General features: G+C 38.4%; 1 protein-coding gene and 1 long non-coding RNA gene across 2 annotated transcripts; one reads left to right on the top strand and one right to left on the bottom strand.

The window, feature by feature from the left end:
- Positions 1–30,207: 30,207 nt before the first annotated feature.
- tent5a.S (terminal nucleotidyltransferase 5A S homeolog) lies at positions 30,208–36,746 on the bottom strand. Its single transcript, XM_018265472.2, has 2 exons — positions 36,045–36,746; positions 30,208–34,707 (listed from the first exon to the last, which is right to left on the bottom strand). Exons 1-2 carry the CDS (start codon positions 36,471–36,473, stop codon positions 33,928–33,930), a joined length of 1,209 nt encoding a protein of 402 aa, XP_018120961.1. The 5' UTR covers positions 36,474–36,746; the 3' UTR covers positions 30,208–33,927.
- LOC121394251 lies at positions 36,266–57,635 on the top strand. Its single transcript, XR_005961586.1, has 3 exons — positions 36,266–36,360; positions 57,011–57,092; positions 57,416–57,635. It is a non-coding gene; the product is annotated as an uncharacterized LOC121394251 (long non-coding RNA).
- The last annotated feature ends 14,454 nt before the right edge of the window (positions 57,636–72,089 follow it).

Raw genomic sequence — 72,089 nt, 5'->3', positions numbered from 1 at the left:
AGTTATTGTGAGCAAATTCTGCCCAAGGAAGAAGGTCAGCCCAATCATCCTGACACACGAAATATGGCATCTTAAGAATTGTTCTAGTGCTTGATTGACGCGTTCAGAGGACCCGTTGGACTGAGGGTGATACGCAGATGAAAACTGTAGAGAGATGTTGAGGGACTTGCATAAGGATCTCCAAAACTTCGAAACAAATTGTGAACCTCTGTCACAAACAATTTCAGCGGGAAAACCATGGAGACGAAAAATATGTTGAATGAATAATTTTGAAAGTTCAACAGCAGAAGGTAATTTGCGGAGAGGAATGAAATGGGCCATTTTACTGAATCTGTCGATTACAACACAGATGACCGTGTAACCACGGGATGGTGGAAGCTCCACAATAAAATCCATGGCCAGATGTGTCCAAGGTCGAGCGGGAATAGGCAGAGGTAATAATAACCCCACAGGAGAGGAATGACTGGATTTCGAGGCAGCACACACAGAACAGGAAGATACAAAGTCTTTGACATCTCTTCGTAGAGAAGGCCACCAAACCAGACGAGACAATAATTCAGTTGTTTTCTTGATTCCGGGATGACCGGCTTGTTTAGAACTGTGGGACTGACGAAGAATTGTCTGGCGAAGATCCGGGGGTACAAAGGCCACACCCAACGGTGTATCAGGCGGTGCAGAGGACTGTGCCGACAGGATCTGTGATGCCATGGAAGGAAATAAAGCAGCCACAATCTTTGCTGGAGGAACGATGGGATCATCGTCTAGAAAACATGAGTCTTCCGGGGAAAAACTTCTGGACAAGGCGTCAGCTTTTTTATTTCTGGAACCGGGACGGAAAGTGATGAAGAAATTAAAACGAGAGAAGAAAAGGGCCCGCCGAGCCTGTCTGGGATTGAGACGTTTAAGAGCTTGAATATATTCTAAGTTCTTATGATCTGTGAATATCGTCACAGGAATCGTTGAGCCTTCCAAAAGATGTCTCCATTCTTCAAGTGCCAATTTTACTGCCAAAAGTTCTCTGTTGCCCACATCGTAATGTCGTTCAGGCGGGGAGAATTTTTTTGAAAAGAATGCACATGGGTGGAGCTTTCCATCACTGAGTTGCCTTTGGGAAAGTACTGCCCCAGCTCCTATATCGGAGGCGTCCACTTCAATGAAGAAAGGAAGCTGGGGGTCGGGATGTTTCAGAACAGGAGCAGAAGAAAAGGATCTTTTCAGAGACTCAAATGCTTCCTTGGCTTGTGAAGACCAGCAGTCGGGTTTCCCACCTTTGCGGATGAGAGCCAAAATAGGGGAAATTCTGGAAGAGAAGCCTTTGATGAACTGCCTATAATAATTGGCAAAGCCGATGAACCGCTGTATGGATTTGGTGCTAGTAGGAAGCGGCCACTCTTGAATGGCGGCAATCTTGACCGGATCCATTTCAAAGCCCAGAGAAGAAATTATATAACCAAGGAACGGGATTTTGGAAGTTTCAAATGAACATTTCTCCAGCTTGGCATAAAGTGTGTTTTTTCTTAGGCGAGAGAGAACCTCCCGAACATGGACTCTGTGCTCAGCCAGATCTTTGGAGAAGATGAGTATATCATCTAAATAGACGACCACATAGACACCAAGTAAATCCCTAAAAATGTCATTAACAAACTCCTGGAAGACCGCGGGCGCGTTGCAGAGCCCGAACGGCATGACAAGATACTCATAGTGACCGTCTCGGGTATTAAAAGCGGTCTTCCATTCGTCGCCCTCTCGGATTCTGATCAGATTGTATGCACCTCTGAGATCCAGCTTGGTGAAAATACGTGCTCCTTTGAGTTGGTCGAAGAGCTCAGTAATAAGAGGTAGCGGGTACCGATTCTTTGAAGTGATTTTATTGAGACCCCGATAATCGATACAAGGTCGAAGAGTGCCGTCTTTCTTCTCTACAAAGAAGAATCCAGCTCTGGCAGGGGAGGAAGAAGGATGAATGAAACCGTGTTGCAGGTTTTCTTGAATGTAGTCCTTCATGGCTCTGGTTTCCGATGGAGACAGAGGGTAGGTACGGCCACGAGGAGGCATGGTGCCAGGGAGAAGGTCAATGGGGCAATCATAGGGCCGGTGACTGGGAAGGGTTTCAGCAGATTTTTTAGAAAACACATCACAAAAGTCTTGGTATGCTGGAGGAAGAGAGTGAGGATTTATTGAAACAGAGGATAATTTCTGTATTGTATTAGAATTTAAACAGTTCTGCTGGCAAAAATGGCTCCAATGGGAAATCTGGCTTTCAACCCAATTGATGGTCGGATTGTGGAGCTGAAGCCAGGGCAACCCCAGGACTATAGGTGTGGAAGGACAGTTAATTATGAGGAAGGAAAGTCTCTCAACATGCATGGCTCCAACAGTAACAGACAGTTCTTGTGTGGCATGAGAGATGAACGCTGTGGAGAGTGGTCTGTCGTCAATTGCCAGGACTCGAAGAGGGGTTGTCAAGGACAGGAGAGGGATGCTGTGAAGGATGGCGAAGGAGTGGTCAAGGAAGTTCCCAGCAGCGCCAGAATCCAGAAAAGCTCGGGTCGAAATTCTCTTGGACGAGACTTGAAGCTGCACAGGAAGCAAAAATCGATGAGGAGCTTGATGGGGAGAAGGAACAATTCTGCCCAGGTGAGTCTCCCCAAACTTACCTAGGCGCGGAAGTTTCCCTGCTTCACTGGACAATTAAAGGCGAAATGGGCCTTGCCTCCGCAATATAGGCACAACCCGGCTGTGCGTCTGCGCATCTTCTCCTCTTCGGATAAGCGGGCTCCGCCAATTTGCATAGGCTCCTCCGAGGAAGTAGACGGAACCGGAGCAGGAATACCAGGAAGCAGTGGTCTCTGAAATCGTGGAGCCAACTGTGGCTGGAATTTCTTGCTTCTCTCCCTGTCGGATTGGTGTTCCCGCATTCGAGTATCAATCTTAATAGCCAGAGCGATGAGATCTTCCAACAGCTCCGGGATATCGCGGGAGACCAAATCATCTTTGAGACGAATGGAGAGCCCCTGGTAAAAAGCCGCATGATAAGAGTCATTGTTCCAGTTTGTTTCGGCTGCAATGGTACGGAAGTCAATCGCATATTCACTGACAGAACGACTCCCTTGGCGGATTTGCAGCAGACGGGAAGAGGCAGTGGTAACTCGGCCTGGAGCATCAAAGATGGTCCGAAAAGACTGGAGAAAGGAGTTACAGTCCTGAATGAGCGGAGAATTCTTCTCCCATAAGGGCGATGCCCATTCCAATGCTTTCCCTTGAAGACGGGAGATGACGAACCCCACTTTAGCTCGCTCAGATACATATAGTGAAGGCTGAAGTTCAAATTGTATCAGGCACTGATTAATGAAACCCCGACAAGCCTGGGGGTCTCCGCTGTAGAGAGGTGGAGCAGGTACCTTAGGCTCAGGATTGGAAGCAGGTAAAGGCACAGCAAGTGGAGCAGCCACAGCAGCGGACGCTGGAGGATTGATCGACAGCTTGTCCAGAATGGCCTCCAAGGCTTGGCCAAAATGAGTCTGCTGGGCCTCGTAAGACTCCATGCGAGAAGCCAGCCCACGAAAAGCTCTTCCGAAGTCGGGTAGGGGTTGAGCTTCCTCGGAAGGGTCCATGGCCCGTGAATACTGTCAGGCCCGAAGGCTCAGTTTGAAGTGTCGGACCAAGGAGGAAGCTGGCAGGTTACACACCAAAGTTCGCGGTACAGGCGAGGCGCCGAAGAGGAAGACCCATGTGGCCCGCCCTGGGCGCCGCCATCTTGGAGTGGACGCCGGCGAGGGAGGACGTGCTGGACCGCGCTCCTCACAGTAGCCCAATATGTGCAGTGAAAAAATTAGATTAGTCATTATGGGCGTAACTATAGAGGGGGCCCAGGAGGTATAGGCCATAACACATATACAGTTTCAATAAATATTGGTAAAACAGGTCAACCTCTGGACATTTTGGTGGTCAACAGATCTTTGCCCTAAAATTGAGGAAAGTCACCAGAAAATGTGAGAATGGGATGGGAGACTGGGGTACAGAGCCCAAAAGTCTGTCCCATTGCATGCTGGGTATTGTAGTCTCACATTAAGATTGGCAAATTGTTAAACAAAAACAACATTACCCAACATGGGAGACACAGGCTTGGCACTTTAGGGGAAAAAAATGGCTGGTTTCCAAAGTACTGTACAATCCAGCCAAAAGCCCAAAAAGGAACCCAAATCCGTTTCTTGGCTAGTTTGTACTTTCAAAACTTGCCTGGGCTTTAAATTAGTAGCCCAATTTGGCTGAAAAACCGCCAACCTGGCAACTCTGCAGTACGACTGCACAAGGGACTTCTAGATTTAAATTTTACCTTTAATATATGACTTTGATTTTTCATTTTATACAGTTCTGCTGAGGATCACTGAATCTTTAGAATTTGTCTCCCCAATCAGTATCAATTTATTAATCAGCTAAAATAATGAATACCCTGTAGCAGGCCAGTTAATTGATATAAATGTACTCAACTGTGGTTTATAAACACACCTCCAAGAAATGCTTGCAAAATAACCATGGATAAATGTTCTATACTCGAAAACCCAATTCCCTTTGCAAAATCATCTCTTTAGTATTTATTCAGGAAATACTTACATATGGTCATATCTGTGCTTTGCACATCGTGTAGGGTTAAAAGTCCAGGATGAGGTGCAGAGGGAACTTACCACCTGCTATAGGGCATGCAACATATGCATTTTTATATGCTCAGCATGCATTTCAATATATGCACATTTGTACATCTTTTGTAGTTTGTTGTTAGGTCTGCAAAGTGAGTGCCTCAGTTACACAACACAATCCTTTGTGCCAATCTATGTATGCAGCACTGGCAGCACATGACGAGTGTTGGTAAATAGGTGGGATGTAGGAATGCCAGCAGATACAAGGCACTCCAGAGTCCTGTACTTAAAGGAATTGTTGAGTATAAAAATAAAAACTGGGTAAATATATAGGCTGTGCAAAATAAAAAAATGTTTTTAATATAGATAGTTAGCCAAAACTAATCCCCTCACTCCATCCTTTATAGATTACATTTTTGCCTAACTAACCAACTAACTAACTAACTAACTAACTAACTAGCTGAACTGTTCCTTTAAAGTTTGCTTTGAGCATTGTGCTAGGCACTCACACCCCTGCCCATAGTAAATGAGCCCTGTTATTTTTAGTTCCCCAACATTGTACAATTACACAAGTTCTGAATCCATTTGCAGTTGGCGAATGGATGGAGCACAGAGAACAGACATTTACTGTGTGGAAGATAAATGCATATACTTTGTTTATAAGCTATTGTCTTCAGGCTCTGACTATCATATTAGCAAAAATATGTTACAGTTTAAAATTGTTTCCATGTGGCTCCCATGAGATGTTATTGTTTCTCTTTGGGGTACTTTATTGTTTTTTTCATTAGATATGACTCATATTTCTTATTTTAAGCAGACTGAGAGCAACAACAGAAATCAGTTCTTAGTTTTCTCCCATCCTCTGCCACATGATATATATATATGCTTTACTACTGGGCATCTTATAAGTAGGATTGGATTATTGGGTTTATGGCAAGTTATCATAATCTTTTGGGTTCTTCAACTTTCTTTTAGTTACTCCTCCTTAAGAGTAAAAATAGAAAGTGCCTTGCAAAGAAGCTCAGCAAGGTATTCACTTATAACTGATCTATCACCCACCTGCTTTTGTGAATTAAATGGATGCTTAAAGAGATACAGATGCCAGAAATTAAACCTTTTTTTAAATCTACAGTAGCATAAGATTGTCTTTGTGATTGTCTTATGCTATTTAGAATTTTGCCATAAAAGCATTTGCCAATCTGATCCCATATGTTCCTCTATGAGGGGGATGCCATATGTGTGCAGCAGTAGTCCTTTATCATTAGAAACTCTAATTGACAGGTTGAGGATGGGACAATCAGGTTGGCAAGACAGTCAGGTTTTGGAACATCAAGTAACAATTACTTCGAAAAGCAGCCCTATCCAGTAATATGATCAACATGACCTAGAGGTAACTTTCAATGTAGATCAATTATTTTGTGTCAATATCATTTTAAAATAATGAATGGAAGTTGAATTTTCCTAGAAAAACTTTTTGGATTTGGGGGGTGTGGGTTTTATCTATGTAATGAATATGATCACTGGTGTTGATCATTTTAAAATTAAGTACCCCAGAACATATATCCTTTTAACTTTTTATTAAAAACACATGTTTCTATGGGCTTCTAGGAAGTCGGATTCTGAGGATGACAGGTATATTACTTAGAATATGTCAAGCTGCTCTTAATAAATGCAACCACCCATTAAAGTCCAAGTCACTATACTATACCCCTTACTGATTTCTCTGTAATTACCTGTGTGTACATATATTTTTTGCCACTTACATAATGCATTTTAATGAGAAAACAAACACAAAGCAAATTTACATAGTGGGTCATACATGTTTGCTCTCAAAAGATTAGGCTTAAGATTCTAACGGGGGAATGTAATAAAAATCGCTAACGGAAAAACTATTCGCAATGCGAAAAGTTATGCCTTTGCGCGAACAAATTTAGCTTTGTGCGAATTTAATATAGCTTTTGCGAGCCCGGAAACTGTTTAGCGTCCACTTCCGTGAAAAACCGCTTGCGAATTTTATAGTTTGCGCCCATGCGCAGTCAATGTAATAAAACTTCTTACTGAAAAAGTCGTTATGTTTGCTCCAAAAGATTACGACACCTTCAAGCACTTCTTATGAGTGCGCAATTAAAATTCGCAATGCGCAATTAAAATTCGCAATGCAATAACAGTTTAAGGAACAATATTACATTGCGAGCTGTGGATTTTTAGTCTTATTGGTGCGAATTGTTTTTCTCTTTGCGACTTTTATTACATTCCCCTGTAACTATTTATGAGTTTCGGTAGCAATAGTCAAGCGGATTCAATATACATACCATGGGAATGTATTCATTAAAAATATTACATGGAAAAGGCTTCAAAAGCACAGCAAATGTTTATAAAGCAGAGCAGTTTTCAAACTTAACAATAACAATGCCAAATTACTGGTTCAGTATTATGGAACGTCAATTTAAATCTCTATTTAGATTGTAAACTCTTATAAGCAATGTTTTCCAATCCTATTTATTTTATTCTGTAAAACTTGCTTGTTAAATGACTGTAATATGTTTAATAATTGATTGTTATAAACTAATGCACACCACTGCATAGCTTGCCAAGGGGCAGATTTTTAGTTTATAAAAAAAAAAACCACAGGACATGGGCGGAAAAATGTTGGCAAAAATCATACAACTTTTTGTTGCATGCTTTTCGAATGTTAACTTTTTTTAAGGAAAAACTTTGACAAAATATCCCTGCACACGTGTTTTTCACAGAAAATGTCACATGCCAGCAGTTAATAAATTGTTCATTTATCTTCAATGAGGCTGAAAACATTAATGTTTTAATAAACTGTGAAATATATATAAATAAATAAAATTGTTAAAGAATATTCCCATTGACTACTATACAACATTGCCAGCTTGTATTTGGTACAAGTTGTTCTATGACTTATCATGTTTTTTTTACTGTGTTTTTTTATCTGCATTTTTCTCAAATCAAGAAAAAATGGCAACTCGATTTTTGATAAATCAGCCCCTATATAAATAAATGAGGATGATGACAAATGCCATTATCCGTTATATCACCGATAACATTATACAAATATGTCTAGACTTTGACATTACACATGATGCCTAATATATAGAGGTCTATCTCTGACCTCCACACCACACTGGCAAGAGGAGAGGAGTTACAGACTTGCAGTCACTATTTATCTTAAAACAAACACCCTGTGGGTATGTATCTGTGACCCGTGGTCCATTCTTTTCTAGGACCTGAACCACTATACAAATTAATGTAGCTCCGCTGAGTAAATTCTCTGCTCAACATTTCATGGCCAATCAATTTGATTAAAAATCCCTTTGCTGTATATCATTGTATAGCATTCTGAGAAATCATTAAGAACGTGGCAGCAGGAGAGATAGAATTATGTTTTAGACTCTTGAATTAGTGTAAATGTATTGCCCCCAGAGATCAGGCTTGTATTAAGTGAAGCTGTAAGTTTTGATTTATTATAATTGTTTCTCTTATGGGTCACTTACAGAGTTAAATGGTAACTATATACAATTATGAGGGTAATAGCTTGCTCTATACACACTAACACAATACTGGCTTCTTCTGAAATATCACTGTATTTCAGACAGCATTTCTGGGATTTTAATAAGCCTAAAAACAATAATTTTGGTCTGAAAAACCATTACATTTCTAATGCATCTTTCTTATACTCTGCTCAGCAGATGAGGCAGCAGTCTGTGCAAGATGCCCCAGATTCACTTTCTGCAACTGTATTTCATTTTCCTGGCTTGCTTCTTCTGTTCTATATAACTTTTATATATTTATAGTCTAGCTAGTCTGCTCATGTTCACTCTGAAAATCCAGTCTCATATTTACGGTTTTAGAATGACTAGTTCTTTTATCTCCCAACTTGTAGAACTTCTGATAGGATTCCAGGGATACTTCCTGACTTGTGTTTGCTTGCATCCAGACCATCTTATAATTTCTGTATTTTTATTTAGATACCTGCAGAATAACTGCCCTCTCTGGTATCCTCTAGTCACCATGCCATAAGATACAGATGAATTTGAAAAGCTGAATGAAAAAGAGCTACTAATGACAACACTATTTACCAAATATGTAGTGTTGAGCCCTGGGGAGCATATTGGTTACAAGACCAGGTTTGTCCGTAGATGTGCTGATCTTGATTTTAAACACAGGCGCAATGGTTTCATGTCGTATACACTTGGGGGCAGATTTATCAAGGGTCGAATTTCGAAGTAGATTTATCAAGGGTCGAATTTCGAAGTAGAAAAAGCTTTGAAATTCGACCAGCGAATTGGAATACTTCGACTTCGAATATCGAAGCCTAAGTTTTTTTACATCGAATTTGGCCATTTGCGGTCGAAGTAAAATCGTTCGATTGAACAATGGAATCCTTTGGATCGAACGATTTTCATCCATCGATCGAAAGATTTTTCTTCGACTTCAAAAAACACAAGAAAAATGCTCTAGAAGGTCCCCATAGGCTAACATAGCACTTCGGCAGGTTTAATTTGGCGAAGTATTGAACTCAAAGTTTTTTTAAAGAGACAGTACTTTGATTATCGAATGGTCGAATATTCAAACGATTTTACTTTGAATCGATTTCGAAGTCATAGTATCCTATTCGATGGTTGAAGTATCCAAAAAATTATTTCAAATTTTGAATTTTTTTACGTTGGAAATTCCCTCGAATTCACTTCGACCCTTGATAAATCTGCCCCTTGATCCCTTTAAGCCTTTAAATCAATACCAAGGTCCTGGGCAGGACATTTCATGCCCAATGTCTAATATTTGTTCTTCATATAATTGCAAGTTCATACACCCTCTGTGTGATATTCAGAATCCCTGTGATTCTAGAAATCTGATCAAAGGACAGGTATATGAGACAAGAATGAAGAGATGCATGGCTTCAAATATATTTATAGCTGAATAAAAGCCTCCCCTCCCCATGAGTAATCAAAAGAATCTAGAGAACAGAATGAGTCAAAGAATATGATAATGATAGTGTTCAGCATAAGAAACCAAATGTTCTCTTCCTAACATGGACAATGGAGACTCTGTTACCATACTGAACATCACAATGTATAAAGGCCACAATTAAGCTATAATTCCAATAAAGTCTTAACAGCTACTTTGTTAGATAGCCCAAAACATCCAGTGACAACGTAGAAAAATTGTTTGAGTTTGATGGTGGCAAATTGACCTTTTGTGAAAAAATAGTTCCAACTAGTTACAGGTGACTGTTCAAGGCACATTTTCAGCTTTAAATAGTAAGATAAGGAAGTATGTAGAAGAATAGTGTATGGTAGCCTGTTTTAGCAACCTTTTAACCTCAAAGTTAGTAAAGATCAGTCGAAGAAACAGAGATCAACTGTTCCCTCCTAAGGCAATGCATGCTCGCTCATCTCCAGATGTGGACACATATTTATTTGCTTCTTCATTCTTATGATTCTGATGTATTTGTAAATCAAGGTGCAAATACAGTGTATGAACAAAACATGTGGCTTATTTTTTAGTTGGAATATGACTTTATGCATTGCTATTTCATGCCAAGGATGCTATAAATGACTTTCTTATCAAATTGTTAATTTCTGGTGACTCCTGTTTCACTTTATACCCATTTCAATAAAGGCCAAGAACAATGTAGGATTCCATTTGTTTAAAAATAGTAAAAGACAAGTGTATTTGCTCTTTCCTTAAAAGTAATTGTCAGACAGTGCGCATGGAAATCCTGTTTGGCAAGTAATTTTTTCAGACATATTTGGATGATATATATATGTTATGGTGTATTAATAAAGCCTTAAATGTTTATGGTGGAAATGGGGTAGATGCTTACTACTAGCCAGATAAATAAGTGGTAGGGGTGTAACGGGATGCTAGCGTTTGAGAAAATTGAGCCTGCAAACCACAGAGGACAGATCTGATAGAGAATGTGAGGCTCTCTTGTCTCTTTGTGGTTGGAAAAGAGAATGACTACCTGGAGAAGGTGCTGTCTGTGAAAAAGGTTTGGAATCTGGACATCTGGCATGGCTACCTGAGAAAAAAGAGAAGTTGAGCTTATGTTGAAATGTGAGTATCAGGGTGCTAATCTTGTCATCTTCAGTGTCTATGAGAAGGCCCTGCCATACTGAGAAAGATTCAAGTACATGTGACTGTTACCGTACTTTTTTTAAAAAAACACCCTGTCTATGTTTTGTTGCATATAATAAAGTGTGTCCAGGCTTTCTTCTGCATAAGAAACATGTATGCCTTCCGCTACAAAAGCTAAACCTCCCTTATTGTCAAGTATATTTACGGCAAATTCCAGCTCGTTACATTTACCAAGATGTTTTCTATTCTATCATGAATTGTTCATTTGCACTACAGAGGGTGTTAGATTTCAAAGCAGTGAAGCACATTCCGACAAACCAACACATTTGCTAAATTCTGCATTGTTGAAGGCCAAACAAGAGAACTGCAGTACGGTTGACCACTCTCTCCTGATGCAGATTCTGTATTAGCTTGGCATCCGTAACCAGGCTGCATCTTGGCTTTCTTCTTACCTTTCTAAATGAACATTCACTGTCTCTTATGCTAACAAAACCTCATCTCCAGTTCCACTTAATGTAGGGGTGCCGCAAGACTCTGTACTTAGTCCTTTGTTGTTCTCCCTGTACACTCTGTCTTTGGGAGATCATTTGGCTTTAATTATCATCTGTATGCTGATGATACCCAAATATATTTATCCACCCCTTCATTAACAGCTGAAACAGAGGCTCAAATCTCTAACTGCCTCCGAGCTATCTCAAATTGGATGAACCAGTGCCACCTCAAACTCAACCTAACAAAAAACTGAACTAATCTTCCCACCTAAGCCTGGTCCTACTCCCTTTTACTATCTCTATTGATGGCATGGTCATTAACCCTGTCAACTGAGCACGTTGTTTGGGGGGTAATCATTGACTCCTCTCTCTCCTTCTCTGATCATATTAACACCACTGTCAAAACCTGTCAGTTTTTGTTACGCAATATTGCCAAAATCCGTCCCTTCCTTTCACCTGCTACGGCCAAGATGCTCATACATACTCTCATCCTATCCCGACTATATTACTGTAACCTTCTACTAACTGGCCTCCCTAACTCCCATCTCTCCCCTCTACAGTCTGTATTAAACACTGCTGCAAGAATTATCCTCCTCTCATCCAAAGAGTGCAGGCCCCTCTCCTGTTGAAGGCATTATCATGGCTTCCTATAAAACAAAGAATAACTTACAGTATAAACTCCTCCTGATAACCTTCAAAGCCCTTAATTCCTCTGCACCTAACTACATCTCATCTCTTGTTTCTCTATATGTTTCTGGCCGAAACCTCCGCTCCTCTCAGAGCAACCGCTTGGTTACACCACCCACTACTACTGCTGTTTCCCGTGTCAAACCCTTCTCTCTTGCGGCTCCTTATATTTGGAATGTCATTCCTGAATCTCTCCGGACAGAATCCTCATTCAGGGCTCTTACTGAAGAGCGGTTGAAGCTGCGCTCCCCTTCGTTCCGTTTTTCTGAATTCAGCCGCAGGGGAGCGCAGGAATAGACGCATTTAGCTTTTTTCAATGGGGCTGTACTCACACGTGTAGGCGCCGAACGCAGGTTGAGACGCAATCTGCTGCATTTTTTCTGTGTTCGGCGCCTACACGCTCCTGTGTGAGTACAGCCCTATTGAAAAAAGCTAAATGCGTCTATTCCTGCGCTCCCCTGCGTTCCGTTTTTCTGCGTTCAGCCGCAGGGGAGCGTAGGAATACACATTTAGCTTTTTTCAATGGGGCTGTACTCACACAGGTGCGTGTAGGCGCTGAACGCAGGTTGAGACGCAACCTGCTGCATTTTTTCTGCGTTCGGCACCTACAGTGCCTACCTGTGTAAGTATAGCACCATTCAAAAAAGCTAAATGCGTCTATTCCTGCGTTCCCCTGCGGCTGAACGCAGAAAAACGGAACGCAGGGGAGTGCAGCTTCAACCGCTCGTCACTAAGAGCCCTTAATGTTTTTAAAACAAAACTCAAAGACTACCCCTAGGAGCACCTGGATAACACTGGGAACTGGCACGTATATGACAGTGTCACCTACTGTAACCTACAGCACTTTAATATACCTCCAAATTGGGTAGGGTCCTCAATCCTTTTGTCTCCTTGATACTGTGCACAATCTCTATTTTAATTATATTTTATATTTATGTGAATTGTATTTCTAATAATGCACGTATTGTTACTTATTAATGCAGTGAACCCTTGTTTGTTACTACTAATGTATTGTTTTGCTGTACAGTGCTTTACCCTCAAGGAGCACAATACATATAAAAATATACATACATACAAATAAAAGCCAATGAGACATTTGCTTTCAAACTAATAGCTAATGCTTATAATAGCTAATGGTACTATAGTTTTAAATATTTATTTTGATAATGGGTTTTAGAATATGATATATGAATAGAACCTCAGATTTATACCAAATACAAGTCTGGCACACAAAGAAAAATGTGGCAAACCCCTGCAGTGTTTATTGCATGCATTGCAATGATTTATGGGCACATCCCTTCAACAAGCATACAGATCAGTTAAAAAGCATAGTTTAAAAAGGTACAAAATTTGCATAATTCAGCTGGTTATACATTTATCGCCTTAAAGTGATACTGACACTAAAATCTACTTTTTAAAATATGAACCTATACCTATAGGTTATGTTGATCATTTTTTTGCTGAGAGGTTTGCTTTTGAAAAAGTAATTGTTAGTCGAAGTTCCTAACCCTGACTGTTTTGCCAACCTGACTGTCCCATCTCAGCCTGTCAGTTAAAGTTTCTAATGTTAACGGACTCCTGCTGCACAAATATGGCAGCCCCCTCATACAGGAACAAGGGGCACCAGATAGGTAATGTAAAAGCATTGTGCAAATACTTTATGGCAAATTTATAAGTAGCTTTCAAAGGCAATATTATGATATATGTAAAAAAAGAGTTTAATTTCTGTTGTCAGTATCTCTTTAAGGGCCTAAATAATACTACAGAATGACAAACAATAACACAACACAAATATCACTTAAATATGTGAAATTCTAAAGTCTAAGTAGCCAAAGAATTGTCCTTTTCATTCACAGTGAATTTGAGAGCAAAAATTAACTGATACATGACATTCCCAATCCTGTATCAGAGAGAATAATAACAAACTTGAAACAGTCACAAAATGTATCCCATATACAGTATAATCCATACCTATAAGAACGCTTAAAGGGATACTGTCATGGGAAAATTTTTTTTTTAAAAATGAATCAGTTAATAGTACTGCTCCAGCAGAATTCTGCACTGAAATCCATTTCTCAAAAGAGCAAACAGATTTTTTTATATTCAAAAATGTATAATGAAGCAGTAGAATTCTTTATGAATCAGATTAAAATTAAAGGGATCCTGTCATCATAAAACATGTTTTTTTCAAAACGCATCAGTTAATTGTGCTACTCCAGCAGAATTCTGCACTGAAATCCATTTCTCAAAAGAGCAAACAGATTTTTTTTAAGTCATGTGACTTGTGCTCTGATAAACTTCAATAACTCTTTACTGCTGTACTGCAAGTTGGAGTGATATCACCCCCCTCCCTTTTTCCCCCCAGTAACCAAACAAAAGAACAATGGGAAGGTACCCAGATAACAGCTCCCTAACACAAGATAACATCTGCCTGGTAGATCTAAGAACAGCACTCAATAGTAAAAACCCATGTCCCACTGAGACACATTCAGTTACATTGAGAAGGAAAAACAGTAGCCTGCCAGAAAGCATTTCTCTCCTAAAGTGCAGGCACAAGTCACATGACCAGGGGCAGCTGGGAAATTGACAAAATGTCTAGCCCCATGTCAGATTTCAAAATTGAATAAAAAAAAATCTGTTTGCTCTTTTGAGAAATGGATTTCAGTGCAGAATTCTGCTGGAGTAGCACTATTAACTGATGCGTTTTGAAAAAAACATGTTTTCTGATGACAGGATCCCTTTAATTTTAATCTGATTCATTAAGAATTCTATTGCTTCATTATACATTTTACAAAGGGACTTCGTTTTACCTGCAACTTACTTGCTGCTTTCAAAGTAAAACTCCCAAACTTGGCTGCCCTTTTATTAGACACCAGTGTGATCACCTGACTATAGCTGGGAAGGGTGGGAGATATATATATATATATATATATATATATATATATATATATATATGGCATCTCTGTACTGTTGCTTAACAACAGCATGCAAATTATATTTAATCCTTTTCCACTTTTCTCTTTCCAATCTCTTCTCTATGGCTTGCTCTTCTCCATCTCTATGCCTAACTGAACATTGCATTCCACCATCCTACTGGACATCTGGAATCCAGGTGCATTCTCCAAAAAAATGCAACGGTTGACCCATACCACACAAAGTATAGCATGCCTATTTGAATAATTACAACAATCATTGGTGTGCAGCAGAACATGGTTGTCTAGTCAGATACTTGATATAGAAGTCCATAAATAGAAGCGTGTTCATGTTCAGAACTGTACCATGACAGTAAATTACCTGACTGACAGTGCTCTATAACTATTAACTTATTCATTATTCTTCTTTATGTTTTTAAGGAACATCTTCTTTGTCCTGGGAGGATTCCGCAATGCAGGTCAGAAATTCAATGCTAATACTGCAAGTGGGTTTGGTCAAAGGGAAATGTGATGTTATGGATGACATTTACTAAAGATGGCATCAAATCTTATGTATGCTTTCTGCATTGCACTCAAAATTTTCAAGTTTATTTTACATTTGCATTACTATTGATAGGTTAAACAGTAAATATAAAAAAGGTTTTTGCTTACTGTATACTTAGCAATATGAAAAAACACATTACTCTCTGATATAATGAATAACTTAAATTACATTTGTATTTGCTCATGGGTAAAGGAGCATTTGAAGCATGAAGTGAGATTCCAGAAAGACCTATTTTTCAAATGTTTTCTTGAAGACTTCAAGCTCTTACATGTAGTTATCGATTGCCTGTTGAATGCACTTTTACTCTATTTTAAAAATAGGAAACGCAGGCCATATGGTTCAATCTTTGTCATCAGCACTGATGTACATTTTGTCTATTTGACGTGAAAAAAAATAGGACAGCGACAGCATAAGACATGAAAAGACAGATACCTGAGTTAAAAGCAAGCAGTGACATTAAACAAATGGTGGATTAATTGCTGAGGAATGAATTCTTGACAAATTGAATTCAATGTAATGGGAATAATGTCATGTAAATCACTTAGACAAGGATTCTTAAATAGTTTCAACGGAAGAGTTTTCATGGACAAGATGATCTAAGCTTTGTATAAACAGAAGGCTGTAGCTGTGGCCTAGTAAAGCTTCCAGGTATATCATTCACATTGCAATGTCCCACCAATAGCATCAGCAATGCGAGGCAGTCATGATGTCTTTACATGATGTGACTGAATAGCTTCACTAGATGATAATTATTGACTGCAATAATGATTACTTTTCAGTAATTACTCTAATTGAGCATAAATACATACAGTGAAATAGACAGAGCTATCCCAAAAAATTATAGAACACAGCACTCGTAATACAATATTGCTCATAGGGGCCTACTAAGTAATCTTGGATAAATGCATTATGGACAGTGCTTCAGAGTAGTTTGAGGTGAAACATAGCACTACTAGCACACTTAACAGATTGCAGCTACTCAACAACTGACTTAAAACTTAACATAAAATGCATGCAACCCAAATCACGCATAGAATTGGATACCTAAGACTCGTTCATGTACTGTAGAATCAATGTAAGTCTTAAGGACTCCTGATAGATATCCAGACATTTTTTAAACATAACAAAGAGCTTATTGAGAAACTACTAAGAGATTGGAAATGGGATATAATGGTTCTAATATTATAATTATATTCCATTCATTTGGGCTACATTAATCACATACAGGGGAGATCAGTATAAGTGAAGTAAAGCCAGGCACTTGCATATTTACTGCAAAAAGTTTTTATTGTTTTGGGCAAAGCCCTTTATCAAGTGATATCCACAATGCAAACAAGCATACAATAAAAATAGTCAACCACACCCTCTAGTGTAATTACATGGGAAGGGCCACTGCTGTGGGGAGTAACATGATGAGCCTAGCCCTTAATTAATAGTAATATATCTGGTTTTGTAAAAAGTCATTGTGGGCTCAAATTAGTTACAATCATACAGTGTCAAATTATTAAACCATTTATAGAATTTTTTTTTTTAGAAAAAGTGACCACCAAGAAGCTGTAGTGAATAAATCAAGTCCATAGATTAAAGTCCATATTTTCAAAGTCTTTAAATGAACAACTCCCAAGTACTGCCATTCTGGCCTACCTAAAGGGTGCGCAGTGAAGAAATTCCCTGCTTCTCAACTACTCAAATTTTTATTGAGACATTTACCTAAGGGTACCCAGACATCACAATAAACAGTACTTTTAGGTCCAATGTGTGTTATTTGTGTGTGGAATTGTTTTTGTATTTAAACCAAATGCAATAGTAATCTTTGTAATGGAAGTAGCATAGCACCTATAAATAATAAATAAAAAGTATTGTAGCCTCAAAATAAAAAGTTAACCTGACTGACTAATATCAGGACTACACTTCATTACAGCAATTCATTAAAGTACATGCTTTTCAAAGCCTGCAAGCACTTCTAAAGGTTAAAGAAAAAACAAGGAAATATTGACAGACAGAATTGTTACTGTTTCCAGACTTTTAGTTTATTGAACCAGTAACTGAAAACTATAGCTTGCTGTTGTGTTTTGGCAAGCAATGCCATTACTTGATGCGAATAGCACTGGTGCTCTCCCTTCAAAAATAATAATATTCATAATTTTATAGACTACTACAATGCTAACTGCTACATGGACTTTAGAAACGTGACACAAACTGGGATCAGAGGTTTTTTTTTTCTTACTCTGAAGTAGCCTATTGCTTTCTTTAAATGGGTCTCTCCAAACAAAGCTGTTTTCAATGTTTCCACTTAATGAAACATGTGGAAAGACTGACAAATATAGAACGCCAAACCAAGGAACATTACATTGTGTGGTTTATGCAAAAATGTCTTTAATTTGTTAAATCATGAAAGGGCAGAATAAAGGCAGGCTATGTCTTGCAAATCATTTTTGCAATGTAGGCAACCATCTGCATTTAAAAAAAAACCTTATGTCTACACACTGCCAAACACACAGTCACATATATTATATATACAGGTATATATGGGAAATGATGCACCTCCCATTATAAAGTGTAAGCATTTTAGATGTCAAAGAGTTCTCCATGGCCACAGAAGGTCACAGAACCCCAGGATATTAAATAGCATTTTCCATTTTAGTAGGGAAATATTATTCTTTATAATCTACAATGCACCCATTTCATGCTAGTGACGTAGTGCTGTATATACAGTTCCAGGTTTAACGTTATTCTACTTGTAAACACATTTTCTATTAATGCACAAGTGATTTCCTGGAGGTCATGGATCTCTGAAGTAACCTAATATACTCACATTTTACAAGGGGAACATTTTTTGCTAATACAAAAGTTTCAGGGAATCATATCAAGGCGCTTGCGAGGGGACATGATTACACTTTACAAGTACATTAGAGGACATTATAGACAAATAGCAGGGGACCTTTTCACCCATAAAGTGGATCACCGTACCAGAGGCCTCCCCTTTAGACTAGAAGAAAAGAACTTTCATTTGAAGCAACGTAGGGGGTTCTTCACAGTCAGGACAGTGAGGTTGTGAAATGCACTGCCGGGTGATGTTGTGATGGCTGATTCAGTTAATGCCTTTAAGAATGGCTTGGATGATTTTTTGGACAGACATAATATCAAAGGCTATTGTGATACTAAGCTCTATAGTTAGTATAGGTATGGGTATATAGAATTTAATTAAAAGTAGGGAGGGGTGTGTGTATGGATGCTGGGTTTTCATTTGGAGGGGTTGAACTTGATGGACTTTGTCTTTTTTCAACCCAATTTAACTATGTAACTATATGATGACTATATGATGAGTAAATTTATAACTTTACTAAGCAAATTCTAATCTACAGTTTGGAGCTTTTCCTATGGGCAAAGTAGTAAATTATACCTTCTAAACACCACATTCATAAATCAGAATGTGTCATTTATAACTATAACGCACATATCTTTAGTTACCAACATAAAATGTATTTTATTGGATTATGTACAGTATGCAGCCCTGCAGCACATTTCATTAATATTAGCAATTAAATTGATCACTTGCCATTATTTCAAATGGATACATTATATATAATTACAAAAAAGTCAATACAGTCTGCAGCATACATCTAAACTGCCAATTATCTAGCAAGTGGATTGCATGTGGCTCTAGTTATAATGGAGATGAACTGGAAACCCTACAGTAATCACACAGTACATGCTAGCATTCTACTATGTAAAATGATGTATACTATACAGTCTGCAACACCAGGCCTGGATTTGTGGCAAGACCACAAGGGCCTGGACCTAAGGCGGCACGATTGCAGGGACGGCATGCTGCCCAGCCGTATCATTTTTTGAATGCACTGGACGCAATACAAACTTCATATTTACTTGCCTGCGTGCGCAGTCCTCACTGCTGAGACAGGTAAAGTGTGCGGGCATATCCACCTTGGTCTGGCAGGGGGGAGCGGGAATCAGACCAGCCTAGGGGCGAGTCAGACAGGCTCGGGCCAACTTCCACTAAATTTAGAGGCCCACTAAAGATATCAATGGTTTATTGATTTTTATCAATACATTAACTTGTAAAAATCTGGTGCGGGAAAAAGATTAGATAATATCATGAAAAATAGCTGATTCATACAGTTTTTTTTCGGATGTGACGCCCATTGATTATTGTATGAAATCCAACACAGATCATGATATCTTCCAGTTGTAAACGAGACATGTGCCATTGACTCCTACATGACCTCGGCATGTGTGTGATGGAGTACTTTTTTATTTGGACTTTTGCTGGCTTTGGGGTTTAATAAATCATGGAAAAAAGTTTTCCTCTGAAAAATTGTGTTTTGCCCTTTAGAACTCAGACCAGAAAAAAACTGACTTTAAATAGCCCTATATGATATCATTAAAGGGATTCTGTCATGATTTTTGTGGTGTAGTTTTTATTTCTACATTACACTGTTTACACTGCAATAATTCACACTACCATGTAAAATTTCATTCCTGAACCAGCAAGTCTATTTTTTTTAATTTATAATATTGGTGTGTAGGCAGCTATCTCAGGTCTTTTTGCCTGGCCAGCACTTTAGGATGGAACTGCTTTCTGGCAGGATGTTGTTTCTTCAACTCAGTGTAACTGAATGTGTCTCAGTGGGACTTGGCTTTTTACTATTGAGCGCTATTCTTAGATATATCAGGCATTTATCTTTTTTTAGCCTGCTGGGGGGGGGGGTGATTTCCCTCCTCCAACTTGCAGTGTAGCAGTAATAAGTGACTGAAGTTTATTAGAGCACAAGTCACATGACTGAGGGCAACTGGGTAACTGACAGTATGTCTAGCCCCATGTCAGATTTCAAAATTAAATGTAAAAAAAATATTTTTGCTCTTTTGAGAAACAGATTTCAGTGCAGAATTCTGCTGGAGCATCACTATTAACTGATGTGTTTTGAAAAAACATGTTTTCCCATGACAGTATCTCTTTAGCATATATTTTTTTGGAGCACCATGTTACAATGCTTATATCAGGGAAATTTTACATATTCTTTCAGGTCAGAAGTCAAGAAGGAATTTTTCTCCCTCCCTCCTCTGGATCAACTAGCAGTTAGGCAGGTTAAAAAAACAGTTAAAAGATTGAACTTGATGGACGTGTGTCTTTTTTCAACCTAACATACTCTGTTATTATGTTACTCTTACTTTATGCCACCTTTGTGAATAATCCTCAATGACACTATTATAATTGGCAGTTAATTGGTTTTTTTCAAGTAGGGAAAGACATCCTTTCAGTATCTGGATCTCTCTCGGGTACTTGTGTTGCCTTTTTTCAGAAGTTACTTGGAAAATAAAACACTTCACCTAATTTCAGGAAGGAAGATGTTAAACTCCAGGGGTTTCGTTTATTAAAGTCTGATTTTTTCTGGCCAGACTTTTAAAGGGAAAAACACGATTTTTTCAGAGAAAAACCCCCCAATATTTTCGTGATTTATTAAACTTTGATGGTGTTAAAAGTCAGAATGAAAAGGACTCCAACTCAGACCTGCCGAGTTCATGTAGGCGTCAATGGCAGATTTCCCGTTTACAATTGGAAGATATCATGATCTGCGCTGGGTTCTGTTCAATAATCCGAAGATTTTGCAGGTTTTCAGGCGATAATCCGAAAAAGTCTGAGTTTTCGGCAACAAATCCGAAAAGAAAAACATGCGGTTTGGATTTTTTTACAATTTTATCGAGTCTTTTCCCGTCACAAGAAATTTTAGCGAAAATGTATTGATAAGTAGGGTGGAAAATTCTGTGCAGATTTGGTCAGAGTGGTTTTCAAAAAATAGTGAGAACATTTGGATTTTGATAAATAACACCTTTGATCTCTTAACACTGGTGAAAAAAAATATATTTTTAAGTAGACTGAAACCAGAATTCATAGGGAATTCAAAGTTACATGTCAGAATACAATATTTCCAGGTGGTATAAGCTTATGTAGAATCTTGTAAAGGTAAAGATAGAGTAGATAGTGATGGAAACTGCTTGAAGGCACACCGGCAAAATATCACCTGTTCAAAATACTATTTCAAAAAAATCCTGTGTGAAGGATTCGCTCAAATCCTGCAATTAGGATTTGCTGCATGCCTATTTGTATGTCTTGCACCACATATAATAATTTTGTTGATGTTCCATCTGTCTGTCTGAAAGTGGACTGGTGTAGTGATTCATTTGTTTAACTGAGTTCTCACTATTCTAATTTTAGGACTTGCATGAAAACCACATCATAGTTTAGGTCATACATTGTATTTACCTTGTGTTTTTGTAGAAATATTTACATTTCAAAAGTACTGACAAACTTTCCTGTGACGTTCAAATTTAATACCTTTTTGGTTTTTTAAAATTTTGTAAAACTGACTAAATTAAGCAAAGTTTTGCAGCTTATAAGTTTTAAATAGAAAGACATACTGTACATTCCCATTTGTTTTTTTTCATATTCTATTGCATAAAAAAAGGCAGCGTGTTACTGTATATTTGCAGGGTATGAAGTATGAGTCATTAAAATCTTATCTATTTATTTATTTAGTTATTTTGAAGTTTCTGCATTCCATGTAGTTGAGTATTCCTATGCATGCGTGTATCCTTTTCAGGATAAACCGAAACATGTTAGCAGCAGTCCTTAAAGGGATCCTGTCATCAGAAAACATGTTGTTTTCAAAACGCATCAGTTAATAGTGCTACTCCAGTAGACTTCTGCACTGAAATCCATTTCTCAAAAGAGCAAACAGATTTTTTTATATTCAATTTTGAATTCTGATATGGGGCTAGACATTTTGTCAATTTCCCAGCTGCCCCTGGTCATGTGACTTGTGCCTGCACGTTAGGAGAGAAATGCTTTCTGGCAGGCTGCTGTTTTTCTTTCGCAATGTAACTGAATGTGTCTCAGTGGGACATGGGTTTTTACTATTGAGTGTTGTTCTTAGATCTACCAGGCAGTTGTTATCTTGTGTTAGGGAGCTGCTATCTGGTTACCTTCCCATTGTTCTTTTGTTTGGCTGCTGGGGGGGGAAAGGGAGGGGGTGATATCACACCAACTTGCAATACAGCAGTAAAGAGTGATTGAAGTTTATCAGAGCTCAAGTCACATGACTTGGGGCAACTGGGAAATCTACAATATGTCTAGCCCCATGTCAGATTTCAAAATTGAATATAAAAAAATCTGTTTGCTCTTTTGAGAAATGGATTTCAGTGCAGAATTCTGCTGGAGCTGCACTATTAACTGATTCATTTAAAAAAAAAATTTTTTCCCATGACAGTATCCTTTTAATGTGTGCAAATTTCTACCTGTCTTCCAGTACTAATTAGGAACTTTAGGTTTTCTGCATGTTTGCAGGTCTGAATTATTTTCAAAGCTGTAAATTTCATGTGAGGCAAATAAATTATATGTTAATTGACTTTTAATTTTAAATTGTTATTACAATTACAGGCATTTTTTTCTCACATAAATATGATGACAGAGGGAAAACAGGGCAGACAGAAGCATAACAGGTGTGGTAAGAGGTATGATTGTGAATATAGGTGGGGTTAACATAGGAAAGAGTGCTTTAGCATCTGAAAGGAAATTCAAAGCTTGACTGCAACTGGCCACATTTATAAAAAGGTCAAGTAATTCTTACACATGGCTTAATTACAACCTACTTCCTGTGTGCTGGTTAATTTAAACATGAAGCAATGATTCAATAATAAAATAAACCAGTCCTTAGAGTGGGTGTGACAAGCTTAGCAGTTTTGTTGTCTGAATTACTTTTAATACTCTCCAAACACCCTATACACCCAACCTCATTAAATGAAATCCTATATTGCCAGTGCTGACAGAAAGCATTATTTATAAATCCTATAATAAACACACTCATTGTATGTCAGACACAAAAAGAAGACATCATGAAGTAGACTTTTTTTTTTTTTTTTTTTTTTTTACAAATTTCTGATACACAGAGGGTTATTTATAAACACTGGGCAAATTTGCACCTGGACAGTAACCCATGGCAACCAATCAGATCCTTGCTTCCAGTGTTCAACTTACAGCTGGCTGATAAAAGCTCATTACTGATTGGTTGCTGTGGGTTACTGCCCAGGTGCAAATTTGCTCAGTGTTTATGAATGAGCCCGAGAGTGTATAAAAAATAGTTTGCATGTACAGTAGTTGGTATTTACTAGCAACTGATGTGAGGACTGGTTTTAATAATGTATAGCATTTGTAAGGGCTGAAGAATAAGTCAACTCTGTTTAAATACAGGATAATAATACAATTATTGAGTTGTTGCAACCATTTCACACCCACCACAAACAATACAAATAGGAATTTGAAACAATGCAAAAATGCTACAAAAACGAAATATATATTTTAAATTGGATTCAGGAAATTATAGAATTACTATATTATATGAAGAGACAGTTCATGATTACACCAATAATTAAAAGTAAAACATATATTTTATTTAGTTGTTAAATATTCTCGCCTCACTCCCTTTGACTGAGAACACCCAGGGAGTATGTTCTGCTTCCATCCACTCCTGTGTGTAGCTCCAATGACAGATAAAGTGTCTCCCTGAGTGCAGCTATACTGGAAAGAGGTCAGCCTGAAAATGCCTGCTTGTGTTTTTTGGGCCAATGTTTGCTTCATGTAGTTGCACTCAGGCTGATGCTCTGCCTGTCAGTGGAAGGACACACAGGAGTCGACAGGAAGATCAGCTTCTCTCTGCTTGCGTTTAAAATGCAGGCAGAGATAATTAGATCATAGAGCTTTGTGCCCTTAGCCTTAAACACCATGTGCGACAGGAGTGGCATCCACTGCCCTGTGTGACAGTAATAGGAATTAGTAGTCTTCACAGTGTTCTGCTCTATAGCATTGCTGAGTGTCAGTTCAGTTTCTAATATTACAGAATATCCAGGTAGATATTAGTAGACCATTAAAAAAAAGCTCTGGTATTCTGAAAAGCTGCATTGCAAAAAAAAAAAAAAAAAAAAAATGATGGGGCAGTATTTTGTGTGCCCCACTTGAAGCACATACTGTACTGTTGTTGACTCTCTGATCTTTAAATGTTCTCAACCTCATGTTTGCTCCCCCATAACATTTCATTCAAATCAAGCTTTCATCCACACCATAATCATGAGGCTGCTCTTTAATATTATATTTCTTTCTTTTGTCTCTTGGCCCTCCCTTAAGGTAGTCAGTTGAGTATAAACTTCCCTGAGGCTCTTCTTGGGTCATTGCCTGCTTTTAACTTGTACTGCATGTATCCGATAAGAGCAGAGCCTTTAATTTTATTATCTATTTAATGAAATATGCATAAATTATATTAACAATGCATTCCTGCACAGTGTACCTAAAGAACACTGTTATATAAAAGTAATTGTTCACTGCATTGGCAGCACTACATCTACATATAGCATAAACACCTAGCTGATATTGATAATGTTTAAGCTCTTCTCATCTCTGCCTCTGCTTAGGTCTGATAAAATGGCATCTTAGACACATTTGTATTCTGAACTACTGATGCAAAATGGATATGCAAGATAACCAATGTTCATATTTGTTCAAAACAATAGCAAATGAAAAAAATTAAAGCTCTCTTTCAAAACAGGACAATTCTGTTAATTCATCTGCAAGCATACATTATTTCCAGATGTTTTCTATAGCCAAGACCAAGTATGAATTAACAGGGTATCGGTGTTCCTCAACATGTCTTCAGAATAACCATGTAGATTTGAATTATTATTATAGATATACCATGGCCTGGATGAATAAGAACTTTCACAGACTTAGATGAAATTGACTGGTTCTCCTACTACAGAAAACCTGTCTACAATGTGTTTTAGCCAAATGCAGACAAGTTTACTTGCTTGTGCTAAAAACAAAATGGAATAGTATAATGTACTGCAGAAAAAGAAAACTGAAGTTGGATGCTAACCTCTACTGCAGACTTTGATAAAATATAAGCAAACTCCTGGACCAGCACCAAGTTACAGAGGTAAGATTCAAGATAGCAGATTCATCAGCATGGTTGTAAATACTGTAGGTGCCCTTTAAAACTAGGAATATTTACACAGCAAATTCACTCTGTGCAGATCTGGTTCCATTTGTTTTGAATGGAACCAGGAGTCTTAGTCCAAACCATGGGAAACACCACAGACCTTTATTCCTCCTCTGCCAAACCTCACAGCTGTCAATATGCATTGTCAGGGAGTGCACTACTGGCGACTGCCAAACTAGACTTTATCATACTGCCAGATGGAAGAAAGTATTTCTCCTATTGTGCAAAATGGCTACAACCAGGAATACAACAACAAACATGTTGGAAACCACTTCTAACGACACAGTAAGTTTATTCGGCTACATGATGAAATCATAGACTTGGTTCCATTCCCTAGGCTTCACCTCAGTCCTTTACAGTGGTATATTTACTCTATAGAAATGTCTTAAAGTACAATACATACAACTGGACAAATAATTGACCATGGCATTTCTAAACCATGACATTTTCAGTCACTTAATGCAAGGACTGATCAGGTTGGGAGGCAGGTTAATTTTCAGGGGTGTTTATCACAGGGGTTTAGAACTGGCAGGCACAACACCCCAAACTATGTGGAACAAAAGCCGAAGGAAATATGAAGGAAAGTGAGCTGTGGCTGTGTAAATTAGCTTGTGTTTTCCTCCCATTCCCCTGTTTCATAGCCTGATGGAAGAAACATGGATGATCTTTGGAGGCCATGACAGAGATCATTTGAAGATGTGTCTGAACTCAGCCCAAAATTCCCAACTAGCTAACCTAAAGCCCAACTTGACTGGAAAACATTCTCAAATTAAACTTAGCAGCATGAATGAACTCCAGAGAAGGAAAGGCTTTTTCTTAACCAGTCATCAAGATACTTATGGTAGTTCTTTGACTATCCACTTTTTTTAGATTTTACTACATAGGCTCTTCGTTAAGTGGATTTATTGGAATCAGCTAACATGGTGCACATGCAGATCACATCAGTTGCTAAGCAGCTTTTAATATACTGTATCACCAAAACATTTTTCCCTCCACAGCGGTGTGGGCTAAAACAGCACTCACCCTGGTTGGGGGGAGAATAGTTTTGTTTAAAAAAAATGGATCTGCTACAACGTCCACACCTGGAGGGAGCTCCCATGTTTACTGACATAAATGTGTATAACTAGTGAAAGCTGTGGCACTATACTCTGTTCTATACTCATGACAGTACACACCACAACCCCCCCCCCCCCCCAGTTTGCTGGTAGCCTCAGAGGGGAACTTTTTGGAGAAAGGCTATTGATTCCCCCAACCAGAATGTGGGATCTATTAGCCTGCACCTCTGGTTGGAGAACAATTTTTGGGTGATTAGTGTCCTTTAAGCGCACACACTTCTTAAAAGTAAAACATTGCTTTTTCGCTGACTGCAAACCACAAGTTTCTGTTTTTTTTACTCCGCCAAGTTAATAATGATTGTTTGTACATTAGATAGAGTCCTGCAGCGGGTCGAGTACACACGGGTTACCCGCAAAAACACGGGTACCCTGCAGAATGAGGGTAGGATTTTCAGGTGCGTGTATAGATGTGGGCCTGCGGGTCGGGGTATCATCTAAATTTCTTATCTTATGTTATATTGTATATATTTTAATCCTTTTAAAATTTCACAAAACTTGTTTCTGCCCCCGCCCACTTTTGATGATGTCACTTCCAGTGTGCAGCAACATCACTTCCTGTTTGATGGTGGTCAGCAGGTTGCAGGTCGGGTAGCGGATCATAGTGGGTAAATATGTGGGTTGCGGTTTGGGTCACGGGCTGCAGGTTCGGGTCAGGGTCTTAGAAGTTGGTTCCATGCAGGACTCTAACATTAGAATCCATCTTGTAACTACACTGAGAGCAGCAGTCTGCAATGGTCTATTTTAATGCCTTTGTAAACCTGCCACCAATGCTAGAACGGTTAGTTCTAATCTGCTATAAGGTTGATTTCTAGCCTATATAAAAGACTACTTCTTTAAAAAAGGAAACATATTGACCCCCCCCCTAAAAAAAACAATTACTGTAGCATAGGCACTTGCATAATTTTAGTAGTTTATTTGTAAGTACTGTTTAATTGGAATGTACAGTATATAGATGTTTATTTCAAAAAGCAGAGTATCCAAAATGGCAGTTTTCACAAACTCTTGCCATATCTTATACTACTATTTGCACCAAGCAGTGTATCTAGTGTTCATGAACCTTAAAAACACATTTTGAATGCCATTATACCTCTTTTGGCCACTATTGGTTGCCAGTGAATTTTCCTTCAGCCTAATTGTTGAAGGAATTTTTTTTGTTATGCATTGCTTTACTTTAAACATGAATCTTACAAATATTTAGCAAACAGGTGTTACAGAATAAAAATGGCTCATAAGAGTAAACTAAATTTTAAATTAATCACTACTTCACTTTAGTATACCTTTGCAAGGTAAAAAAACATTACATAACCTATATTTTTGTTGTATTCTTTAGGAGAAAGGAGCCTGGGCTCAATGTTGAATAAGGGCTAGTCCACACGGGGAGATAGCGACGCGTTTGCGGTCGCGGCGACAAAGCGCCGCGACAGTCGCCGCGACCGGCGCAGGCGACAGTTTTGTATGGGCGCCTATGTAAAACCGCCTGTGCTAACCACACGAGGCGATGCGCTTTTCAACAGTCGCCTGAAAATGCCTCGCCAGGCTTTTTCAGGCGACTGTTGAAAAGCGCATCGCCTCGTGTGGTTAGCACAGGCGTTTTTACATAGGCGCCCATACAAAACTGTCGCCTGCGCCGGTCGCGGCGACTGTCGCGGCGCTTTGTCGCCGCGACCGCAAACGCGTCGCTATCTCCCCGTGTGGACTAGCCCTAAGGAAGCAGGCTTTAAATAAAGCAGTTTTAAGAATGGGTCTGCTGTCTGAGGTAGACTTGATTTGATACTGACAGGCTTGGGGATCAGATACCTGTTAGCATTAGTACAGCAAGTAGATTCAGAACCACCTATGTTAAGGGTCCCACTTACTCTGAAAAAAATGTAAATTTTAGTGAAATAGAAGAAAAATGTTTTTTTTTAGAGAGAAATAAATATTCTGCCCTGCATTGTTCTGCTTTTCCACAAATGTTTTTATCTAGCTGCCTACATAAGAAGGAAAGTTTAAATCGCTGAAAGGGCTAAATGTTATTAAAAATGCCAGCTTTCTAAATTTCTGCGCTCCATTCCATTGTGAATCCTTAATGTCCCTGCAGAAATTCAGTAGGGGCGGTGGTGTTTTTAAGCAAACCGGAGCACCGGCCTGGGGTAGCAGGTGATTTAGATCATTAAGGGGTGCCTAACATTTGACAACCTCTCACCAATTTTAACTTTCCGTCTCTTTAAAAAGGAGAAGAAAAGGCGTGGTGCACTTGGGCACCCCAAGTGATTATAGTTACTTACCTGAAACCCCAGGCCACTGCTCCTATCAGCAGAAAACTGCACCGGCCTGGGGTTATACCAGTGAGCACCACGGAGAAATCCTCCTCTGGCTTCCTCTTTCCTTTGTGCGGCGGCGCATGCGCAGTACATCTAAAAGCCAAACTTTAACTAAAAAGTCAGCAATTTCGTTCATTTGCCCTGGGAAATTTAAAGAAAGAAGATGCCGGAAGAGGATCGCTCCATGGTGCTTACTGGTATAACCCCAGTCTGGTGCAGTTTTCTGCTGATAGGAGCCTGTGGTTTCAGGTAAGTCAATACAATCACTTGGGGGTGTCTAACACCCCCAAGTGCACCAAGCCCTTCCTTCTCCTTTAAGGATTCATCAAAAGTGTTATGAAGGTGCCCAGAAAGATAAACTATTGAGATACAATATAATATATAATACACTCTTTTATTAAACAAATTGTGAGCCTGATACTTAATGGGACTCCTGAGGTAAGTGCAGAAGCATTATGGGTTACAAAGGCCCCTAAAGCGCATTCAAAACACAGGAGTCTGTCTGTGCTCGGCCCCTCAAAAGGTAAAACATCTGGCATGAGGTGCAGAGCACAGTGCTGGCGGTTACAAGGCAGTTGTGTTCTTACCACCCGCTATAAGCAAACATATCTGCCTACCATGTTGCATTCATCAGGGAATACAGGACGCTGCTCTCCATTTAGCAGGGCAGGGTGCAAATATCATGGCAGACGGCACCATTTTTGTAAGCCTTGCATTCTACCTTGCATGTAGAAAATGATCCTTTTAGTATTCTCCACACTAAAATTTAAAAAGAAATACTACTGTCTATATCTATGATTTAAAAGAGAAAAAAAGCTACCGAGGCAGCTTATTGTCAATAGATTACCCACAATAGTGCAAGCTAGAACGCTATATTTATTCTGTAGAATGCTTTACCATATCTGAGTAAACAGTTCTAGAAGCTCTCTCTGATTGTTTAGCATCGCAGCTGCTATATTAGCTTGGTGTGACATTGCTTTCTGCCTGAGTCTCTCCCTGCTCTGGGCTGATTACAACAGGGAGAAGGGAGGAGGAAAGGAAGAGAGGAGCAAACTGAGAGAAGGAAGTCTGATACAGAAGCCCATATGTACACAATAAAAGGAAATAAACGTAGCATTTCTTTTTACAGAGGACTCAGACCAGCATTACTTTGAGGGTTTATTAGTGTATTTATATAGACCTTTCTGATAAATTTCACATAGTTTTACCATTTCCTTCACATTTAAAGAACTAATCTGCTGCATTTCCAGCATTGTAAAAGACAAGATTTACATTTTTTAGCACAGAAGGATATTTAAAAAAAAAACAAAAAACAAGACAAGAAACAGTTAGAAAAAATATCATTTTTATTTACAAAATATATCCAAATATTGGATGCTGTAAACAAAATTCACAATCCTTTTTCTTTAGCATGGATGCAAACAACATGTGTATCATCTGATTTCCTGCCTGTTCTAGACGATCTATGGTCAATGTTTTTCAAAGAAGTAGTTTGTTACAACAGAGAGTCTCTGAGAAGGCAATGTTTATATGATGAGAGGAGGGAGGAGACCCAACTGCATTCAGCCTTGTAGAAAAGCTGCAAGACTCTGCAGCAGTCAAGCTTTTTTATTTAATTGCAATTAATCCACACAATCATATTTTGTAAGCAACCAGATTACAAATACATATATTTTCTGTTTTCCCACATGCCAATTTAAGACTTGCTACATTTCTAAATAACAGACATTTTTTGACTTTTACAGAATCACCTAATAGACATTTTCTACAATGAAATGTTAAAGAAAATATTTTTTTTTGTAATTGGCAAAGCCATCAATTAACAGCATAATAAAAGTTCATGTACAAAAGCATCTTACAAGAATCAGTGAAAGCTCTGAATATAATATTCTATGTTATGTAAAGCAACAGTGTATAAAGCAAAATAATATTTTAGAAAAAAGAAAATTCTGAAATTGGTATTTGTATTCGTTGTATCTGTGTAGAGTTATACTCCCTTGATTTTTTGTGCAACATACAATGGTTTGGCTTTAAAAATATCTGATGTTTCATCACATTTGTATTAGGTTATTAACATAGATTAGCAATAAATCTGTCTTTCAGACAAACAGCTGACTTTAGAGTAATTTATTTGAAAGGGGACCTTGTTTTCTCCTGTTTCAGATATCTATCAAGTTAGATGATCGACATGTAAGATCCATTAACTTCTAGCCCGAATAGCATTCAAAATTAGTTTTCAGTTGTCAGTTTTACCATATGAAATATAAATGACACACAGCTGTTAGAACCGTTCCAGAAGGACACCAGCTGCAGTCCTATTTAAAATTCTAAAATATATATTTTAGAGAAAGATCTGCACGGATAATTTACTAAAAATACAATTTAATTCAGTATTATTGTAGATTTGCTACAACTAAATACTCCAACACCTTTATTTAAGAAATCAGTTATTTATGCAATACAAATAGTTGTGGTAAGAATGGCTATACCCCATCACCAGCTGATCCTATTACCCCAGCCATCCCTTTCAATTCAACACATAAGCCCTGTGAATATCTACTGTTCAGATTTATAAAAGCACATCTCAACTATGATTTACTGTCGGATGACTGAGCCATGGGAACCAAACCTTTCCTCCTAACAATTAATCAAGGAAGGCTCTCCACTGACCAAACATAAAATAGACAGGAGCAGTCACAGAAAAAGCCAGAAATTTTCATGTAAACAGAAAGTGGCAGTGCAATAGCTTTAACAGATCCTGCATATTTCACAAGAATGGTGCTACAGTAAATAAATCAGGTTCCTGCTAAAATAATCGTAAGTGACATACAGAGAAGAAGGCAGACATTTGATCTAAATGTGTGTGGGGGTTGGTGGGGCTCAGATTTCGGGAGCTCTGAAAAGAAGGATTCTTTTAAAGAGTCTATCAGAAACAAAAATGCAGCAAATCCTATGTCAGATATTATTAAATTACTCTTTTAAGTTATATAATCAAATTATTTGCTATTTAAAGGACAAATTTATGAAGTACAATAACATCCTTTTTTACCTAATAAACCTATGCGTCACTATATTCTTAAGTTTTCAGCAGGTGAGTGGACCTCAATTATGTTTAATATATTCACACCAACTAATAGCAATGCAAGCAGCACCATTAGGCCTTATAGCACCACTTAGAAATAGACTAAGTATTTATTACTCCTCTGTCAGGTTTGTAACTCATGCAAAAAGAATTCCATTTTCACAATTTAAATATATAGGCAAATAAACGTTAAGACTGCACATGTCAAAAATATTTAAAAAGCTGTTAAGGTGTTGTGTCACTTCATAAAACCACTTGGCACAACTGCCTCAATAATTCAAACTTTAATATTTGTCCAGAACTCAACTAAATATAGTTGCAAACCCTTCACATCACATTGATGCAGCAGGCCAAAACTTTGAATGACAAATAAAAAAAAAAAGACTAAACACTGTTAAATGATTTCACACCCTGGGTTCACTACAATAGTATCTGGTCATTACACTTTGGTGTGCAATCTGACAATGAAGTTTTGTTGACAAGAGTCTCATAAAGTCTTTACAATAAACATGGGAGAAACATGCATTCACACCATATCATAAGGATATAAATGAAAACCATGAATGCTTCTTTAAACAGTGTTCTGGCTTTTACAGAGATAAAGGTAGAATAAGAATTAACTGTAGATACAGTACTAGCACTGTAAACACTGATTGAACATCTAGTGTAAAAATATTTGGTAGTTTCATTATGACAACAAATGCTGAAAGAAAATAAACCATGCAAGTCAAAAGTCCAATTAAATACCCCTAGTGGTCTTACATTGCACTAATAAATTGAGCATTCAACAAGAACAAACCTAGTTGTGTTCAGATTCACTTTCATTTTCACTGGTGCAACTTAAATTTCAAAAGTTTGATTTTTGCTTTTACAATTGTGTTCAGTTTTTCAGCCACATCAGTGTGCTTAAGTTACTTAAATATTCAAAGGCAGATATAATCAAACATGAAACTTACAAAATCAGCTGGTTAGACAACTGCATCTGTTTGTGATTTGCATAAATAAGTATATGATTCATCTGTGTTCCTTTATATATAAGACATAATATCCAGGCGTGGACAAGGAAATCTTTGCAGGGCTTGTACTGTACAAATGTTCTAACCCATTTTTTATGAACTCTCCCTAAGTGCTACATTTAGCTGACCTCTATTTCTGATGTATCCTTGTGAATGTGCAGGTATACCATACACCTTTCTGTGTCCTCCTGATATAAACATAAATGTATTTGCTAAGGAAAAACTGGGCATTCACTCCACTGCAGATCACAAATGTAAAAATGTATTTTCCCTAGTATACCTGAAATATAGATATGATGAAATCAAAAAAACAAATGTTTTCTTAATTTTATGAAAGCAACAGGCACTTTGATACAGTAAGGTAACAAGTACATACGGTATATAGGCTCTCCTCTAGGCTATACACCTTTAAGAAATCTTTGGTCCTCTTTGCTGCCACTAAACTCTTGCACATTCATATCTATAAAGTATGAATGATGCATTCACCATTTTGTTTTATCATATTTGCAACTGTATCGTTCTCCTTGGAAAGGGGTATTTCTTTCAACCAAGCTGTGTTTCTTTGACTTTAAGAGGGTACTTGCTTCAAATCCAAAAATAATCCTTCGTTTGGAATATTTACTTCATTACACAAAGTCCATGAAACTTTTTGAATTCAAATATTAACTGAGCTGGACTGCCAGCCTGTACTTTTGTTTACTGTTGATCCCTTATACATTAAGGGTGGTGATCACTAATGTAATAGGCTGCTTGTGCTCTTGAGCTTAACCCAATTACAATAGTCTAGCTTAGGCCTTGCACCCATGTAACCACATGAACCACAAGCTTCACAAAGATTCATACCTAGAGCAGATCATGACTGCACAAAATCGCACCACACTGTAATAATTGGGTTCCCCCTTTTTGTAAGTGTAAGAAACATTTTCCTCCTAATAACTGTTTACTCAATCTTAATTACAAGGTAACCAAGTGGAGTATGTATGTTGTTGGCATGTGAAAACAGGTTGAACTTGGGCAATATAGTAATTGCTGAAGTTAGCATCAGCTACATATGGTGCTGGTTGATAGTAGCAAGTTACATTAGCCACATTAGGGATAATGTTTTGTTCAGCCAAGACACGAATTGCTAGCATGGTGATAAGACTCAAAGTCTGCCTTCTTTCATGGCCCATCAAGCAAACTGTGCTTTCATTGACTACACCATGAAGAGTCATGAGATAGTCATACTTGCGGTCTTCTAATCCCACAAAGTGGTTCTGCAAGTAAGACTCCAGCTTTCTTTGCTGCTCACCAATGTCTGAAAAGTCAATGAAAAATCTAGAACACATGTACCTCTGCAGGGACTTCATCTCTGTTTCTGAAGCTGCCCTGAAGCCCCTTACTAAAAGGTTACAATATTTGAGAAGGCCACCTCCACGGATCTCCTCAGGATTCCTGGTGGCAATAACCTTGTTACAAAGGTGATCAAAGGCCTCCTGGAAGTCCCCATAAACACTCTCCCCAATAATGGTTGGGTGGAAAGTTTCAGTCATTGGGTTCTGAGAACACTCATAAAACAGCAAAAGAGAATCCAGTTTAATCTGAAAGGAATCAACGCTGAATTCAAATTGCCTCCGCAAAGAATCCACAAACTTGAGTTCCACATTTTTGCCATGGTTGTTGGATAAGGAGATAAGACTCCATCGATCGGAGTCATTGCAGACTTTTACCATTTTCTGCACGTATGCCTCCTGCAATGTGAAATATAAGACAAAACCATCACAAAAGTGAAGTGAGAACCAGACAGACAAACAATCCTTGTTTCTTAACATGAACTGCAAACCACTGGAAGGAAAAAAAAAACTGTGGTAAACAAAGCCACAGCACTGCACTGTGAAACATTTATACCCTTAAAGCAGAAACAAAAGGATTTAAGAAGACAAAACTATTTATATGTATTCCTGTAGGTCTACTTAAATGACACTTGTTAAACTATTTGAGTGTCAAAAATGTTCTTAATATGTATATCCTCACTCACTATCACTGCAGGTTAAAGAATATAAATTACCCAAAACCCTCTGAACTTGGGTGCTATGGAAGTTGATTTGGATCTTCCTGGCACGGAGAGGGTAAAATTAATTTTCTATAGTCTGTAGTAGAGCTTTAGTTAGGTGCTACGCCACAGGGCCCTCTGGCTGCACGCACATTAATTAAAGTGCACAGCAGGAGTGCAGAAAAGCTATGGCAAATGAACATTTTTTTCTCAGTCACAATTTCACTAATGGAAAAAGTCTCTTCCGCTTCTATAAGCAATATTCTACCCTGATAAAATATGGCGTCTGGATATATATATATCTGTAGCTCTCCATCTGTTGGTAAAATGCAAGAATCCTCCTTGGAGTTGTATACCAGACACAGTAAGCATACAGCAATTTAGACATGAATGGGCAGGTATAGGGCACATTCCCCCGGGGCCTCTTTTACAGCTAAAAGGGGGGGGTTCACCTTTAAGATGGCTTACAGTATGTTATAGAATGACCTAAACAACTTGTCAATTGGTCTTTATTATTTATTTTTTATAGGTTTTAAACGATTAACTTTTTTCTTCTGATTCTTCCCAACTTTAAATGGGGGTCAGTGACCCCATCTAAAAATGAAATGCTCTGCAAGGCTACAAATGCATTATTGCTACTTTTTATTACATGCCCTTCTATTCAGGCCCTCTCCTATTCATATTCTAGTGTCATAGTCAAATCAGTGCATGGTTGCTAGTGTAATTTGGACCCTAGCAACCAGATTGCTGGATTGGAGCCAATGCTTGGCTGTTTAAGTGTACTGTGATTGCTAGCAGTCCTTCTATGCTTTCTGTGACATCTGAGAGCTCGGTTTCACTAAAGTCAGTGGTAAAGGATTAATTGTGTCTCAGAAGAGGCGGCAGTGTGGCAGCTCCAACGAATATAATAATAATGTTAATAATAAATGGGAGTATAGTAAATGCCATTTCGAAACTGAGGACATTTCCCTTTAAAATACACCCCCCCCCCCACATACACACACACACACACTCTGCACAGAATACTTTTTGTACCTTTAGGGTGAGGGGCGAGATCTTTTCCTTGTTAACCCCTTCAGGTAAGAAGTCCAGCAAGCAGTCCAGCACTACATCCTTGACAGTGTGGAACTCGGCCTCCCCTGTGAGGTCGGTGCAGAAGATGAGGTCCAGGTCCTTATAGCCCAAGCCGCTGTCCTCGTGCAGAATGTGACTGGCCGCCGAGCCGTTCAGCCGAACATCCCTGACTCGTATCCCCTTGTCCTCCAGGCGGCTCCGCACCACCTTCACGATCTGACTGGGCTTCATCTCCAGGGTCGGGAAGTTGCCGCGGCCGTGGATGGGAATAGTTTCGGTAAGGATAGCGTCCAGCCGCTGCACTTGCTCCCAGCTCAGAACATTACAGTTGGCGCTATCGCAGTTGCCCGTGCTTATCCCGCTCTGGTCGGAGAGCTCTTCGTCTGCCATGGTTCCCTACACCTTTGCCAAATCGCAGCAGAGGGGCAGCTTATGGCCAGTTAGTCTCTCTAAGCCCGGGAAAGCACTAATGCGCAGTCTACAAACAGCTCCTAAAGCCCCACTAATTTGCTGCGCAATGGCTTTCCTCGGTGCTACTTCCTACTCCCAGTGCCATGTACTCAATGCTCCTTCCGCAGCTCCGCTCTACAACACTAATTCTGCCTGCGATTTTTTTCCTCTCTCTACTTTATATACACGGGCTCTATGTCTGCGAGTGTCACCCGGCCCCGCCCCCTCATACACGTCCCGCCCCTCAGCGGAGCTATGTGCCCGAGCTGTTCTCCCCTAATGCAGACTGGGTAATCCAGCCAACCCTGCTTTTGAGGTACTGAAACCCGCATGGGACTGTGGGACATATGGTCAAAGCTGCCATGGAACAATGTAGCTTTCGGTCTTCCAGTCGAAAAGACTTTAGGTATTGGCGTTAGAAATATATAGCGAAGGCATAGCCCACTCCTTGGTGTATGATGGGGGTCCAAACTTTTCATTGAATTTACTGAGGTGCCACTTGGGTACTTCCAACTCAACGTCTGGGCTGCCGCTGGGCCGGAAGGCTGTTGGTATTATACTTTATATAAGCCTTGGAACACTGTGTCATCTTCCTCCCCCAACATAAGTGCAGCCTCCAGTCTCCCACTCATTCAGAAAAACAGGGATGACCCCCCCAGACCCCCCCACCCCTGAGCTGTTAGTTGGACCCAGGGCTTCCCCCATGTCACATAATAATCAGACAGAAGTTCAGGTAGAGACGCCTGCAAGCTTCCAGAGCTCTCGGGGATATGCCACTAAAATGTGATTGGCAACCGGCGCCGTCCAATCAGAATGCGATTACGCAAATGTGACTCAAGCTGTGACACACTAGAGCGATCCATGACACTAGAGCGATCCATGAGGGATGAGGGTGGGTGTCGGAGTCAGTCGCTTTTTTCGTGAACTCTGCGGCGCGTAGACAATAGCAGGGAGAAGCTGTTTTATTAGAACTATAAACACGGAGGAGGATTTTAACCTGTTTAATGTGCTTCTAAATTCAGTATATATATATTGCAGGGATTTCTGACCTGCGTCTCAGTGAAAGCCGGATGCTGGCAGGTGTTGATATAGGTATAGTTCAGCAACAGCTGCTGCACTCTGGACAGACATGATTTATGCAACATACACCCCAGATTTCCTTCCGTACCAGGGACCCCTTTGCTATAACTCTGGCCAGGGCTGATGAACAGTGGGAAGTGTCATGTTTCCATTGACCTGCGATTTAAAGGAAGAACAGGTTGTCTGTATATGTTTTGCATAGGGCTACTGTTTGCCACCTGGCCGGTATTTTACGGGCCTGGCCTGTAAAAATGATGGTTGATCTCAATGTTATTAATAGAGGAAAAAAGATAAATATATAATTATATTTTTTCCAGAAAAGGTGGCAACCCTAATGCTTACAGAAATTCATATTCTGCCAAATACTAGGCAGATTTACAGGCAGGCAAAACAGCATGTGCATGACTTCTGGCACTTTGTTAAAGTTCAACGCTTTGCTTGCGTAGAAAGCTGCTGTTTTATCTTTTTAATCTCCGGAAAGGGAATAGATAATGAATTATGGATGATCATTTGCAATCCCGCTCTCACACGGTTCTGACAGAGCCAAGCAATAGCATGAAATGTATCTGGCTCCTCGCCCTGGGGCGCATTGAGTTCAGCGGCGAGACAAGAGTGCCCCCTATCAACCGTTTCATGTAAAACAGCCAGATGGAAGGGTGGGTTTCCAGCACAGACCCTCTTCTGTGTTCATTTCGGATGTTGTACCTTTCAGGAGTTAAATGAAATTGAGGAAGAGATATTCTAAGAAATTTATAAATGAGCTATTCCTCTCCTTTCACAGATGTTACAGTAGAAAAGCAGCTCAAGTAGGCATTTAGGTCTATATTTGTTTTTGAAAGAAAGAGGCACACATGCAGTCTTGGTGTCTGAGCAGCTCCGGGACTATCCAATTCCCCCACTGCAATTAAATACAGAAAAGATCAGACAGGATAAAAAAAGACAGGCTGGATCCTTCACTAAGCATTTCACAAGCCTTGTCTGCATTTACCTAAGCCATGCCTACTCGCAGTACAAACAAGGTATTAAGATGATATTGTGTACATTGGGTGTTGAATTAGGATTTTCACAGTGTAACAGATACAACAACAATTTGCTGACAACAACATGAAAAAAGAAAAATATTAGTATTGATATTGTGACTTTTGAGAATTTTGATACAAAAAATATGGTTTACTTTAAAGCAAAGTAATGTAGTCTGTAATGCTGCATTTAAGGGGAAATATACCATATTTGTGAGCCTTTATGTTCTGTTTTTTTTTTCTATTGCCTAGGCAGTGATGCATAGGTTATCCTTATTCATTCCATAGTTTGAGTACCAATGGGTACTGAATATAGGTAGTTATACAGTATGGGGCTCAAATAAAGCAATAGTCTATGGCAATATTAATGTGCATGCCTATGATTAAGTGTCTTAGGGACACGAAACGAATAAGGCTCAAGATGATTGTTTAGATAAAGATTTATTCTACTTTTTAAATTATGTTTTTTGGTCTGATCCATATGTGGCTTTCTAGAGTGCCCTAAGCCTTTTTCACATTCCATATGGATTGTCCACTCCCCTGAGCTGAGGGTCCGGGGCAGGAGCACCTGGGCCATGACTCTACCTTTGTGAGTTCTCCTACTATTAGTGGATGTTGTTATGCTTAAAATACATGTTGAGAATATTAATGTGGCACCTACATCAGATTTATAACACGTGCATGTACAGTGTATCATAATAACTTCTTTTGATATTTGTACTTTAGGGGGGTTATTTGCTAAAGTCCGAATTTTTCTGGTCGGAGTTTTAAAAGGGAAAACACCATTTTTTTGTAGGTAAAAAAACTTGAATTGTTCATTGTTTTATTAAACCCTGAGGCTGCTAAAAATCTAAATAAAAAATACTCCATCTCAAACCTGCCAAGTTCATGTAGAAGTCAATGGCAGATGTCCCTTTTACAACTGGAAGATATCCTGATCTGAGCTGAGTTTCATACTATAATCCCCCTCAGCAGTGTTGGACTGGGACACCAGGGGCCCACCCAAAAACCTTAGACCAGGGGCCCATCAAAAAACCTTAGCCCAGGGCCCACTCTCAGTACTATTATTCTTCATCTCCTCACTCAACCTCTATTCCCCTAGTCTCTTTTCTTTACATACTATAATCAATTATTCCATCTATTTAACCTCTTTTTCTCATAGAAATAAGGAATAACCATGAAATAGGCTAAATGTTTAGCAGCATGAGGGCCCACTGACACCTGGGCCCACCGGGACTTTTCCTGGTCTCCCGGTGGGCCAGTCCATCACTGCCCCTCAGGGCCGGGCCAAGCCTACCAGGCAACCCTAGGCAACCCGGCCGGCCAGCCCGCTACATTGTACCATATATTTGAGTCAGTACTCCGGGATTTCTCTGGAGTCACCCAGATTTGTCTGACCCATTCTTCAGCAGTAACAACACAATCTTCCGAATTCTTTAATGGTCACTCAAATTAATGTTAATGTCACCAATCAAAAAGCCCTATTAACCCATTTTCTTCAGTTACCATCAGTGTTTGGCACAGCTAGAAGCATGGTTGGATTGTAAGTGAGGTCAAAAGTGTTCCTGGAAAAATACTTCAACTTCTTTGTTGTTGTTAAGGGATCATTTTGTACTTTATGGGAATCTTTTGGCAAAATGATGTAGCTGGTTAAGTGTTTTGCTAAAGACAGAGTATAGGTATGGGATCCGTTATCCGGAAACCCATTATCAAGAAAGATCTGAATTACAGGAAGGCCTCCCAGAGACTCCATTTTATTAAGATTTTTTAACAATTAGTTTCTTTTTCTCTGTAATAACAAAACAGTACCTTGTACTTGATCCAAATTAAGATATAATTAATCCTTATTGGATTAATTATATCTTGTAATTAATGCCTATGTTTACATGATTTTCTAGTAGACGTAAGGTAGAAACGTAAGGTAAAGATCCAAATTACGGAAGATCTGTTATCCGGAAAGCCCCAGGTCCTAGCCATTCTAGATAACAGGTCCCATACTTGTAGTTATACAATGCTATGCAATAGTATTCAGCCCCTTGACCAACATTCTCTTTATTGAATTTAAAATCCAACACTGTCATTTCGTTCTTTGTTTTATTTTAATTTCAACTACTGAAGCCCAATGTTGTCTTTTTAATATAATATTGTTAAAAAAAACCTGAAATATTTTGTTTGCATAAGTATCCCATTTTTATATTTAGTAGATTTTGACTCCTTTTTCCATGCACATATTCTTCATGTTCTTTTAGTAAGTTGGATGATGCTAGTACACCTCATAACTGCAACAAAAAATGTAAGAATGTTTGATCAGTAAAGTTGCAAGCTCATGCATTTCAATGCAAAGAGAATTGGGGGTGTATGAGTGGTAGACAACAAAATATAGAGCAACAAAAGAGCATTATGAAAGTGAGGAGTTCTGAAGAGGACTTAACAGTAATTTAGGCATTGCAAGGCCTGCCAGATACAATTATTTGCTTTAGGGAATAAAGGTGCCTTTTCATTGGATATAATTAATTTACACAAATATTCCTAAGTCGCTGCAAGGAATTCTCAAAGCAACAATTCCCACAGGAGCATACAAGTGACAGGAGAGCTTGTTTAAAGCAGAAATTCAGCTGTCACTAAAGCACAGCTCTTGTGCTTCAGACACAGAACAGGCAATACTGCAAAGTACAAAGAATAAAGCTTTACCTTTTGTCTTTAAGAAGCTCCTCTATCTTCTATTCCTTTCCTGCCAAATTGTCCATTATACAGAGCAGTTTCAATGTTGGCATACTTTTATGGCAGTGTTTTATTTGTGCCTGGTTCCCCAGATATTGTTGGTCTGTAACTTCCACCAGAACCTTCCTTTTTTTAATTGGTGGTGAAACCAAGCCAGGAATTGCAGCCCTGCAAAATAAACAGAAATATTTTACTCCAGAGAAGGTACAAATAGCATCCTTTCACAATTAATGGTGAATAGTTAACTGCAGACTAATGAAATTAAAACTCAGGTTGCTATGGTTGCTCAGGAGGCATAGCTACACCTGTTGTAAATTCCCCCATGCATGGCAATTTAGAAATAATTTGTCTCCTAATATAGGAATAGATAAATACAGGCCTTTGGAGAGCACTGCATGCAGAAAGCACATAGCAGGCACAAACACTGAAATATGGATGCTAACTGGTGAATAAAAAGATGAACCACTGTAGTTTACTCTCTACTATGAAGTGTTATTTACTTGCACTTTCTACCTTGGGCACTTTTGTTTGCAATTTTCACACTGCATTCTACCTTTCTTAAATGAGTAACAGGCCCCTGTACTGCATTTAGGATCACAGAGACCTGCTGCTAGCCCCTTGATGCACATATGCATCCCACTGCCTGCCCCTAACTAGCCCTTCATTTAGAAGCACAATTTAGGGGGTTCTTGGAAGTACAGCCCAAACATTAAGGGCTTTGCTGCACCTTCTGACACTGTGCTCTGCTGCTTGCATGTGCAGTTACGGGGCTATTATACAGGATATAGAGAGAGAGAGAGAGAGAGAGAGAGAGAGAGAGAGAGAGAGAGAGAGAGAGAGAGTTAAATGGAGGCTTTGTTCTAGGACAGTGTTACAAATCTCTACAGTAGATCCTACAATATACTTAGAGATAGGCCAAGATGGCAAGGATTGCAATCTGTGCACCATGCCCAACCTCAATGTTCAACCTCACCATTACCTGCTATCTGGCAGTTAGGGCAGGACTAGATGATGTGTTTTGACCCGAAAACGCTGCGTTTTCATCCGACAGTCGGATCAATGTAGTTGTTTACATGAGATTCTCCTTCACTTCCGTTTTCACGAAACCATCCGACACGTCGCATTTGTTTAGTCGCATTGCGACGTCTTGGGGTCAAAACGCATCATCCAGTCCTGCCCTAAGGGTCAGTTTTATTGGCATCTAAATAGGTCGATGAATGGTGTACTGTGTGTTTCAGAATATCTAGTATGTAGTGCCTGTTATGTGATACCTTATTGTTTTTAATGCTTACCAGCTGAATGTACAAAGTCATCCTAAAGAAACCACAAAGTTGGTGTCGGTACAGTTTTACATCGGCGGTGATCCAAGGACTCCTGTGGTGACTTAAAATAAAGTGGCATAAAAGGCCTTTATATAGAGAGGGATACATTGTAGCGCTGTGATTCAGATTTTATAGAGTAGATCTTTGCCCATAAACCATTGAGAAATGCAAACCCCCAAGAAATGTTGACTCATCACACTGAAGTAAGCTTTGCAATGAGACTTCATAATAGGTTGTTAATAAGAAACTATTAAATACAAAACACTTTATTTAAAGGACAGTTAACGATAAAGGAGATTGGTCTGTGAACGATGCATGCAACTATAACTATGCCCACCCCCAAAATATTTCTTATAAACTGTGTTTAGTGATGTCGCACGACTCATTAAAAAATACTTAGGGTTGTCAGCTGTCTGGTTTTTGCTTGGACTGTCTGGTTCAAAACTGCCTTTCCAGGTATCAGACCTCTTAAATCCAGATATAACTCTGTTCTTTGCACTTCTCAAATTGTGCATATCCTCACGACCAATATTATAGTTCCACCCCTTTACACCCAAGCTCTCACTTCACGTCACTGGTTTGCCCCTGATGTCACCATCCATTTTGCCAACAGAGAAATGTGGCAACCAATTTTCACCCTGTTGTAAAATATGAGAAAATTATAAGTATAAAAACTTAATTTATTTGTTAAATTTTAAAAGAGCATAATACATGCATTATGCTCTTTTAAAATTTAACAAATAAATTACGTTTTTTTAAAAATTCCAGTGTGCGCTGCTAACTACCCATGGACTGTTAAATATTCGATTTTGCGGCAGCACCTGGTGTATTGTGATTTGTTGGTGTGCAAAGGGCCCATTTTTGTTTTATATATATATATATATATATATATATATATATATATATATATATATATATATATATATATATATATATATATATATATATATATATAACAAACAAGGGAAAGTTGTGCTCACCACTATTTTAAAAACCATTAGGCGGGGGTGCAATGAGGGTGTGACCACAAAATACATATAGTCAACTACAAGAGGTCCTCTGCACTCAACCCATTATCAATATATTCAAGACAGAGACATTTTGTGCATACTGCTACTAAAAAATGCCTTACCCTTTAAACATTCATTCATTCATTAAGATTCATTAAGAATTCAATTGCTTCATTATACATTTTACAAAGGGACTAAGTTTTACCTGCAACTTACTAGCTGCTTTCAAAGTAAAACTCCCAAACTTGGCTGCCCTTTCATTAGACACCAGTGGGATCACCTGACTATAGCTGGGAGGGGTGGGAGCTACAACATGGAGCTGGTCACTGCTCCTGTATACTTTGACGTAGTTGGCCAGCTTCAATATATTGCAATATATGGACAAACAATCCCTGTGTTGTTTAAAGGGTAAGGCACAAGGGAAAGTTGTGGTGAGCACAACTTTCCCTTGTTTGTTATAGTTATACAGGAGCAGTGACCAGCTCCATGTTGTAGCTCCCACCCCTCCCAGCTATAGTCAGGTGATCCCACTGGTGTCTAATGAAAGGGCAGCCAAGTTTGGGAGTTTTACTTTGAAAGCAGCTAGTAAGTTGCAGGTAAAACTTAGTCCCTTTGTAAAATGTATAATGAAGCAATTGAATTCTTAATGAATCAGATGAAAATTAAGCGTAGGACTGGCCAGATATGGGATGACTTTGACGTAGTTGGCCAGCTTCAATATATTGCAATATATGGAAAAACAATCCCTGTGTTGTTTAAAGGGTAAGGCATTTTTTAGTAGCAGTATGCACAAAATGTCTCTGTCTTGAATATATTGATAATGGGTTGAGTGCAGAGGACCTCTTGTAGTTGAATATATATATATATATATATATATATATATATATATATATATATATATATATATATATATATATATATATATATATATATATATATATACCACAATGAAAAGACCGCACCAATCAGGTCTTGGAAAATAAGTGAAAATTATTTAACGTTTCGGCTCCTCACTTGCGCCGTGTTAAGGACTAGAAAATTGTGCATAACAAACTTACCTATTTAAACCCTCTCCAAAATGGCGCCACGGGTTGAGGGACATACTTGGCAGACGTGGTCTGAGCTTCTCAACATTGATAACATCAGTATACATTATACAACAAAGTGTTTCAATCATAGTGTATCATATAATCCCCAGTTTTAAAATCATTTCACCCGAGTGAAATAAAATATATTGTGGCCAGGCGTGGGGTTAAAAACATCATCGGGTCTCCAGCCCAACGTCTGTGGTCTGAGTTAAAAATATTCGGCAACGATCGCCTCTTACTAAGACGTAAAGTGTACCTGTAAGGCGTAAAGTGTACCTGTCAGCATATCGCAGAGCTATGGTAAGGTCCCTTCGCCCATCACATTTGTCGCCACAAACTCAGGTACGGAATTGTATATAGAGCAGTATCACCGTCAGTATCCATCTACATAGCCACCTTTCGGTTCCGAAACAATGTAGCTGTCTGTGACAGGAGTCACCTACCCACTTATCGTGCAACGTTGGCATGTGACCATCACAGGGATCTATACTTCCAACAACTCACAAAGCATTACTTTGGCAGCACCTCAATCGGCTCCCATAGCGCGCTACTGCTTCCGACTGGCACCTCTGTCTCCCGGTGGCCGCTAGTAGGGATGTAGCGAACTGTTCGCCCGAACTTCGACCGTTCGCGTCCGCCGAATGTTCGCGAACGTTTGGGAACGTTCGCATTTTGAGTTCGCGTTCGATCTTATTAACAAAAGACTAAGGTTTCGGGCTCTCCGAGGCCTTTCACTTTAAGAAAGGCCTCGGAGAGGCCGAAACGTTAGTCTTTTGTTAATAAAACATTATTTAATTTTTAAATAAACTTTACTGAATATATATATATATATATATATATATATATATATATATATATATATATATATATATATATATATATATACATAGGCAAATTTACTTACCTTCGAAGTAGCGCCAGCACTTCGCCAGGGGTAGATTCCCCAGGGCTTCACAAATTCACGAAGATCCGAAGTCAGGCCCGGATTTGTGGAAAGGCTTCCAAGACCCGGGCCTAGGGCGGCAGGATTTTAGGGGGCAGCCTGCTGCCCAACCACACCCACATTGGTTCAGAAACACTGGGGAATGTGCGGGAGATACAGTCGTTTTTTAAACTTCCCGTGCGCCAATCCCCAATTCTCCAAAATTTGTGCAAATAAAGGGGAAGGTACAGGGGAGACAAATGACAGCAGGCATAGGGGCGGGCGCTATGTAAATTTGCGAAGTTGCGCTTGCGATGTTACGATCACTGGTTCGAAGTTACGCTAGCGATGGCAAATTTGCATACGGCGTGCAGTTAAAGTACAATGGCCATATATACAGCAACAAACACATTACACTACACAACGCCAGGGAACATTAATAAATGTGTTCTACTGCCCTACACATGTGCCCACAGTATAGTTTAGGTGCCATATGTTATCAAATGTAGGGGGGGAAGGAGGGTACCCTACAAAAATGTTTCAATCTTTTTCAGCCTATCGTGCAATAAAAAGTAAATTTCAATATTTTTTGGACCACCCCTATCCACTCTATTGCACTACGCCTGGTCTGAGGTGGCGAAGTAAAGTCTGGCGCAAGAGGCAACGTTCACGAAAATCCACAACTTAGTGAATTAGCGTAGTTACGACCCTTAGCCAGAGCGCAACTTTGCCTGGCGTAAGAGTGCAAAGTAGCGCTAGAGTTTGTCCACTTTGCTAGCAAATTTACTCCAGCACACATTAGTAAATCGGCGAAGTATCAAAATGACGTCACGCTGGCGAATTTTTGCTAGTGTTAGCCACTTCACCCTTTAGTAAATTTACCCCATAGAGAGAGAGAACTCCAAAAGTATCTGCTAACTGCTTAGATGAAGGATCTACAGACTAATTGATTTGTCCCTGATCCAAGGGTGCCATGGCCTCACCAAAATCTCTCCCCAGAACTTGATGCAGCGGGCAACATGCCTACTTCTACCAGCAGACGTTACCTCTGTGTACATATACTAGGCTTTTTATCTTACTGCTTCCGACATGCTATCCAACAGTATATCTAGAAGTACACGGTGAGGCATGCTGGTAAAATATGCCCAAGGAAAGAGCACTAGGGGACAAAGAGGAAGGCCAGAATTAATGATAGATGCAATCAATATCAAAGAATATCAAAGAAAAAAATCAAGGTTCTCCTAACTATTTAACACCATGTATTATATTGTGGAGGTTTCTTTTCCCTACTGTAATAAGATTGGTGACTGCTGCCAAAACAAGAACTTGTCCCTTGTAAAGAAAGCAGTCAGATGCCTTATGTCAGATGTCAGATGAGTTACCATGGACCAGCTATAGTTTCAGATCAAAAAGTCTCCATGGGGCCACAGGCAACAGGTGCAAGCTTTCACCCTTTTGTAAATAGGCCCCTTGGTTGTTTAGTCAGTTTGTAGCATGGTGCTTTTTCAGTGCAAAATATAATGAGCAGTGTGTAGTCCTGCATTAGAAACTATAAGTATTTTGATATAACATTTATATAAAGTAACACTTTTGGTTTCATACATAGATATGAGATCTATTATCCCAAAACCAGTTACCCAGGAAGCTCTGGTGCATCTGCTCCTGAGGAAGCGTGGCAATACTGTGGGAAACACATAGAACTCCTGGTGTCAGTATTTGGCCTTTAGGGACGTTGTTTAATAAACTTATTGGCACTATATGCAATTGACACTTACCATATATCTGCTTTGGATTCTTTGTTTTGGCCTGTACTTTTGTTCAGTCTGGTGAATAGTTAGGCTCACCGTACTCTTCTCTTTCAGGGTGCTTTGCCCTTTGCATGATGAAGTGCATATCACATCCAACTGCCTATAGTATTATCTGATATAATGGAACCTCAAGCCCAACAGCGAATTAGGCTAGAAATGCTGTACCTTGTACCTGTTTGCCACACCATGCACCAGGCTCAAGGACTATTTCGTAAGTGCAAATAATCAAGCATGCTACACAGTATATACCCATCCCATAAAGGCAGTACATCCCAACTCGTATTGTAAAAGGGATTAACACTGTTTGTATTATGTTCATTATAGATAAAACATGCATATTGAGTTCTTAAAGGAGAAGTAAAGGTTAAAAGTAAGTAAGCTTTATCAGAAAGGTCTATATAAATACACCAGTAAACCCTCAAAGTAGTGCTGCTCTGAGTCCTCTGTCAAAAGAAACACAGAATTTCTTTCCTTTTATTGTGTACACATGGGCTTCTGTATCAGACTTCCTGTTTTCAGCATAAACCTCCAGGGCAGGGCTTGAGCATGCTCAGTTTGCTCCTCTCCCCCTTTCTCCTCCCATCCCTGCTGTAATCTGAGCTCAGAGCTGTATGTGAGCAGGGAGAGACTGAGGCAGGAAGTGATGTCACACCAAGCTTAAATGGCAGCTTCTATACTAAACAAACAGAGACAGTGTCTAGAGCTGTTTACTCTGGTATGGTAAAGCATTCTGCAGAATAAATATAGTGTTCTAGCTTGCACTATTGTGGCTAATCTGTTGGCAATAAACTGTCTTGGAGCTTTCCTTCTCCTTTAAGGCGCTCTAGAGCAGTTCATATTTTATATTTTACCCAATGGGAAAGATTATTTATTATTATTATAAAAATTGTTTTAACCATCACATTATAGCATACCATGTTTTTAAAATCCCTGTATGTTGCAGTATGTTATACTATTGTTATATAAAGGTATCCAGGTGTCAAAGTTTTTTTTATAGATATTGAAAGGGAATGTACACAATTTTAGACCTCTATAAATGTTTTTCCTTGCTCATTGGAATGTAATGTGCAGTTGCATTCTGTTTAAAACTTTCTGTGTTGAGAAATCAACATCACTTCAGATGTGGTAGATTCCTTTGATTTACAGCAAATAACCATCTTTTAGTACCCTGGCAACTCAAACCACAAACCTGAAGGGGGATCAACATATTCTGCATATTGGCCAACTTTCATGTGACCCTTTATTATATATCCCCAGTTGTATTTTAAGAGCATTCCACAGTTTTACTCCCAATAACATAGATTGCTGTAAAGAACTGAAGATGAAAGCACATTTTTCATAATAACTACTGATTGCCTTTAAGTTTTAAGTACTTATATTTCCTCTAAACTGCTCTATTGTATCGTTTGTTTACACATTGTTAGCTTAATAAACCAGTAGTGAAAAAAACCTTTTAGAAACAATAAAAAACATTTACATCACTCAAAATGTGCCCTTTTATGCTTTGGAGTGTAATAGAGCAGGTTAAACATTAGCTGTTCAAAGACTATAGTGCTTCACTGAGTAAATTGCAACCCAAAAATTAACTTACTTAAAGCCATTGGCACATTTCCAAGTATCCGTATATGTAGATAATAGCCTATTCATAGCCTACAATATTGTTTTTCAGCAGTAGTGCCTCAAAACAAAATGTAACAGTATATTTTAGTGTTAGTTTGCCTTTCAAATGTACAACCAAATATTAAAATGTGCTTTCATTTAGCTGTAGTTAAAAAGACCATTTGCATTTGACAAAATACAGTCACTAATAATTTGATCAGTACTTGTTAAGTATTGTGTATTTTACTGTGTTGTATATACTCAATGGTTAAACTTACCCAGTAACTAAAATGCCTATGAATAAGGTCACAAATGTTTACTCTGGGGCTCCGAAGCACGGAAAATTAAATGTCACATACAATACAAATACGTCAGTACACCTTAGCCAAGCTTAATGTTTTTAAAAGCTGGAAATGTATGCACTCATCCTATTAACCTTTCACCAACTGCTGCTCAAGTAGTAGAAGTTAATGCTGTGTATTTTTTGTACTTACTTATTTGTTGCAAATGAGCATTAAAGGGCGCTATTAAAAATGAATATAAGCTTCAGCATACTGAAATAAGAAGTTTTCTATATACAGTCAATTAAAAATTCTGTACTGTTTCTGAAATAATCAAGCTTATCTTTACTAACCCTCCCTCAGCATCTGTTTCTCTTCATTCTGTCTTCATGCAGCAGTTGGGTGTCACATATTCATTGACGGTTAGATCCAATATATCTTATAGGGGGGACTCCTTTTGCCTAGAAGATGTATTAGAGCTCACTCTATTTAAATCACCAAAAATAACATTTAACTGCTGCATGAAGACAGAAAGAAGAAAAACAGATTCTGAGAGAGGAATATTAAAGGTACACTTGAATATTTCAGAAACAATGCAGAATAGATAATTGATAATTGTTTCTTATTTCATGATAAGATATGTATGTATGTATATAATGTAGGTATATATTACATTTTCATTTTCGCGATAGTTCCCCTTTAAAGTTGGTCCTGTTAAATAGCACAATATTTAACACCCGAAAAAGGGTAATGTATTATATTAAAATGTAATCACTTAGGACTTTTAAGGGACCTCTGAGCTAGAGGGTAGGGGTTAATATATTTCTGGACAATTGTGATTTTAGCTGTTCCTTAGCCTTCAGATAGAGATCACTAAGATAAAGCCATCACTGTGAAAAATCTGTCTTGGAAGAAAAAGAAAAGGAATTATTATTACTAAAGCTCTATAAACTTTTAATGCTAATCCACATTAGTTCAACATTGTGCTTAGTTTTTAATTTAAGACCAATATCATTTTTTCCACATCCATTTTTGTCACATGTCCTCTTCTGAAAAACTTCAGATAACTACTGAGCGTTTTAGGTATTATACAAATCTCTAGACATCCAGGCTGGACTAAGAAGAGGAAAAAAGACTAATGGCATGCAAGGCTTTTTTAATCTGACATTTGTAAAAAGGAATTTCAGTTGACAAAATTAAAAAGGCTACCGTACCATTTTTTTTTTTCAAAAGAGGAGGTTTATATTTTATTCCTGCAGTAAACAATGGAAATAATGCATGCCCCAAGGTAATTATGTTTTTGAAATGACATTTTAAGGGAAAGTCTGCTACAGTGATTTTTAATTTTTTTTTAGCATTTTTAAAACACTGCCGGCCTACTTTGTAGTTTTGAAAATTATGCTTTGTGCAGTGAGATGAAAACAACTCCTGGAATCCAACAAAAATATGTGTTATCTACAGTGGGAGAATAAAACTTGCCCTACTAGAGCAACATTGCTATGTGTGTGTGGAAGTGTACAGAAAGATTTACCAGTTGTATTACAAATGAATAGTAAACAAGAAAATTACAATGTGCAATTCAATCTGGCAGGAGGTTTCAGATTTGTCAAGTCCCATAGGAAGTAATTAAACCCACTGAGAGCACTCACTTTTTTGAGTACTTATGTATTTTTCCTATTAAAATATTTTGACCTAATACAGAAGTTTTCCATAAGAGTCTTATTGCTAAATTTCTTGTGCAACACTCACAGATGTTTCTAGAAGTTCCCATACTTAAATGGATAATCTTTGTATATGCAGTTTTTTTTGGCAACCTTGACTCATTTCAACTGCTCTTTTACTCTTTACTCATATAGCTGTGGTCTAGCATAACATGACACAGAAGACAAACTTCCACGCCACCAATACAGACCAGAGCTTGCATACTTCAAACTGCAAACAAAAAAAGTAAACTGCAAATTTTCTTAACATATCAATGTCATACTGAAAGTTAATTGTAAATTCAACTTCCCGTTTTACTACGCTGAAAAGGAACTAAGTAAGCTCTGTGTTTAAAGGAATACTGTCATGGGAAAACATGTTTTTTTTTCAAAATCATCAGCAAATAGTGCTGCTCCAGCAGACTTCTGCACTAAATCCATTTTTTTCAAAAGCAAATAGATTTTTTTTATATTTAATTTTGAAATCTGACATGGGGCTAGACATATTGTCAGCTTCCCAGGTTCCCCCAGTCATGTGACTTGTGCTCTCATAAACTTCATTCACTCTTTACTTCTGCACTGCAAGTTAGAGTGATATTATCCTCTCCAGCAGAACAATGGGAAAGTAACCAGATAACAGCTCCCTGGTAAATATAAGAACAGCACTCAATAGTAAAAATCCATGTCCCACTCCGACTCCTTCAGTTACATTGAATAGGAAAAACAATAGCCTGTCAGAAAGCAGTTCCATAATGCAGCACTGGCTCTTCCTGAAAGCACAAGACCATGCAAAATGACCAGAGATGGCTGTCTGCACACCAATATTACAACTAAAACAAAAACACTGGTTATTAATTACATTTTACTAACGTGCGCTGGTATAAATTCGCTAGCGAAGTGCACCTACTCTAGCGCTACTTCGCACCCTTACGCCAGGCAAAGTTGCACTATGGCGAAGGGACGTAACTACGCTAATTCACTAACTGAACGTTACCTCTTGTGCCAGACTTGCCTTCGCCACCTCAGACCAGGTGAAGTGCAATAGAGTAGATAGGGATTGGTTCAAAAAAAGTTGAGATTTTTTCTAAGTCCCAAAAAACGCTGGCATCTTTTCATGTTTTAAGGGTGATAGGCTGAAAAAGATCATAAATTTTTTTGGGGGTACCCTCCTTCCCCCCTACATTTCCTAACATATGGCACCTAAACTATACAGTGGGCACATGTGTAGGGCAATATAACACCTCTATTTTATTTTATGAAGCTTTCCCAGGCTTGTGTAGTGTAATGTATTTGTTGCTACATATACGTCCATTGTACTTTAACTTGGCGCCGTATGCAAATTAGGCATCGCTAGCGTAACTTCGCTTTCTTTGACGAATTAACGCTAGCGCAACTTCACTACCGTTCGCCACCCTGAGTGCAACTTTGGATTTTAGTGAATTAGCGGCGCCCTGGCGAAACTTTGCCTGGCGAAGTGCATCGAAGCCTGCGCTAATGCAACTCTGCAGGTTAGTGAATTTGCCCCATAGTGTCTAGAGCTGTTTATTCTGGTATGGAAAAGCATTGTAAAGAATAGAAATGGTTTTCTAGCTTGCACTGTTGTAGCTAATCTATTGGCAACAAACTCCTTTAAAGGAGAAGGAAAGTTAAAATCACTGGGTGTGCCACAAATGATTGTATTCATTTACCTGATACACAGGCAGAAAACTGTTCTGGCCTGGGGTTCTTCACAGTGAGCACCATGGACTGACCCTCTTCTTCCACTTCTTTATTTGCTACCCAGGGCTGACGCATTTGCATTAGAGTGAAAAGGACAGTTTTCTTTACTGATAGGAGAACTTGCATGGGGTAAATGAATACAATCATGATTGGCAACATTCCTTCTCCTTTTAGATTGCTTGTTACCTAAGATCCTTCATGTTAAATTTCAAATCTGTACAAAATAGATATTTGTTTTATTCGTACACAGCTCCTTTCATTTGCAGGATTTTAAACATTCTTACGTAGTTGTCTTAGAAAATATCTGCAGTAATTTGTGTTTAATCTGTGTGTGGTGATCACATTGAAATATTAATGTCCTCTTTATGACCAGGTAGCACCATTGAACGTATAATGTTTACTTTGACCATTCATCCAGGTAGCACAGAGAGTTCTGTGATGTATAAAGATATTCTATATGCAAAGGAGGTCAGATTGTGCACTGTAGCAGAAAGACGCAATGTGCAGTACAAGGTCATGGTGTACCAGTACATTCAGATAGACAAGCACTGTTGTAGCTAGTGCCAGATATCATCCTGTTCTAGGGGAAAAAATCAGAATAGATTGCCAGCAAGAATAATTCTATGATTTCATACTTCTACTTCTCTTCTGCATTCATGTCTACTGATTTCACCAGTTTGTCTTTAGCCTTTCTCATTGCCATTCCTGCTTCTTCTTTTTTTCATCTTACAGTTTTTCTTTTGTCATCTTGAACAAATCTCTTCTACAAATAATTGGCACATATGTTGATTAGAAATGTGTTGCTAACCGATGCAATGAGCTGTAAGATCACTGAATTACTGTGAACTTTAAGTGCACGTCGTAACATAAGTACATAAAAGGGTTTCTCGCTACATAAAACTTTCTCTAAGAAGAAAAGTGCACAGAGACTGAGGGGGTTATTTATTAAAGTCCTGTTTTTTCATAGAAAAAAAACTCTTGAATTATTAGAGATTTATTAAACCCCAATGATATTAAGGGGCCGATTCATCAATAGTCGAATATCGAGGGTTAATTAACCCTCGATATTCGACTGGGAACTAAAATCGTTCGACTTCGAATATCGAAGTCGAACGATTTTGCGCAAATCCTTCGATCGATCGATCGAAGGATTTTTCGTTCGATCGAACGAAAAATCCTTCGAATCGAACGATTCGAAGGATTTGAATCCAACGATCGAAGGAAAATCCTTCGAACAAAAAATCACAGGCAAGCCTATGGGGACCTTCCCCATAGGCTAACATTGACTTCGGTAGGTTTTATCTACCGAAGTAGGTGGTCGAAGTATTTTTTAAAGAGACAGTACTTCGATTATCGAATGGTCGAATGGTCGAACGATTTTTACTTCGAATCGTTCGAATTCGAACGAATTTAACCAATTCGATGGTCGAAGTACCCAAAAAATACTTCGAAATTCGAAGTTTTTTACATTCGAATTCTTCACTCGAATTTTGTAAATCTGCCCCTAAAAGTCAGAATAAAAAAGTACTCCAACTAAGACCTGCCGAGTTCATGTAGAAATCAATGGCAGATGCCCTGTTAACATTTTGCAGATATTCTGATCTGCTCTGGGTTAGGTTCAGTAATCTGAAATTTTGTGGTTTCAGGCATCAAAACTGAAAAAGTTGCAGGTTTTGGCGTCAAGTCCGAAAAGGTCACAGTTTTTGGTACGATTCTGATTCTTTCACACTTTTATCGGGTCTTTTCCCGCACAAGAATTTTTTGCAAAAATGTATTGATAAATAGGGGAAAAAGTCAGTGTGGATTTGGTTGAAGTGTTTTTTCAGAAAATAGAATATTTCAGTTGTTTGCATAATGGAAGAATATATTGTTTTTTTTAAACTTGTTTTTATTTAAAGAGTTTTACATAATGTTTATGCAATCATGACTATACAGTAGAGTTCTGTTTTGTTATCTTTACATTATGTATCTAGCTACTTATGACATGATAACAATATTAACTATATTAACTAAATAAACTGTCAGCTCAAATGACAACATAGAAGACCCTATTAGGGATTTTGTGGATAGGAGGCTAGTAACCTGTTAGTTAGGTGGCTCCTGGGGGGTGCATGACTTGGTTGTCACTGGTCTTGTAGTTGGTCTCTGAGGGACGATTCCATGACTAATGGCTGTTCTGTAAGCAATGCTGTATCATACCATGTTGTACATTAGAATGTATGTACTGTAAGATGTCTGATGTGTTGTGGTAGGGATTCTATGTATGTTGTCCATGTTTTAAGAAATTGTGTGGTGTTCTGCTCCTTTCTCGTTGTGGTTTCTAGCCAGTCCATATGGAAAAGGTAATTTCTGTTTTACTATCGTAATGGTGGGAGGATCTTTGTTTAACCAGTGCTGCAATATCGTTTTCCGGGCAGCCGCTGCCAGTCTTCCAATGAGGTTCTTGTTTGTTTTTTTCAACTGTGTATAAATAGTAGTATTACTTAACATTGCCCATTCTAGTTGTGCCTGAAAGGGTTTACCAGTCACCTGAGCACCATATTCTGTAACATTCTTCCAAAGGTTTTCATGACCATAAGTTATGTATTAGATCGGCTTAAGGGCAACTGTCCGAGGGCAGATTTCCCATTTTATATCTCCTAATTGGAGTTAGGTAGTAATTGTGGAGTATTTGTAGGGCCATTTCCTGATATCTACTGACTGGAAGTAACTTTACAATACTCGTGTGTTGTTTACAAATTTCAGAGGTTGTAGTGTTTGTAATGTCTATTGTCCATGTAAAGCCCGGCCTTTGTTCGTTATCTATATCAATTAATGTTCTGATTATTTGGTATATTTGCGAAGTTGTTTGTTTGTTGTGTTTATTTTTCCAGATTCGATTAAATGGGTTGATTTTGTCGTTATCTGGCAGCTTTTTTATTTCACTTGTTGCAAAGTGGAGAATTTGGAGAGTTATAAATATATATTGTGCTATAAATGGGAATTTGTCCTGTAGTTTTTCCCTGGAGTATACTGTATAATTGTTGTCCATTATGTCATATAGATTTTGTAGTCCGTTTTCACTCCACTGCGAGAGAGTAGGATTTCGTTTACCTAGTGGGAAGTTATCATTACCTAACCACAATGAGTATGGGGAAATGAGTGGTGAGAGTTTTTGTTTTTTCCTAACCGCGTGCCAGGCTTTATATGTATCTAAAAATATAGGGTTGTTACACAATAGTGGTGGGATACTATTTATTGGGGAATGTAATTCAGGGAGTGGTTTTCAGTTGTTTATTGATCTAAAGATTGTGTAAAGATCTCTATTGAGGATCCAGTCTCCCGCATAGCGGAGAAGCGCTGCTTCGTTATATTCTTTAATGTTAGGAAGATTAGTTCCACCTAAATGTTTAGGTTGCTGCAATTTAAAGAGACTCATCCTCGGACGCTTTTTATTCCAAATAAAGGTTCTGGATACTTGGTTTAATCTTTTTAGATCTGTTGACTTGTAATGTAATATAATAACATCTGTAAGGTATGTAGTAACTTGGGGAAGAAAATCATCTTAATGAAATGTATATTGCTTAGGAATGTCAGGTTGGTTTTCATTGATGCACCTCCTGTTGAATGTTGTCTATTATTTTCTGTATGTATAATGCATATGTGTCTTTGTGGTGTGATGGTAGTCTGATCCCTAAATATTTAATACTATGTTTGGATTTTTTAAAAGGGAAGTGTGGGAGCCAGTCTTTGGGGTCGGAATGGTGTAGTTGCAGTGCATCTGATTTCTCCAGGTTTATTTGTAATCCTGCTATTTTACCAAACCTTTCTATGAGTTGTAGGACAACGGGTATTTCCGTTTAGGTTGATTGAGGAACAATAGTATGTCATCAGCAAATGCTACCACCTTTAACTTTATTTGACCTATTGTCAAACAGTTGCTGATTTTTAAGTATGTGTCTTAAGAGTGTGTCGATCGCTACTTTGAATAGGAGGGGCGACAATGGGCATCCTTGGCGTGTACCTCTATGAATCTGAAATCTGTCTGAATTAGTGTTGTTTACTGTTAAAAAGGTACTGGGTGTTAAATGTAGATTTTTAAAAAGATTTAGCATATGTATGCCAAAGTGTTGAAATTTAAGAAAGCAACGTAAATGTGCATGTGTTATTCTGTCAAAGGCCTTGTCTGCTTCTAGATTTACTAATGTTCCATGTTTTCTTTTTTCCAGGTTGCTAATATAAATTGCGGTGAGAGCTTGTCGGAGGGCTTGGACTGGATAGGGATGTTTGAGATAACCTACCTGATTTTTGGTGAGTATTGAGGGTAATATTTGTTGTAGTCTATCTGCCATTATTTTGTTTAAAATTTTTAAATCCTGATTTAAAAATTAAATTGGTTGGTAAGATTTCGTATCCGTTTCATCTCTGCCTTTGGGAATCAATATGATTCTAGCCACATTTGCCTCATGCCAGAGTGAGTTTCCCTGTAGGGTGTCAGTTTATAAAGTGTTTAAATGCGTGTGTTATATCTGGTAGTAGGAGTTTATAAAATTCTGCTGTGAGTCTGTCTGGCCCTGGTGTTTTACCATTTTTTAAATGTTGAATTGTATTTGATATTTCTTTTTCTGTTATAGATGCATCAAGGATTTCACGATCTTGGACTGACAATTTTGTTTAGGACCTTGTGTTCATCCTTCAACCATTTTAAGTTTTTGTATATATATGTAGTGCGTGTTTGTTTCTTTGCTATGTATGCTTATACTATCCCAGATTTGTTGCCGTATCTATAATACTGGTTTGCTGTATGGCTTAGCATATTGTAAGCTTTTCCAGTCAATAAAGTATCAAAAAGTGTTTTTGTCTCTTTGTATTTATTTTTGTCTTCTTCAGTGTTAGTTTTTTCAAAGGTTTTATAATGTTCTATTAATTGCTTTTGTAAGAGGTTGTATTTTTCATTACTTTTGTATATAGACAGCACCATCCAAAGTAATTTTTCTTAAAAAGCCTTTATTTGAAGGGCTTCATCTCAGACAAGAATACAGTTCAGCAACGTTTCAGGCTTACACCAGCCTTTCCTCAAGCTACTGATTGCACATAAGTGAACACATTTTATACAATTTGGTATAGCGCCATCTATTGGCTACTTAGTACTTAAATACAAACAGGTGAAGTACCATCTAATCAGTCACAATGTTACAAAGTGTCGTTATATACATTTCAACATCTTATAATTGTTCTTTTCCTTAATTTGGTGGAAGCATGTCCATGCTTCCTACACCAGTCCAGTATTATCAATGTCTGAAAAATATAAAAACAATTTAAAATCTATTAAAAAGGAATTTACCGAAAGATTTTGTGTAATTCATATTCCCTATTTAAACCTGACGGTGAAAGGGTCCCCAATAATCTTATCCATCTCGCATCTTTTTTTAACAACTCTTTAACTCTATCACTTCGACGGTGCATCTTAGGGACTCCATCTACAACTTGAAATTTTAATTGGTGTATACTGTGTCCCTTTTTCAAAAAGTGACATGCAACTGCCTGCTCCTGCTTCTTTGTCCTAATGGCTGATTTATGTTCATGTATGCGTTCCTTCACCATACGGGTGAAGTTTGCCCCACATATTGAAAACCACATGGGCATTTAATCACATAAATGACAAAGGAGGAGGAGCAGGTAAAGTGGCCCTTGATTTTAATGGGGGTGCCCTTATGTGAATGAAGGATAACATCACCCCGCTGACAATTTGAGCAACAGTTACATGTCAAACACGGAAAAGTCCCCTGTTTCTCTGGTCTAAACAGTTGTTGTGTCTTGCCGCTACTGCCTATGTCAGATTTGACCAAAAAAGAACCCAGGGTTTTATTTCTCATATAAGACATCGTAGGTGGTATTTGAAACTCCTGAACCCCAGGTATACCATCCTTAAGTAACCTCCAATGTTTATGCAAAATTTTCGAAATATGTGGACTCACCGAATTATATTTAGACACAAAAGCCAAGCGGTTTCCTTCGTTTAACCTATGTCTATCTTTTTGGCCCCTATTAGGAGCTTCTATCTGGGATCATTGTTCTCTTAGTAGTGTTGGGGGATAGCCTCTCTCCTGGAACTTTACCGACATTTTGTCTAACCTCCCTTGTAGAGTCTCGTGGTCGGATACTATACGCTGCACCCTTGTAAATTGTGATTTAGGCAAAGCCTTCTTTACATGGGGAGGATGAAAAGAGTCAAAATGTAACAGTGTGTTTCTGTCAGTTGGTTTAGTGTATAGATCCGACCACAGTACCCCTTCTCTCAGGGTTATCATAGTGTCTAAGAAAGAAAGGCTATCTCCACTAACATTCATGGTGAACCTGATATTAGGGGAAGCTGAGTTCAAATATTGGAAAAATGTATCAAGTGCCCAACGTGGCCCCGTCCATAATGTGAAAATATCATCAATAAAACGTACCCAATGCCAACAATGTTCCTCAAATAATTGGTTGGTATATACATAAGTGGTCTCAAAATTATTCATATAGTTATTCGCATAGGACGGGCCACATTAGAACTCATCGCTGTACCCTTTATCTGGAGAAAAAAATCATCCTGAAATAAAAAGTAGTTGTTCCGTAACAACAATTCTAAGCACTGAAGTGTAAAGTTCTTTTTGGCCCCATCCATAGCTTGATCTTGTAACAACTCGAGACGGACAGCCTCGACACCCCGATCATGTGGGATGGAGGTGTAGAGGCTCTCCACATCAAGCGTCACAAGCAATGTTCCATCTGGAATATTCCCAAGGGATTTAAGCTTAGCTAAAAAATCACTAGTATCCTTGAGATAAGATCTATGACAAATTACATATGGGTTAATCAGACGATCGACAAAAATGGAGACTGGAGACATTACTGAATTTGTACAAGACACAATAGGTCGACCTGGAGAAGATTCAAGTCTCTTGTGAATTTTTGGCAGTACATAAAGTACCGGGGTCACCGGATTATTATTTTTGAAAAATTGTGCCAATTGTATATCAATTACTTTCAGTTCTAATGCCTCTGTCACCAATTGTTTGATTTTAGTTTGAATATCAAAAAGCGGATCACATTTTAAGGGTTGGTAAGCTGCTACATCAGACAACTGTCGCATTATTTCTTGTATATAAAAAGTCTTGTCCATTACGACAACTGCTCCACCCCTATCCACTGGTTTGATAATCAAAGTATCGTTTTGCTGTAACTCCTGTAGTGCCTTAAATTCAGAAGGATTTTCTATTGTATAAGTCTTGCCACTTAGGTTTAGATCTATTATCAGTAGGTGCCCGTTTTTTTCTTTGCATGTTCGTGTAACAGAGCATTTAAGGTATTTGCTAACCAGTATTGCCACCCCTCTCGTGTTTACTGAATGGGCTTTAAGCCTGCTTGGTACTAACTTGCCTTGACTTCGATTCCCCTTTAAGGATACCTAGCCACCTTGACACCTTTTGACACCCACTGGCATAGCAAATAGTCTTTTAGTTATGCTTTGATCCACCAACAACCAATATATTTTATTTTATTTAAGGTTCTAACTTGATCCAAAGATGTGGTATCTGCTGAAGAAAAAAGTGAAATTCTGAAATATTTGTTTAAAAACAATTATGGTCCCTGTCCTCTGAAAAATCATGAAGGAGGCTCATGTTGGAGGCTATTGTAACTGCCAGCAGAAAAATTATTTTTAATATGACTAACCCAATAGGTGCTTGTTCCATAGGCTTAAATGCAGAGGAAAATGTGCTTTTCAAGATAAAGTGCAAATCCCAACTAGGTAAAGAGGTTTTAGCTAAAAGCAATGTCTGACTATTGGACCGTCTGCATATTTGAATTCAGGCTAGACATAGAAAGTAGTAACAGAGTTACTAAAGACCTTTATCAAGGCCATCCTATAGAAACTTTGTAATTTGATACAGGTCAGTACAGGTACTGGTCATGAGGTAGGGAGATGTTTGCTATATACCATATTAGGCTTCAGAGATATACCTTTTGTGGGCTTGATGTAATGTTTCATCACAGATCTAAACTCTACAGCCTTTGGCATTCAATCTCATTTTGGAGGACTAGAAAGAGAAGGAGAATTAGCTCTGAAAGCAGCATCTGTCCCCAAAGACTTCAATCATAGGGCTTTTCTATCGAAGTAAAGACTACCACAATTATTGAAATTAGATAAGTAAGATCCACTGCAGCTTTTGATATACAGTAAAGGCCACAGCAGATCTAAACTCACTTTGACCTGTAGAAATGCCTGATCTTTCCATGTATTCTAAAACAGATCTAACCAAGCTGTTGACCCACAGCGAGACTGCTTTCACCCCAGAAAAAGTAGCTACTACTGGACAAAAGGCCTTTTATGATACCAGAAAAGGTTTTCAGAATCTGTTTCCATCGTTCTCTCTTGGATCTGCTGAGGAATCATCAATAGGAGGGGTCAAATGGATAACTGGAGGATCAATACTTGGTGGAGTCTAATGAACAGAACTTGGAAAATCTAGTGTCCAATGAGGAAAGGGCAACTAAGAAGGTTGTACTATTAATTGAGGTAATGGCAGGACTAAAGCTTCGGTTGTTTGCACTCCCAGAACTTGTTTTATTGCTCCAATGAGGGAAGAAACCAGGGTTAAATCAATAACCAAAGATTCCTCATCTTTGTCTTTCTGAAGAAGAATTTGCTTCTAGAAGTATTTGTTTCTGTTCTTATCTAGGATTATTTGCTAGTTTGTGGGCTACTGCTTCTGCAATGAGATGATTCTAAATTTTGTTCTTGCAAAGGAGTCTCATAACGTCCAATACAAAATGAACCAGAACAAAGCTCTTAACTTGTCCTTTTACTAGACTCTACTATGGCAAGGTAGCAAATAAATAAATTAATAAAGTTCATCATCCTAAAATAAAAAGAGGGAATTACTTAGAAAATGAGTACCCAAGAGTAAACACAATAAAAAATTAATACATCAACATTTTACCATTTCCTAAAATTCTCAGTGTGCCATAAAACATATGGTGTTTTTTTGTTTATTAGTCTTACTATTTTAATCGGAATGTTGCATAGAATATATACATATACAATACATATAATAAGAATACATATAAAAAGTACATACAGCTCATTTTTTTGGAAAACAAAATATAGTTTCTAGGTGTTATGCAGGATTTTCAGTCTAGACAATTAAAATATGTAAATATACCAACAGATGTATATTATTTTTATTTGCTACTGGAAACAGGGATCAGAAAAACATGAAAGGAGTAATGAAGTAGAGCTCCAGGTCTCGTAACCCATAGCAACTAATCAGATGTTTCAAACAGTAGACTAGTAAATACTACCTGCTGGTTGGTTGCTGTGAGTTACTAGACCCGAGGCAAACTTTGAATCTGTGGTTACATTCCAGCTGTCATGTCAAGCACTCTCAATTCTTTTTTCAAAGGTGCTATACTAATGAAGTCATTTATATACATATCACTGTAATACTGCTGAAAAGTACTTTTTTCAAGCAAACAGAATATAGATGATGGATTCTGGTTACTGTTTTCTGAACTCTTTTTACTGTTTAGAAAATGAATGCATTTTTGTTTGTTAAGACTGGAGACACATTCCCACCAACTTCAACTTATACGCCTATTTCTATTGAATATTATTTTGTAGGAAGGATATTTTGTCTTTACCTGTTTGAAATTACTGCCCTGTACATTTTCCATTATTTAGATATAAGGAGTTACCATGTAGGACATGAGTCAGATGTTTGTAATTATTTCAACTATTTATGTTAAGTGCTTTAAAGATATGAGCACAAATGAAGGGTCTAAAATGGGTCTTTGACCAATGGTTGGGTTGTCCACTCTCTTGGATTTAGAGGTATACAGTTTGGAGACTTTCAGACATTTCAAGGTGTTCTTTTCTGTGCCAAATTTCTATATAATTTCATTGTGCCTTACACACTTTTGCGATTCTCCAGGTTTATTAATCACCAGACATGCAAGGCATAATGGAGTGCAGGGAGTAACAAATAGCAGACATGGCATTTATATTACAAATCATTGTTAAATAATTAAGCATTTGTAATTAATGCATATTAGAAAATTGTTTAGAATTATATTTTTCTTCACTGAGTGAAATAGTATTTTATTTATTTATTTTTAGGATTTGTCTGGAGTTCCCCTTAAAATAGCAGCAATGAGTCTTAAAAAGGAATAGATATGTGTGCTTTGGTTTGAGCCCAGCTTGATTTAAGGCATTTATTAATCAGATTTTTGTAGCAGATAAGGAAAAGTTTAAAGACTTTTGGGGGAATGTTAAATCTTTCGTTAGCACAAAAAACTTACAAAGACCATTGTGAATGTCAGTGACCATGTTTGCATCCCTTTTGACAGATTACTTCCATGCAAAGTTTGCGACTAAATATCTTTTGAGAACATTTGCAGTGTATGTAATAACATTTTGCAATTGCAAAGCATATTTTGGTACAAAACTCCAGAGCAGGTGTTAACGCTAACATTTGCTTAGCAATGTAATATTTGCCAGCGAATGATTTTACATTGCGAGCAACTCTAAACATTCGCAAAAATTCGGTTTTAAATAACACTTGCGATTTTTAATTACATAATAACATTATATTTCAGAAAAGGTAACAAGCATAAAAAATGTTACCATCATATCACAATGTTGCACTGCAGGTGCTGTATCATCTAGTTTTTAGGAAGGGATGTAATGATATGATTTGTTAGTATAAGCATTCCAGTAAAACAAAGGCAATATTTTGAACACTGTCATACTGTGGTTATGATGCTGTAAATACCCCAGTTGTGAGTTTTTAAATCTCTTACAGAGTAATGCGATGGTCGGATGTGTCTTTGTACAACCACAAGGACACATCATTAGGCAGGAAGTGAAACATCTGTTGCATGCTGAAATGAAATGAAAATTTTAAAGGTTAGAAGAACATATTCTCTGCGGAAAAAGGAGCTGCTGCTTTATTAAAGGAGAACTACAGCTTAAATAAAGAATTGGGCAGAAATAAAGCATAAATATTTAGCAGTAAATATATGTACCTCCAAAGATGACCCAGTTAGAGTCCTGCAGCGGGTCAGGGTACCCGCGGATTACTCGCAAAAAAACGAGTACCCTGCGGAATGAGGGTAGGCTTTCCAGGTGCGAGTATAGATGTGGGTCTGTGGGAAACGGGTTGGGTTGCAGGTCTCTTCCTGCAGCTTTCCGTCCACTCATCTCCCCCTCCCATCTGACTTACGGCACAGCTGTCTTACATCACGCTTCTGTCCCTCTCGGCCACGTTTGATGACGTCACTACCGGTTTGCAGCAACATCACTTCTGGTTTGATGGTGGTCGGTGGGTTGCCGGTCGGGCTGCAGATAAGGCAGTTGCGGGACTGGGTCGGGTAGCGGTTCAAAGTGGGTAAATATGCGGGACGCCGTTTCGGGCTGTGGGTTCGGGTCGGGTCCAGGTCCTAGAAATTGGTTCCTCGCAAGACTCTAGACCCAGTAGCTCCCCATCTTCTTTTCTGCTAATTCACTGCACATGCTCTGTTCTGCTCTCAGTTACTGAGCTTAGGGACCAACACAATATACCAAATGTAAATGACAATAAAAGGATGATTTGAAAATAGTTAAATTACTGGTACATGGCAACTCAGAAACCAGCAAAATTAGCATTAGACGTCAGTAACCAATCCTGCAGGATCAGCTTCTATGACATGTTAACCTCATTTTCTGATATGTGATGACCCCTAAGCTTACTTTTCCATCAGCTGCTCAAAGCACAAAGAGCATGTGAGTGTAGCAGACACTCCTAAAAAAATCCAAAATGGAAGACTCCTGTGAAAACGTTGATGGCCTGGATGATTAGTTCTATAGATATGTTGAACCTCATGGCTGGAGCAATACGTTTGGTATATACAATATGGCATTTCAAGACATATTAAATTTTAGGATTTAGTTTTCCTTTAATGGCAGATACAATGTTTTGTGGTGCTATTTTGTTTAACAGCAGTTCTGCATACTAAAATACAAAAGCAACAATATAAATTTGATATCTAACAATTGAGCTGATGTAGACTGTTTAATATCCAGACTTTTTGTTTTCTAAATGATATACTTTTTGAAAAATGATGAAACAGGAAAGTTGTCATCACTTTTTCCAACATTTGCTTAGGCAACTACTTACCATAATTGGTCATTGACCCCTTTTTCACTACATTGTGCATTTGCAATAGGGTAATAAAATAATAAAAGGGGTTTGCAGGGACAGCTCATCCCTGCACTAAGCAGTAACATGGAGAAGCCTTGTGGGTTTTAACATGGTTGATTTGTAATCAGCCTTGCTAGATTTTATGTTTCATCCTTGCCAGAGAAACCTAGGGGGAAATTTACTAAAGGGCGAAGTGGCTAACGCTGGTGAAAACTAACGGTCGCTGGCGTAATTTGCTAGCGAAGGAGATAGACTCTGGTGCAACTTCGCACTCTAAAGCCAGGCGAATTTTCGCTCTGGCGAAAGAGCGTTACTACACAAATTCACTAAGTTTTTGATTTTACTGAACGTTACCTCTTGCGCCAGAGTTTACTTCACCAGCTCAGACCAGGCGAAGTGCAATAGAGTAGATAGGAGTTTGTCAAAAAAAAGTTGAAAATTGAAAAGTCCCAAAAAACGCTGGCGTCTTTTACTTTTTATAGGGTGATAGGCTGAAAAAGATGGAATTTTTTTTTGGGGTACCCTCCTTCCCCCCTACATTTGATAACATATGGCACCTAAACTATACTGTGGGCATATGTGTAGGGCAATATAACAACTCTATATAATTGTATTACGGTTCCCTGGGCTTGTGTAGCGTAATGTATTTGCTGCAGCATATACGACCATTGTACTTTAACTGCACGCCGTATGCAGATTAGCCAACGCTAGCGTAACTTCGAACTGCTGAGCATATTTTCACTAGCACAGCTTCGAAACCCTGTGCGCAACTTCAGATCTTCGTGAATTAGCGTTGTCCAGGCTATGCCTGGTGAAGTGTTGTGATGTGCGCAAAGCCAACGCTGGCGGGTTATCGGAGGTAAGTAAATTTGCCCCCTAAGATTACAAGGCAACTCTATCTGGAGTCAGTGGGGTACTTGTTTTTCTTTTGTTTTGTTTTTTTTTATGTAATTCCTGATTCTCACATGATATATTAGAAACAAAAGTGTAATTACTTCACTTATACAGTGAAATACTTAGATTGGTTTCCTAGTTGCAGGTATCAAAAAAATCATCCAAGGAGGCAATTGAAATATGATGTTATAAGTTAATATCATTTGGTCACTGCCTGCTTCTAATTATTTTTTAATGTTGCTAGCCGCACACATGATGCTCCAAATTAAGGAAAGATCTTTCATAAGGAAAACCCCAATTCCCAAGTATTCCTGATTAGAGATCCCATACCACCACCAGCTTTTGCCTCTGTGCCTACTACGACTACTAATTAAGGCAGACCAACTTCCAACTACTGAAATTAACGAAAAAGCAAAAGTTCATAATAAATGTTCTGCACGTTGTGAACTGCTAATAACATTTTCCTTTTACTACTTCAATTACTTTAATAGTTTTGAGTTTGGATTTAGAACTGTTACTATGTGAAAAGATTATGTAAGTAACACTTCTGTAATATGTTTATGAAGCACTGGAGCACTTTCCATAAAAACTAGAGTACAAACTTTTGTAAAATATAAGCCAGGTAACAGAAGTAAAAATAGAAATGAAAAAAAATGTGTGAGAAAAGAATTTCCCTGTGTACACGGAGGAGAAAATAAATTGCCATTTAAACATTTTTCCATTGCATGAGCACATCTGATTCATGAAATACACAAAAATGTGTTGACTTTTCCATTTTTAGCCTCAGTTAATTGCCAGGGAGAAGAAAATAAAGGACCCGGAAGGAAGGGTACAGGGGTTAAAGCTATAAACTTCAATTAAAAAGCAAACAAAAGTATGTTAATGACTGCATAGGAAATATTTAAACATCTGCAATGTACTTTCTAGTGTTAACTGCCTCTAACAGTAGATCTAAAAGCACTAGTCGCTGTGGACCCATTAACTCCATGATTGCCAGGCTAGTCTTTAACACTTTGCATGGTCATACTAAAACAACCTTCAGAATGGGTAATGTTTACACTGTGTATACAATTAAAACTTGTAATTATCTCATTTTGGCTTTGAAAATGTATCCATGTTGAAATAAAGACACCTGTGTTTCAATAAGCAACCAGGGGGAGCCAAGGGGGCAGATTTCCTAAAGGGCGAAGTGAAGTGAAAATTCGACAGCGTGACGTAATTTCATAACCATGCTGATTCCCTAACGGGCGCAGGTGTCACTTCGCTAGCGAAGAAGATAGATGCTAGTGTTGCTTCTCACTCTAACGCCAGGTGAATTTTCGATCTGTCGAATAGATGTAACTCCGCAAATTCAGTAAGATATTTTATTATGGATCCCTGGCCTTGTGTAATGTAATGTATTTGCTGCAACAAATACGTCCATTCAACTTTCACTTCCGCCATATGCAAATTAGCCAACGCTAGTGCAACTTCCTTTGCTTGGCGAAGTAACACTAGCGCAACTTCACCATTGTTCGGCGCTCTGGACGCAAGTTTGCATATTAGGGAATTAGCGTTGTCCTGGCGAATTTACGCCTTGCGAAGTGGGCAAAGAGGTCGCTAGAGAATTTGCGCCACTTTGGGAATTTGCCCCATGGTCAGTGAAGATGTGGGTGTGGATGGAAGAAAACATTTATGGTGATGTATGAGGTTATCAGGAATATCTTTTGGCCAATCAGGAAACAGTTATAAGGACTCACTTATCATGGTACAGTGAGCAAAGTCCAATTTTGGATGCAATCGCTGTAAGTTTTCATACAATGCAATGTTTTTCCCAGAATGCAGGTGTTATTATGGGTGCAGTGCAGGTGTTGAGTTGAATGCAATTTTTGATGCGTCAAAATGGACAAGAATGCATGTGCACTTCCTTGCAAATTGACACAATTGTGACTAATATTTTAAAAGTCCGTCTGATGTAATTTCTTGTATTCAGCATGGGAGTGATGTCTGCCCCGATGCCAATGAACTGCAGTGATTGATTGAGGGCACTGAGGGAACCCTTAAGATAGTGACTGGTCAGGTGGTGAGGGTAATTCCAGGGTTCACACCGTGCCATGCATCCAAAGGCGCAGCAGTGCTCAATTCAGTTCAGATGGCAAGAATGACTGATTGCTGATTAGCGCAACTTTATGTAAATGCACAGAGTACATTTGAACGCAAGTACCTTTAATGAAAGTGGTTTTAGATGCTACTGTGTGCAAGTTGCCCACTGCATCTGTGGCTGTAAATGATCCCTATAGTCTTCAAAGAGCAGAAAGGTTTAGAGGTTGGTAGGTGAGTGTCTAACTGCATGTAAGGTAGCTTACATTTCTCAGTTAGAATGCTTTCACTACTTGGCACTACAGATACAGTCATTTCTAAAGGGATTTCTATAACTCTGAGCACAGAGTTTGACAGCTGGCAAGTCATTTAAGTGTATTGGTCCCTCTACATGGGAATCTTGGGACTAATAACCTGTCCTGTAACAGTCCTCAAACAAGTTAACAACCACCTCTACTGCACTGACTTTGCACCTGGGGATGGGAGTAGCAAACATCTTAAAGGTTCAAAAGTAAAAAATGAGAACTTGCTTCCCAAATCTCTGACTAGTAGGTTTGTGTGAAGAAGAGGGGATGTGATGGACTAGGAAAAGACAGTAGGCATCTCAACACATATACTGTTCAAGACCAGGGGTTCCACTTTATTGATTACTTGTTTTTGTACCAAAACTACTAACATTTTCTGTCAAAAGCACCTGGAGATTCCCACCCAGGTGAAATTAATATTGAGGAATAATGTGTTAACACTATTTATTAAGAGGTTAAATATAACAATTTTATTTGACATCTACCTGATGGAATGACAAATGATGCCAGTTGTAATATTAAAAACAAAAAACAAAAACTTAGTTGTAATGCATGTATGACACATCTCTGTAGCCGGTGGAACAAATTGTGATTTTGCTGAGCTTGTTTGTTCTGCAAAGCATGAGCTTTGCTCTGTTAGTGATAACCTGCAGGGGATATGTGAATAAAAATGCAGTAGCACAGTGTACTGTTGATAATGGAAGAATGACTCACACAGCTCAGCGAGACAGGGACTACTAAGCATTTAAAGGAGATACAAGTCAAAATGTCACATTATATCTACAATCTAGAAAATATAAGTACAGTATATGGCATTCATCTGACAGTTTTCAGCATGCCATAAAGTGATAATTCTTGTTGAACAGTAAACCTATGCCAAATAGCATTCTTCATATATACAGGGACATTGTTGTTCTGCTCACCCTTTCTTCACATCCAGTTATTCAAGGATTACAAACTGGAATAATAAGTCTTGAAGCTGATCATAGTGGTAAGAAAAAAATATCTTTGTTCAGAAGAAAAAATACAAGAAATAGTTAGCGGTGAATATTAGTGCCTAATGCTATTCTGACCAGCAATTACACTTTTTTTTTCTATCTGAACCTGACTTATTACTTAATATATCTTTTATCCACTAAACAGTACCCCCAAAACCTATATAAAGTCCAAGTTCTTCTGAAATCTGTTTTAGCTTTGCTGTCTCCTTAGACATGCTTCTGACTATGTTTTTCTGTGAGGAACTGAGCTGCTCCAGGCATAAATATGTTTCAAATTGATTTATTAAATTATACATTCTCACATAGTAATAGTAAGCGGTTTTTGCCCCACATGACAGTTAATCATTGCCCTATGATTAAGTGCCAAATGGAGCATAAGAATTTTATGCGAGAATATATTAATTAAAGAAACTAATTTTAAACATATCAGTGCCTGGATGGCTTCAGATCATGCTTTCTATCAACGGTTTACATGATTTCTCGACTGCTTTTGCTGAAGGGCTTGTGCACCTGGCCATTTTGCTCCTTGTCTGTGACATACAGAATTATGGTGAAAATTGAAGCTTCCAAGAAAACCAGCCATAAAAAAATCTTTCAATCCAATATGCCTTCTGGCTTTTAAAAAAATATTCCAAAGTATGAAAATAATAAAAAAAAACAATGTGTTCCACCTTCGATTTGCCACACAGTTTTTAGTTTCAATCTGTGGAAGCCGTTTTGTTATTTAAAGGGGACCTGTCACCCAAAAAAATTATTTCAAATCCTATTTTATCATGTTAGTCAAGCATAATTAACTTTAATTACACTGTATAAATTGTTCTCAGTCTGGTAACTCATAATTATAGCAAGCAGGCAGGTGCCATTTTGTGGACACTGTTATTAAAGTAAACCTTGCATCATCTCAGAATCTTGTTTGAGCACCAGAATGGGGGACCTGATGTCCATCCCCATGCCCTGGCTACACAATTAAATAGTGAAGAGAATTGGGGGAATATGGGGAGAGCAGTGACATCTAGGAAGTGCTGAATGGAAAGTGAAAGTAATTGTCTGCCCGCCTCTATGCCTAAGGTATAGAGGAGGGGCAGACAATATTTGATTGAGAGCTGAGATCTTTAAATGAGTTTACAACAGCTACGAATGCCTTAATAAAAAAAAGAATTTGGACTTCATGTTTAATTTAAAAAGAACTTTTATTATACAGCTTTGTATGTCTAGGTGCCAGGTCCACTTTAAAAAAAAAGAAGAAGAAGACTGGGTCACAAAAAAAAGCTTCAGTTTTTTTGCTCTACCATGGTCAAAACCACAATTTTACTGCTACTCCCATAATTTCCTCCCTAGCAACAAAAGCATTAATTTAATTAAAAAAAATATCTTTGTTTCACAGGTTTCTTTTCATTGTTTATTATGGTAAAATGCATCTGTGTCTAATCAGTGGCCAATCAAAGCTATTGCCTGGCATGTATACACAGACTGCATGTCATCCTTGCTTGATTACTGTGCCATTGTAGTACAGCTTTGGGTTTTCGCCAGTATACAGTAATTTGCTCTCTCCTCCCAGATCTTGTTCTAGATATCTTCCTGTGCTGCTTTACATGCAAATTTGTATTTATGTGACTTTTATATTTTATTCTTATCTCCACGTGAGCACAAAACATCCTAAGCATGATCCATGTCTGGTATAGTTCTTAGCATTTATCTTGCATGCAGCATTTCTTACAACTCACTCCCTGGTGATTGAAAATATATATCCCTGCAATTAATGTAACTATATCTAAACAAACAGGGGCTATTATATCAAAGCTAATTAACCCCCGCCCCCGCACAACCAATCTCTTTCAAAGTACAGATATTCTGCATTTCTGACAAAAGAATATCATAATTAACAATCCATTGAAACATCTAAGCTTGTTCTTTCTTACAGAAAAGGGAGCAGACATAATCAAAACACCACATGAATGTTGGCTTAGCATGTCTCCAACAAAAAGAACAAAAAGCATGAATGGTTTAGGAAAAAGGCACCGATCAAAATATGTACAGGACCGAGATCATGAGAGACAAGGAGAGCAAAACAAATTACACCGATTTTTATACATTTGTGGCTTATTAAAGGAGAAGGAAAGGTGAAATCACCTACATGAAAAAAAGAAGCAGGAAGAGGATCGCTCTGTGGTTCTTGTTGGAAGGACCCTGGGGCAGTTTTCTGCTAACAGGAGCACCAGCCAAGGTATATCAGTTATGTGAATACAGTCACTGGAGGATGCTTAATTTGGCACCCCCCGTTGATTCCACCTTTACTTCTCCTTCGGAGTTGTAGTACAATGGCAGTGCAACAATGTAATTAAATGTACTGCCCTTTAGCATTTTCAGTGTAGAGAGAGAGGGTGAAAGAAAGCCTCTTGGTTGAGATTTTGTAGATTTACATTTAGGGGCAGATTTACTAAATCACAAACATGGTAAATCAGATGATTCCCGGCAATATTTTTCCAGAGTTATTTTTCCTGGCTGTTGAGAATATATAGAGTTTATTTGGGACTGCCGTATATAAAATGTGGTCCACGGGAAAAGAGATTTCCCACGGGCGACTAAGCGTCCTGTCTGTAATGCAAATGTTGTAGTGTTTGTGAAGAAACACATTTTTTTTAACTGTGCATGATATTGGAATGCATATGTAACCCCATTTTTGGCTACCCCCCCCCCTGTGCCAAAGGTTATACATCACATATTTCTTACCAATGCAGGTCCTGAGTCCCCTTTGCTAAGTGAAAGCGTACTGGGCAGTGCCTCCACCTAATGGGATCTGGGAATACACTT

The sequence above is a fragment of the Xenopus laevis genome, chromosome 5S (genome assembly GCF_017654675.1).
Source record: "Xenopus laevis strain J_2021 chromosome 5S, Xenopus_laevis_v10.1, whole genome shotgun sequence".
NCBI lineage: Eukaryota > Metazoa > Chordata > Amphibia > Anura > Pipidae > Xenopus > Xenopus laevis.
Note: the sequence above shows the minus strand (reverse complement) of the source record. Positions and strands in the feature narration are given on the sequence as shown.

What these genes read in the sequence shown, in the direction of transcription:
- tent5a.S (XM_018265472.2), bottom strand. Translation starts at nt 36,473, where the DNA reads ATGGCAGACGAAGAGCTCTCCGACCAGAGCGGGATAAGCACGGGCAAC. An exon ending in TCTCGCCCCTCACCCTAAAG is followed by an intron (nt 34,708 to 36,044) that starts GTACAAAAAGTA and finishes TTCACATTGCAG; the next exon opens with GAGGCATACGTGCAGAAAAT.